A 72,089-nucleotide genomic window follows, 5' to 3' on the forward strand; every position below is an offset into this window, starting at 1 on the left:
TATGAAGTCTCTAAAATGAATGCTCTTGTGCCTTTATCACTTATAGCTCATAAGCAACTAACCTGGCTCTTTTAAATAACCACAAAACTTCCACATTTGTCAATAAGCATTGTTTATAAAAGCACACCTGTATTACATTTATAAATTATGATGAATTTTAAAGACATAGAATACTGCAATAGCAATTATGGGGCTGAGTTTTGCTGCTCTGGCTTTGAAACAAAGAACAACATACCATAAAATATAACTAAATTCTTAGTAAAGTCATAATAGCACTCTTTACACCCTCTGCAAGAAATGTTATAGCACTTGTAAGCAAATTCTTTTTATGCTTTACTATAAAACTTCCATTGGTTGATCTTCACTGCAGTATGTCTGAATTAATAGTGATTTGTTTGGTTGATTTTAATTATAAAGTAGCCACAGAAGCACATATATTAGTAACCAGAAAATATATTCCATTCACCTTTTTTTCCCTCAAATTTTAATAGAAACTTCTGAAGCACCAACCAACTTATAGGAAAAAAATGAAGAGGAAGGCAAACACATGATTGTTTGGTTCCTTATCAGCCACAGAATCTGTCACTGTTATCACTGGATGATTTAATTCATGCCCAGAGTAGTTTATTTTGTTTGTGCTACTTTCAATCCAACTTCAATAAAATTATTGAAATGAAGATGTGATTGTGTTTTATAAGTCCGTAAGGCAAATATTCTTCTATTTTTAACTGCAGTTTATCAATGTTCCAAAAGTTGAACAAGCAATTACATCCAGTAAGTGTGATAAGGATGATATAATACAGTAAATATTGATATTTCAGCTACATTAAATTGTCTTTTCATAAAAGTGAGGCATATAGAGTCATGGGTTAAAAAGCCAATGGAAAAGTAGATTGCCCAATTCTGAGTCTCAGAATTTTATATGGTTCAATGAGTTCCTTAGAACTCTGTTCTTGTTTTCACATGTGGGTATCCATATGTAAAGTTACTTATTTGGATTACTCTTTAAGAAACTGTCATTAATTAAAAATGGGCTGAACAGATCACTGTACTGGGCAATGACAGGTTTAAAAAATGAGGAAAAAAAGAGACACAGTCACTTTGCTTTTGTTTTTGTTTTTTTTGCATGGACAGGCACGGGGAATAGAACCCGGATCTCTGTCATGGCAGGCAGCTGCTGAGCCACCACCACACTGCTCCATAGCCCTTTTAAGGAAAAAACTTCAAAACAATCTGCCGAGCAATAAACAGGTTCATAAATCATTAGATAATAGAGGGAAGTAAAATATATTATATTTATTATTAAACATATATGTTGAGCTAATAATCTTATCGTGGTAAAGTTCAGTCCCTTCAAATCTATGCAAGTCAGTGCATTTCAGCAAATTTTCATCCTTAGTTTATGTCAGGTACTGTGGGTATGTAAATGAGAGTAAGGAAGAGCTATGGCCTCATGGAAATGGCTGCATACTAAGAAATCAAGGAATCACATACATTTTGAATAAAAAAGTGGATTCCTTTGTACAAGGGTCCCAGAAGATTATTGCCAGGAAAAGACACTTATGTGGCCAACCACCAGAGAACCTTATAACTTACCATTAATGGAGTGAATTTGCCACAGTTCAAATTATGAGCCACAGAATCACAGACTCAGAAACTCCAAGATGTTGATCATTGCAAGAAACCTAAAAAGATATTTGTCAAATTGCATTGTAAATTATAATTATCCAACAAAACAAATAATCACAGCACTGTGATTGGAACAGAAGCCAAATTATTAGTAAGTGTTTTTGATGAATCTGTGTTAAAATTAGGAGTTTTGGTTACCTAATTGAGAAGTGTAAGATCATCAGACTGATTACTTGGCAGCAAACCCCACCTGAACAATGTTGGAATGGGCTCTGTTATTTGTCTTAGTGACTCCTCTTATTTTTCCATGTAGTCAGGACTGGGTCTAGTTTTTCTTTTTAAAACTTTTTTTTTTTACATGGGCAGGCACCGGGAAATGAACCCAGGTCCTTGGGCTTGGCAGGCAAGCATTCTTACCTGCTGAGCCACTGTGGCCCACCCCTAGTTTTTCTTTAGGTGTTTCAATACCTCAAAGAAAGTTAAAATCAAAATTACTAACTTTTAAAATCTCTCATTCAGAGCTGAAACTTGTTCTCCTTTATTATAGAATTTAAATTTAAAATGACAACTGTATTTCATTATTTTCAAGTCTAAGGTCAAATATCATGAGCAGTAAATTCAAAGAAAAAGCATAAAATTCTAAACAAAGTAAAAATCTTAAAGCTAACATTAAAAGCATTTAAATCAAAACAGTAGAGAAATTTTTCACCGTCAGATTGATAAAGAAAAATATGAAAGGGAAATATTTTCAACAGTACTGAAATTTTAGAAATATGGGGGCTCTGCTTCATCAAAAATTATTAAACAATTTTTAGAAAGCCACATGATATAGTATTACAATATGTCCATACTTATGAACCAATAATTTTATTGCTAGGACACTAGCTTGAGTAATTTATCTCTCAATCATGTAGCATAAAATCAAATATTCATTTATATACTGGAAATTCTGGATTCTATAATATATCTGGATTCTATATAATATATTATATATATAATATAATATATTATATAGAATATAATGTATTCAATAATATGTGTATATATTATATTATATTTGAGGACTTAAAAGAAAGTCCTCAAGAAAAAGAAAACTTGTGGTTCCTTCTGTTCAAGATATCTCTGAGAATAGAAAATAATATTGATTTTCTTTTGTGGTGAAACTTTCCTCCCTTCCCTTAGTGAAGCGTGCAAACATTTGATTTCAATCTTTGACAGAACTGATTTAAGAAGGGAAAACTATACGTTGATCGCATTCACAAAAAAGGACAAAAATTCTTTACAAAACAGAAACTGAATCTGGTAATTATATAGAAAGTTAAAAAATCATAGGCCAGTCCAAATTATCCAGGAAGGTAAGGTTGGTCTAACATGGTTATGAGTCATTATAATTCACCCTATTAACATAAAGGAATAAAATATGATTATTTCCATAAATTAAAAAAATGATAACAGTTAGCAATCATTGTTGAAAAAAATAACCTTTAACAATCTAAGAATAGAAAAAGTGTCTGTGCCTGAAAACTTTACTATCTGGGCCCAGGTAATATAAAGGTACCTGGGAATGATGCAGTTATCTCCTCCACTCATCTAGAATACCAGTTTGAAGGAAAAAAATAATAAATTACACAAAAGAAAACCTGGAATAGAAAGAGGCAGTGTTTTACAATATATCTGATTCAAAATGATTTTAAAGTTCAATTCATTGACTAGATCCCAAATTAATTAGAATATCAAAATATCCTGTGGAATTTTCTAAAGGTTGCCACTGAAGCAGAAAATTCTGGCTGAAATTGCTTTAGATGATAAATATAACTATATCATATGAAAAAGAGTCCAGAGAAAATGTCATTGTGGAACTATCACAGTTAATAACACCAGTCAGGAAAGAGTCAGCTTCCTGTCATCTCTATACTGTCAATTTGAAGTTATGTCTTATTCTGGCTGATTCCCTTCTTGGTTTCAAGAATACTGCAACAGTTCCAGGGTTTTTATCCAAAGGCAGTAGTGATCACTTTTCCTTATGTCTGCTGTTAAAAATGAAAAATCATTCCAAAAAATACCTTTTAAATATCTTCCTTCTCTTATTGCTGAAACCAAGTCCAAATGCCCTTTCCCACATACACACTCTAATAAAAATTTTCCCACTTGCACAAAAAAACCACACTTCCTTTCTAAAGATCTTTCCCTGTTACTGCATTCAATAAATTCCCATCTTCTTGTTGTCATTAAAAATGCAGATCTTGGATCCTAGATAACTATGCTTTAAAATTATGTTATCCATAACAACATACCAAACTAACAATTATCAATACTATCAGTAAGAAGGAAAATATTAGACTAAAAATTCCCATATAGTGTTTCTTGAAGATGATTGTATAATGATATAGCATTTGCAATGTGACTGTGTGGTTGTGAAAACCTTGTGTCTGATGTTCCTTTCATCTTCCTGATCAACAGATAAGTAAAACATATGGATAAAAAAGAAAAAAAAATAATAAGGGGAACAAATGTTAAAATAAATTTAATAGATTGAAATGCTAGTGATCAATGAAAGGGAGAGGTAAGGGGTATGGTATTTATGGATTTTTTTTTGTTTTCTATGTATTTCTCTTTCTGAATTAATGCACATGTTCTAAGAAATGATCATAATGATAAATATACAACTGTAGGATGATATTGTGAGTTACTGATTATATATGTAGAATGGAACATATATATGATCATATGGTAAGAAAGTTTGTGTTTGTATGTTGGTATGTTTAATAATAATAAAAAAAATCCCATGGAGAAAGATAGTATAATGGAAAACATGATGGTCAAATGTCACTATTGTTCTAGAAAGGAATGATGTGGTATTTGTAACCTCTCAAAAGTATATTCTGGATGGACCACAGTGGCCAACTGGCAGAGTTCTCTCCTGCCATGTTGGAGACCTGGGTTCATTTTCTGGTGCTTGTCCATGTAAAAATGAAAAATAGTTATATTCTGTCACCAGTTGAAAAAATAAACCTCAGTTTTGTCTTTAAAGGGAATTTCCCTTGTCCATTTACTTCTATGGCCACCTCTCCAGAAGGATATTGGAGAATACCTTTACTGAGATGTTCAACCGAACATCCCACTTCGTTTTGAACTTGAAAAATCAAAAGCTGTTCTCAATAAATGGTAGGACTTCTTTGGTTCTAATTTTATCAAGAAATTTAGATGCAGTGGCATCAGCTAAAATGACAGAGTAAGAACCTCTGAAAATGATCTCTCCCATGAAATCAACAGGATAATTGACAAAAAATTGTCAGAATCAACTTTTTAAGTACTCTAAAATTTACTAAAACCTGAGGAAATCCGGGGCATATTTATTCAATATATGGTTAAATCTCGGTAACAACAGCAAGCTTTGCAGAGTTTTAACTTGCTGTAAGCTCATCCCTGCTCTCCAGGGCTGTGGTTGTCTTGAAACATATATCCCATGTCAACAGTAAAAACCAATAGCCTGGCAACCACTGTCAGTGACAGAATAGGGTTAGAGTTTCCACAAGTCTGTTTCCACAGGAAGGTCTTTATAGACCTGTCTGGTGGCTGCTATAAAGATCCTACTTGCAAGGCAGTGTTAAACCTGTATTTAATCATGCATTGTAGAAAATACTTTTCCCTGGGAGTGTTTATCAAAAACAATTATAGGTCACTGTTTAACTCTGAAGTTGCTTGAAGTGGTGAGTAACAGTTGGAGAAAACAATAGAGTAACAAAAAGCTTAAAAGAAAAGCTTGAGAGTGACAGATCTGCAAGTGTTTTGTTGTTGTTGTTTTTTAAATCTGATGTTTTCTCTGGAGTCTAGAAGACTATGCAAATATCTAAGGCTACCATGCTCAAGGCTGTATGAATGCTTAGGAAACATCTGAGAAAGTCCTAAACTCTAACTTCTGGCCAATATTAAGGATTTTCAGAATGAAGTAAGGGCTAATGCAGATTTGTTAACTGTTTGGGTGCTGAAGTTATGCTCTAAAGCATATTCAGGGTGAAGATTGGGAGACTTATTGGTTCCAGAAGTTAAGGAAATCTCCATTCAATCATTACCTAACCACCAAGCAAACTAAGCAGATAACTTCAGTGACTACAAAATACAATGGCTGGAAGTCACATAATTAGTTCTAAAAACTCACCAAACAAACAACAAGACCTACAACAAATAGCAGCAATGTCAAATCCTGGAAGTGGGGAAATGAGTACCAAAGTTGCTACATGATATTATTTTAAATGTTCAGTTTTTAACAACAAATGACACATGCAAGGAAGCAAAGGATGGCACATATACAGGGGAACAAAATAAAAACTCTTTCTGAGAAAGCCCAGAAGTCCTACTAAATAAAGGCCTTAAGTCAGCTCTTTTAAATATGTTCAAAGATTAAAGAAAATAATGTCTAGAGGACTAAATGGAAATATAGTAATAATGTCTCACAAAATAGAGAGTATCAATGAAGAGAGAGAAATTATAAAAGGTGCCAAATAGAAATTCTGGTTTGAAAGTTATAATAACTGAAGTGAAAATTAGGTAGTGTCCTGGAAAAAGATTTGAGCAAGCATAAGAAATCTTCATAAAACTTTTATGTTAGTCAATTATGATTACCCAGATCTGAAGAAGAAAAAGAAAAAAAAAAGATGAAGAAAATCTAACTGGACCCCAGAGTCCTTTGTGAAACCATAAAGTATACAGACATATGTATCATGGCTCCCAGAAGAAGAAGAGGGAAGTGAAACAAAAAGGCACAAATAATATGCAAAGAACTGCTGGCCTCAAAGTTCCCAAATTTAATGAAAAAACATTAATCTACACATCAAAGAATCTGAACAAACTTCAAGTAGGACAAATAACCTAAAACAATCCACATTGAGAAAAACCATATCAAACTGTTGAATGCAAAAGATAAATAATGAATTTGAAACTAACAAGAAAAAAAAGACATATTTACAAGCCATACTCAATTAACACCTGTCATCTCCTAAAAAGAACTATGATATGAAAAGACAGTGGGTTGCTATATTCAAAATTCTGGGGAAAAATGTTTGTCAAAAAAGTATTGAAGTTAATGTGTTTATTCCAAACTAAGTTGTTATAAGTTAAGATGATAATTGACGGTCATAATATAAGTAAGAAAATAATTCAAAATAAAGAGTAAAATAAGGAAAGGAATTGAAATGCTACACTATAACATATGTATGTAATACAAAAGCAGGCAGTAACAGAGAAATAGAACATGAAAGACAAGACATAAAAAACAAATCGCAAAATGGCAGACATACAGCCTACATATATTGAATATAAATGAATTAAACACTTCAATTAAAAATCAGACATTTGCTGAATAGATTGAAATGAGACATGATTTAACTATCTGCTGTTTACAACAGAATTACTTTAGAATCAAAGACAAATAGTTTGACAGGAAATGGATGGAAAAAACACATACTATGCCACCAGTAATCAAAATGAAAGCTGGAGTTGTATCCTGATGTAAAAAAAAAAGGAAAAAATAGTCACTAGCGAATAATACACATCTTGTAGAGAAAAAAGAACCAGCCCATCAAAATGACATATATACCTATATCTATATCTATATCTATATATTTATATCTATATAGATATAGATATATAGATATATATAGAGATATAGATATAGATAGATAGATAGATAGATAGATGCATATATATGTATCTATCAAGAGAACTATGGGACACTTGAAACAAAAACTTACTTGACTCAATAAAACTTGGAGATTTTGATGCTTCACATTCAATATTAGATAGAACAAGACCAAGGAAATAGAAGATTTGAACAACTTTATTAACCATCATAGACTAAACAGACGTTTATCAACCCTCCATTCAATAACAGCAGCATAAACATGCTTCTCAAATGCACATGAAACCTTCTCAAGGATAGACTGTATAATGGGTCATACAACACATATCAGTAAACTTGAAAGGACTGAAATCATACAAAGATGTTCAGCAATGGAATGAAATTAGAAATCAAGTCAGAAAATCAAGAATCACAAAAACAAGGAAATTAAGCAACATATACCTCACAAACAATTCATCAAAGAATAAATCATAAAGGAAATTAGAAAATATTTTGGGATAAATAAAAGTAAAAACACAATATATCTAATCCTAGATGTAATCTTTTGTAACCTTATGTTCCAGCTTGCTAGCTGACAGAATGCAACACACTAGAGATGGATTGGCTTTTAATTAAAGGGGATTTATTTTGTTAGTTCTTCAGAGGAAAGGCAGCTAACTTTCAGCTGAGGTTCTTTCTTATGTGGGAAGGCTCAGGGTAATCTCTGCTGGCTTTCTCTCCAGGCCTCTGGGTTCCAGCAACTTTCCCTGGGATGATTCCTTTCTGCATCTCCAAAGGCCTGGGCTGAGCTGCAAGTGCTGAAATGAGGTATGCTGAGCTTCTTGGGCTGTGACACATTGAGTCTCTCATTTAAGCACCAGCCAATTAAACCAAACATCATTATTGCAACAGGCACACCTCCTAGCCACTGCAGATGTAATCAGCAACAGATGAGGTTCACATACAATTGACTTATGTCTGCAGCAATAGAACTATGTGCCTTCACCTGGCCAAGTTGACAACTAAATCTAACTACCACACCTTATATTCAGCAGTAGTTTCTTAGATATTTAAAATAATGGCAACCAAAGAAAAACTAGATAGAAGGATTTCATCAAAATTACAAAAAAATGTGCTTTGAATGATGCTATCTAGAAGGGTGGAAGATAACATACAGATTAGGAGAAATTCCTTGCAAATTACATACTCAATAAGGGTCTAATATGCAGAATATATTTAAAAAGCCCTTACAACCTTACAATCAAAAGACAAAGAACCCAATTTAAAAAAACGAACAAAGGGCTTGAACAAACATCTCTCTCCCTCTCTCTCTCTCTCTCTCTCTCTCTCTGTATATATATATGGACCTATATATGTGTACTTATATATGTACTCATATATACAACCATACTTTTATATGTATGTTATATATATGTATATGTATATGTATATATATATATATATATATATATATATATATATATATACACTTAAGAACATAAAAAGATGCTCCACAGAATTAGCCATTAAGGAAACACAAATAAAAACCATAAGGACATACCACAATATACTCATTAATACAGCTATGATAATAAAGGGAAATAGAACACAATGGTGAGGATATGGAGAAAATGTAACTTTGTACATTGGTGGTAGGAATGCAAAATGGTGTAGTATCTGTGGTAAATTGTTTTGCAATTTCTCAAAAAGTTAAACATAGGAGTTACTATGTGACCCAGAAATCACATTCCTAGGTATATACCCCCCAAAAAACTGAAAGCAAATGTTCACTCATGAATAAACTTGTACACGTGTTCCTAGAAGAATTATTCAAAATAGCCACAACATGGAAACAACTCAAATAGCTATCAATTGATGAATTGATCAACAAAGTGTGGCATATCCATACAGTGGAATATTATTCAGCTTAAGAAGAAATGAAGTACTGATACATATTATAGTATGAATGAACCTTGAAAACAATATCTTAAGTGAATAAATTTAGCCAGATACAAAAAGCCACATATTATGTGTTACCATTTATATGATATGTCCAGAATAGGCAAATTCATAGAGGATAAAAAGTATATGAATGGTAACCAGGTACTGAGGGGCAGGGGAAATGGATAATGACTATTAATGGGTATAGGATTTCTTTTTGAGATGGGAAAAATGTTCCAAAATTAGATAATGATAAGGGTCACATAATTTTGTAAATATGTGAAAACCCAGTGAATTGCATACTGGAAAAGAGTGAATTTTATGTATGGATAATATATCATTGAAAAATAAGCAATACTCATGATAAAAAATAAAGCAAGATCTGCCTTTTCTAGCCATGATGGAGTAACTGGTACTGGAAATAATTTCCTCTTCAAATGAACTAGAAAATATATGAAATGACTGTATTTAAACACTGAACTACAAGTTACACAAGACTATGATTCTGATAAGAGGGAAAGTAGAGTGAACAATATTAACACCATTTTCCCCTGGGAGGTACTTCCTTCACCTCAGTGCAGGGAGCATAATCCAAATCAACTCTCAGTTGGCTTGATATATTAAGAATAAAAAAACAGAGTTCAGGTAGAGAAAGGTAGGTGCAATCTGCATCCAGATCCAAAAAAACAAGAAGCTTTCCAAAGAAAAACTCCCAAAATATATATATATGGTATCTTTTGTTTTATTGAATAACAAAATGTGTACACAAATGTTAAAGCTCAAAGAATCTGTGCAAAAAAATCTGTAATGCTGAAAGCTGAACTAGAAGAGTTCAATCTGGGATGTGACACCTATAATTTCTTAAATTAATCCTCAGAAGGGTAATTCCTTAGGACGTGGACTAGAGTAGCCTAGAAAAGTTTATTTTGAACCCACCCTACAATATTTCAAAATACATCTTAAATAAATAACCTGATTCCATAAGAAGTTAATTGATGGACTGAACAAAAGAACAGTGACTTTTGAAGAATGAAAAAACCTGACACTCGGAGGGGTAAAATTTATAATGTCCACTATTCAATCAAAGATTACTAGACATGTGCAGCATGAAAATATAAAACATAATCAGAATAAATTGAAATCAAAAGAAATAGGCCCAGATATGACCTATCGGTGATGAATTAGAAAGAAATAAATTTTAAAGAACTATTATAAATATTATCAATGATGTAGAGGAAAATGTGAACACAATGAAGAGATAATTAGAAAATATTAAAATAGCAAAATTGAATCTCTAGAGATGAAAAGTTTGCTATTTAAAATAAAAAGTTCACTAGATTTGACTAGCGGTAGGTTACATACTATGAAAGAAATGATTGGTAAAATAGTTTGAAGAAATAGCAAGGGAAAAAGCATCTGAACAGAAGGAGAGCCAAAGTAGAATAGGAAGAACTGAATAGAATCACAGAGATATGTAGGACATTATCAATTGGTCTAATATACATGTAATTGGAGTCCCAGAAGGAGAGGAGAGAAGAGAGATATAGAAAAAAATATTTTAAGAAACAAAGAATATTTTTTCTAAAATTTGATGAAACTTTTTAGCATAAGTATTCAAGAATCCTTATGAACCTGTTGAAGGATAAACCAAAAGAAAATCACACCAAGATATACCATAGCCCATTGTTGGAAAATTATGATAAAGATAAAGGCTTTTAGCTTCCAAAGAAAAAAAGAAAGATCATGTACAGAGAAACCAAGATAAGAATAACTGAAAAGTTCTTATAAGAAGACAGAGGAATAACATCAATAAAGGGCCAGAAGAAAAAAAACTGACAACAAAGAATAAATTGATACACAAAACATCCTTCAAAATTGAACATGAATGAAAGAGAGACTTTTAAAGTCAAACAAAAGCTGAGAAGAATCATGGTTGACAAACTTTACTACAAAAATGGCAAATTAAAGGAAGTCTTTAAGACTGAAGGAAGAAATATCAGATGGAAACTCAGAATAAAAAAGAGCAATGCCTCTACTGGAAATGGTTAATATGCAAGGGGATCAAAAGACCATTTTCACATTTTCATTTTTTTTAAAGAAATTTGGACTTCAACTTCCAGACAAAACGGAGTGACAGGTTCTACATCTGCTCTTTTTTCCCAAAACAACTAAAACACCCAGAATATATGAAATGGTATCTCATTTGTGGATTTGATTTGCATTTTCTTCATGTCTAATGATGTTGAGCATATTTTCATGTGGTTTCTGGCCATTTGTTTATCTTCTTCAGAGAGCTGTCATTCAAAACTTTTGCTCATTTAAAAAATTGAGTTGTCTTTTTGTTAAGTTGAAAGATTTCTTTATATGTTCTGGATATTAAGACTTTATCAGTTATGTGGATTCCAAATATGTTCTCCTTTTGTGTACTTGTTTTGTTTTCAAGATAAAGCCTTTGAGGTGCTAAAATTTTTTATTTTGATGAGATTCCATTTATCTAGTTTTTCTTTTGTTGCTTGTACTTTGGGTGGAAAGTCCAAGAAACATCTAATAAAAAGTCCTGAAGATACTTCCTGGCATTTTCTTCTAGGAGTTCAATAGTTAAGTCTCTGACATTTAGGTATTTGTTCCATGGAGTTGATTTTTTATAAGATGTGAGGTTGGGGTTCTACTTTTTTCTTTGCAAATGGAGATCTAGTTTTCCCAGCATATTTATTGATAGTCTCTTCTTTTCAAAATGACTGGTCTTTGCCCCTTTGTAAAAAATCATTCATATACGTTCATTTCTGAGCTCTCAATTCGATTCTATTGTTCTATATGTCTGTCCTTGTGTCAGTACCACGCTATTGTTAAAATATTTTTATTGAGGAATCTTCACACACATCCATTCCATACATGGTGTACAATTGATGGCTCACAGTATCATCATATAGTTGTGTATTCATCACCATGATCAGTTTTTAGAACATTTACATCACTCTAGAAAAAGAAATTTAAAAAAAAGTAAAGAGAAAAATCTCATTCATACCATACCCCGTACCCCTTCTTCTCATTGACCACTAGTATTTCATACCCAATTTATTTACCCCTTACCTTACCCCCCCATTATATTTATTCTTTATCCATATTTTTTTACTCATCTGTCCATACCCTGGATAGAAGGAGTATCAGGCACAAGGTTTTCATAAACACACAGCCACTTACATGGCTCAAGTAAGTTATACTCATGCTTAATTTACTTCACTTGCTATTCATAATATATATCCCAGACAGAATTATTAGGTAAATATTTACTTGGCAGATTTTCAGAATGGAAAAGACCAGCAGGTCACTTAGCACAATCCTATATGCATTCATTAATTTACTCTAAAATATAATAAATGAGAAATTGATCTTTACTTGAGCATGTACTAATGGGAAACTTATTCTTCCATGTCAGACTGCACCATTTGAGCAGATATAATTTTCAGAAAAGGGTTTATTTTGATGTGAATATTCATTATTAAGAATGTTTACATATGTATAGTCATCAATATGTATGAAAGTGTGCTCAATTGCATAACTTTAAAAAATATTTTGAAAAACTTTTAGGGTAATATTATTCTCAATACTTAGTATTTGAAGACAATGAGCTCTAAAAAGCTACATTGCTCACTCAATATCATGTATCTTTCCAATGACAAAACTGTGATTTTAACCTAGACTCTTTTTTATTCCAGTAGCTTTATGTTTCTATGTTAGTACAGTAATCTTATGGGGTTTATAAAGACAGTCCTTTTAATAAAGGATAAAGTTACTCATGATTCATTTAGTAAGGAATTGCAGGAGAATAAAGGCCTATCATCTTCTCTAAATGAAAAAAAAATGTGACTGTTACTGAATAATCCATGCAGAACAAGTATTGAAACTAACTCTACTATCACCAGTTCCTAGCACAGTGCTATGGGAAAGGAGGTATTTAAATACTTGTTCAAGGATAATCACTATTTAGAATTTTAACACCATAGATTAATTTTGTTTATTTGTGAATTTTGTTTAAATAGATTCATATAGTCTAAGTTTTTGTTCAACATTAAGATTATGAAATTTTATTCCTCTGTGGTAGGAGTTCACATTTCTTTTTTTCTTTTTAGATGACTTCATTCCTTAAATTCATTTAATTTGATGAACCAATTTGTTGAACATCTCCCCTCCCAACTTCACTCATCCCAATCTTCCTTTTCTAATAAACTTTATACTGTCTTTATAATTTATAATGATGCATATAAACTAAGACACATATATAGTAGTGGGAATTAGAAGCCCTAAAGACTGAGGTGGATTGGGAAATCATACTCATGTTCAAATCATTGATTATTGTCTTTCTTTCTTATTCAGGTAACTGAAGATAAATCCCCTCCAAAGTCAATGAATGAGACAAATCATTCTCGGGTGATGGAATTTGTGCAGCTGGAACTCTCTAGTTCTAAGCAGCTCCAGCTTTTCTTGTTTGTAATATTTTCACTACTTACCTATCTATACTGATGGGAAACTTTCTCATCATCCTCACTGTGACCTCAGATGCCCACCTTCAAACCCCCATGTACTTTCTTCTTGCAAACCTCTCTTTTATAGATATATGTATTGCCTCCTTTGCAACCCCCAAAATGATTGCAGACTTTCTTGTAGAGCATAAGACTATTTCATTTAACAATTATCTGACTCAGATTTTCTTTGTACATCTTTTCACTGGTAGTGAAATGGTGATCCTTATATCCATGGCCTATGACAGTTATGTTGCTGTTTGCAAACCTCTCCACTACATGACAATCATGAGCTGCCAGATTTGTATTATTCTGGTCCTCGTTTCCTGAAGTATTGATTTCATCCATACTACTAGCCAGTTGGCACTTACTGTTAACCTGTCTTTCTGTGGTCCTAATAAGGTAGATAGCTTTTTCTGTGACCTCCCTCTAGTGACCAAGCTGGCCTGCATAGACACTTATATTATCAGCCTTCTAATATTTGCAGACAGTGGCTTTCTTCCTTTGAGCTCCTTTCTCCTCCTGGTCATCTCCTACACTGTGATACTTATCACAGTTAGGAAATGGTCCTCCACCAGCATGGCAAAGGTTTGCTCCATGCTGACTGCCCACATCATGGTGGTCACGTTATTTTTTGGTCCTTGTATCTTCATCTATGCATGGCCCTTCAGTAGTTATTTGGTTGACAAATACTTGCTGTGTTCTACACTATTTTTACTCCATTTTATACCCAGCCATCTATACTATAAGGAACAAAGAGATGAAGTCAGCTATGTCAAAACTGAAGAGCAGGTATTTGAAGCCTGGCCAGGTTTCTGCAGTCATAAGAAATGTTCTTTTCCTGGACGCAAAGTAAATTTAAAAGACTGTTACTTGAGTCTTGCCCCTAGACTGTTAAATATTGGTCCCTGTGATGTTTGCTTAAATTAAATGGTAATGTTGATAATACAACACACAACAAATTTTAGCAGTTTTAACGTTCTCTTCCATTTTGCTTTATTTCTTCTTTTATAAAAACTAAACAGTTTTAAGATCAAGAGTTATTGGCTTTGAAGTGAATGACATTTATTTGTAAAGTACGTTGGGTTTTCTATGGGGGAAATGTATTGTTCAGATCTCAATTAATAGAATATTTTTATCCTAATGTAAATAAGGAAGTACTTATTTTTAAAAATAATTTTTAATTTTAGTAGCAATATGTGCATGCACTGCTTTGCCTCTTTCTATGTTAACTCTCCTGCTTTCACAATAGAGCACTCTGTCATACTCTTCTGACTCAGTTATTGGGTGACTCACAGTTTTGCCAATTTTCAGGGTGCCCCTGTGTTCAGTCCAGTCTCCAGCAAAAGTGGCACTTATTCTCAGGTCCTTCCACTTATGAACAAGGTCACCCAATTAAATTGAGGTAATAAATTGATGAATAAAGGCATTGTTTTTTATTCTCTAGCAAAGGCCAAATAGCTGAGTGATAGTGCTGATTCATATAATTCTGGAGAAAAGCCTACATTCTGAACCAGAGAACTACCTGTTGATTTTAAAGCAGTTCTCAAAATGCTACTTGACATTAATAGGGAATGAGTTTCTGACTGTGGGCTACTAAGTAATTTTGTGACTAAGACTCCTCATCATTTAAGTCACAAATTCTATCAATCAAAGTACCAAACTATAATATGGTGCAAAGTGGTACATCTGGAATCAGGCTGAAGAAGGTCCAAAGGCACAATAAATCCACATGAACAGGTAGGTAGACCCACAAATCATTAATTTTGTTGCATTATCACTTTTCCTTCAGATCAAATTTATCAGTTCATGGGAAAGTTGCCATAACCAGCTGATAGAGGAAGAACAGTTCTGTCTTGATTTATGGATAGGTTTTCTCTGTCTTGGTGCCTGTCAAATAATGGGCTATTGTTGCATTGCAATCCCACTCTGGGTGACCTGGAATAAGCTTAGTGTGGGAAAATCCTTTTCATGGGCAAAGCCTTGAGCATTTTACTTGGTTATCAACTTTGGAAAGAGAACTGTTCTTAGGTACAAATAACTATGAATTCCTTAACAGGGGGAGATGGAAGGACCACAAAGAAATAGCATTGGAAAATCAGAGAAAGGCAGTCTGGAGAATGAAAATCAGGGAGGGCCTAAATGATCAGACACACAATTTATGGGTCTTAAAACAATGCCCCGTCTATACTGCTTCACAGAGAAAGCAATCAAGATATGGAAAAGAAGGGAATCTTGTTATCTCTTGCCTCAGTGCTTACACAAGGGGTCCATGAGTGAAATAACCATGGAGTCTACAAGTCAATTACATTATATCTGATCATCAATGGAGAAGGGTGATTTATCATTATTGGAATTGATGCCTACTCCAGATGCAATTTTCTCCATTTCTCCACAGCCTACATTACTATTATTCCATGAATTATTATTCTTAGGCTTACTGAGTATCTGATTTATGGGATATAGGATTCCACAAAAAGGGGTTCTAGCATGGAATGAGTATTTTACAATGGAGAGGTTGGGACAAGAGACACGTGATTTTGAGATAGAAATAAAAAAATTTTTATTTTTAAGGAAATATCAAAGAAAAATGAGTGGCTTATTAAAGGTTCAGATAACAGGTGAGCATTGCAATTACACCCGCCTGGTATGTGATGAACTCTAAGACCTTTGGCAGATATTGAACTAGCAGTTATGTTTGATGTTGTGTTATCAATAGCTAAAATATACATATCCAGGAAAAAGGAATATAATTAAAATAATCGTCTGCTTCATGATTCAAGTGATCCATTTGTGCTTCCTCTCAATGTAATTCTAGGCTTTATTGGATCGAGAGACTTCATGTCCAGAGGGACAACACTCTTGCACTATTGGTTTCCTCTGAACCAAAGCTTTGACCAGCAGCATTGGATTCCTTATGCTGATGGACCAAAAGACAAAAACAACAACAGAAACCAGAATGGTTCTAGTGGGAAGAACAGTGGACATGGCTCATATAAGGAGCTAAAGTTCATAGTAAATAATGTGAGCAGAGAAGGATTTGGCTGGATTTTAGGGGATTCACTAGGCTTCTTCTTATTCATTTCATGCCTAAAGAAATGAAAAAAAAATCTGTTGCAATAATCTGACCTGACCATACCTCAGGGACAAAGGTTTAAGTCACCCAAACAGGCATTCAACCAGGACCAGCTGAAGTACGGACCAGTGCTGAGGATTATGTGACATGGATGGTGAAAGAGAGAGCCTGTGAATATAAATTAGTCCTGAAGATCAGCTGCAATATTGTACTATAGTTTATTCCAAAACTCTTTTTAAAATAGCTTCATTAGTCACTTGGAGAGTCAGTGACGGAGTAGGCTTATTGTGAGGCACAAACAGATATTAAGAATACAAGGGGTATCAAATATTTGTTATGCATTGCACTTCAACCTCTTGAACCACCTAATCTCAGCACTGTGGCAAATAGCCAGTGGTCTGCATCAAGTATATGCCCTCAAACACACCCTGCTTTGTTGAGTCAGGAATAATTCTAAAGCTTCCCAGATCACACAGACACAACTAGAACTGGGAAGGAGTTCATACTCTCGAAAACAACCCTAAACAAGGGGGAGGTGTTGGAAATCAGAAGGTAGATACCCCAGGTTCTCCCAAGATACATTGTGCATGGTTAATCAGGGAGATGTTCAGAAACATTGAGCTTATTAATGAACATGTGCTAACCAGTCCATCTATAAACTTCATAGAGTTTCTTCTTCCATGTTTTACTTTTCCAATGCCCTTACTTCTCGCCACTGGAATCACAACTCGAATATATTGCCTTCAATTTTTTTTTTGTTTTTACCCACTTCTGACAATTGGATAGGTAATATTTTCATTATTATTTACATTAAAATGTTTTATAATTTCCATTTATAGTGTTTTTCTTTAGCTTATTTATTATTATTTTACTGTACATTGGGATTTTCAAGTTATTTCTAGGTTACTATATAAATGATCTCAGAACATAGTTTGTGTCAGTTCAATCTTTTACATTGAAGATTTGCTTCTCATATAGTCAGTTTTTATAATGACCTATGTTTCCTTGGAAACAATATATTTTTTGTCCAGAGTTCTTAGGTCAAGTTTTTAAATATGTTATTCAAATCTTTCATATTGTATATTTTTTCATTTTCATATTCATTACTAAAGATGTGTTAATTGGCACCTATGCTTGTGGATTGTATATTTCCTTTTTAACTCCTTTTTGCCTTATACATTATTGAGGGAGTGGATGGAAGGATACAGTAGAATTACTGTCTTCAAATAAATTAGGTCTTTTATTAATGTCCCTTTTTATCTATAATAATATTTTCCCCACAAAGTTTAATATGCCTAATATTAATACAGTTATACTAACTTTTTGGCTTCTCTTTTAGTTGTTGTGGTGATGTTTTAATATTTTTCTATCATTTATCTGCAACATTTCTGTATTCTTAAATTTACATATGTCTCTTGAAATCAGTGCATTGTTGACTTTCTTAAAAATCCTTCTTATCACTATATCTTTTAATGGCAGTTTGTATTCTTTTTTTGTTTTTGCATTTTTGGTTGCTATCTATTGCTTTCCATCTGATTTCTATTTTCACTGACTGCTGTGTCTTTTCAGTCTTCTCTTTTTTCTTATGGTTGATTCTTTTTAGTTTCACTATTCCCCTCTGATATCTGGGTAATTATGAATTGTTTTTCTTTTCTTTATGTTGCTTCCTGGAAATTAAAATACCATTCCTTGACTCTGCATATTCTAGCCTAAATTGGTACTTTTATGTATTTTCAGAAAATGCAGTGGCTTTAAAACATTTGAATTTCAATTATTCTTTCCTAATTTATGTGCTATTTTTGTTGTATACTATAATATTGGCATTACAAGCACATCAGAATATATTGTTTTCATTTCATATAATCAATATTCATTTACATTTATTTACATATTTACCTATTCTGTTGCTTTTCACTTTTTTCTGCTTTCTGGTAACTCTACTTGGGTTATTTTAACTCCTTCTTGAAAAACAATCTTTAAGTTTACCTTTAATACAGGTCTCCTGTTGACAAAATTTCCTCATTTTTAATTTTTCTGTTTTTGTCTTTATTTCATCTTCAGATTAAAATAAATATTCATTGGGAATCAAATTCTGGTTTAGTATTAATTTACTTTAGCTTTTTAAAGTTCTGCCACTGTCATCTTCCTTCTAGTTCTGTCAATGTCAGCTAACAGCTTTATTCTGTTGCTTTGAAGGTAATGTGTCTTTTTACCCTTAGAGCACATTTTAGATTTTTCTTTTTGTTGGTTTTAAAAGTTTTTACTATAATTTTATGCTTATTTTGCTAATGGCTTATAGGGAAATTATTAAAACTATGTCTTGATTATACCACAGTTTTTGAAAACTCTCAGCCAGGATCTCTTCAACAAATGCTACTTTTTCTGTTTCCTTCTTCTCGGACTTCAAGTACGTATTAGCTAGTTTTTTCACAGTGTCACAAATGTCTTTGATGCCCTTTTTAATTAAGACATTTATAATGGTTCATCAATTACTATTAATGGTGTGCAACAACCATGCTAATCTCTGTGCCTTTCCATTTTTATCAAATGTCTTACCAAGGCAAATTCTGGGCAGCATACCTTTTGTTTGGTCATTTTGCCAACTTCTTAATTGGCAAAAAAGAAAGCCATTTTCTTCATTTTTTTCATTTATTTGACTATGAAGGAGATTTTTAATTGAGTATTTTATTTTTTGAAATAAGAATATTTCACGAATATTCACAAATACTGTAAAGACATTAACCAACACATAAAATTTTCCCTTTGGTAATGGTGCTTCTAGTTAGACTTTCAATAACAGTGAATCAAATATATGTTCCCCAAATCCTACCTAATTATTTTGAAGTTTTGTCAATCTATAAGGTAAAGAGTTATCATTATTTTTAAACTTAGCATGTTTGTATTTATGACTGATTTGGAAATAATTTTCTTATGTTACTGATCATTTGCTAAGTATGTCTGCTTCTGTGTAGTGTTTATATATATGATTTGCTTATTTTATAAAATGGTTATTAATGGTTATTCATTCTCATTTGTAATAGAAATTTCAATTATAAGGAATTAGTTATTTGTCAGTCATAAGTTGCAAACATTTTCATGGTTTGCTATATTTATTCCATATTGCCTGCTTTTTTAAACATATACAAAATGTAAAAAAGTATATGCAGTTAAATTGATCAATTTTACCATTATGTTCTTTATTATTTTGCTTGATAAGAGTGACCAGCAACAAGATTTTAATCATATAGTTCATGAAGTTTTTTGTAGCTTTCTTTTTTGCTTTGTAGGCTTTCTAAAAAATATTTTATCCAAATGTCATTCACTTTGATTTTAGGACTGTTGTACAAATACAAATTCATCTCTTCTCATCAAATCCACTTATTGAATAGCCTATACTTACTTAAGTTATCAATACTGTCTCCATTATTACAAACTATCTTTCATAATATTTGGTTCTGTTTCTGAGTGCTGTTCTCTTCTACTTATTGGACTGATTAATCTTGTCTTAGTATCAAAATATTTCAGTTAGGTACTTTTCTTATATATTTCAGTATCCTTACTACTACCCACTGATCATACTTTATTTTAAGATTTTTCTACCTATTCTCATACATTCATTTTCTAATAAACTTCTTAAAATAAATCTTATTTTAGAATTGTTTTAGATTGACTTAAATGTTACAAAGAATTACAGTGAGTTAATTTATTCTCCAGCATCTCTTAGTGTTAACCTCTTACATTTCTATGGTATATTTGTCACAGCAAGAATTCGATATTGGTAACATAAACCAAATTCTAGACCTTATTTGTATTTTATAGTTTTTCTCTAAGTATTTATGAGGCCCTTTCATACTCAAGTATTCCGTCTAGGATTCCACATTACAATTAAGTGTCATGTTTCCTTAGCCTTCTTTGGTCAGTAATAAATTTTCAGTCTTTCATGGTTTTCTATAATCTTGAAAGTTTTGGAGAGTATTGGTTAGATATCCTACAAACTACCTCTAAATATGACTTTTACAGATTTTTTTTTTGACGGTTACACCAAGGTTGAGACTTTTGGATAAAATACAATAAAGGTGCAGGACCTTCTAATTACATCATATCAAATGTATATTCTATCAGCATAAATTATCACAGATAATTCTAACATGATTACCTAACCAAAGTTATGTTTTTGGTTTCTCATCTGTAAAGTTGCTGTTTCTCTTGTCCTATAAGCTATATTCTACTTTTGGAAATACGCCATTAAGTGCAGTCCACATTCAAGGGAATTTGGAATTAAGTTCCACCTCTTTGAATGGGAAGTAACTACATAAATTATCTGAATTTTCTCTAAAGAATATATATCCCTTACCTCCCATTTATTTCATCATCCAATTATTTATGTATGCAGCATGGAATTGTGGATTTTTACTTATTCCTTGTAATTAATTCAATGTTGCATTGTTTACTTTAGTCCAAGTTTTCCAGTTTTGGTTATTGGGTGCTTTCTCACATTGGTTTCTGTGTCCCTTTGACATTTCTCCATCTTTTATTTTTTTGCATATGATTTCTTAGTTTTGGGCACTATAAAAAGTTCCAGGTTAATCTTGTGTTCTCTGCTCCAGTCCCAAAACTGGCCATTCCTCCAGGGATCTCTTTCATTATGACTGGTGTTTAGAAACCAATATCTGGGCACTGTGTGTGCTCCTTGCTACTTGGGTCTCATTAGTCCTAAGACCTTGCTTGATACACACAGCATTTCCTACCTGACTGAGGTATGATGCCACTCCTGTCCTCCTACTTTGACATCCCCTCCCAAATCATCCTGGAAACATGTGAGCTTTGGTTGTAATAACCTTGAGCAGAGCCTACTCTGAACCCATCTTCTTTTGTAAAAAGTGTACATACCAAGATGTTTTCCCAGTACTTTCAGGTTATCTCCTGGCACTTAGCTACCATCATTTTTCAACCAGATACAGCCTATAAAGAAGTCAAGGATATGGACATACTTGAGTGAACTTTTTGCCATCTTGCTGTCCATTGCAAGGTAGCTACAGCTCTCTGTACATTCATTATCATAATAAATGCTATTGGAGTGATCACTCTCATGTTTAATTCCCCTTTCCTTAGAATTTCAATTAGTCCCATTTATAAGGTGGTTGAGGGGCAATCAATACTGGGTTTTTCCCTATATGTTCTTTCAGGTTGAGCTCTGCTGCTAAATCAACAGAAAACAACAGCCCTCTCAGCAGACAGAGCAAGGCAATATATGTATGGATACTAACACATGTATACACACATCTATAATTGATTCTATATCTATTTTAAGCTAACCATGAGTTTATATTGATGTCTGCAACTCTAATCCAGTATTAAAGGAATCATCCTAGCTTTCCTTTTTCATTTATCTGTAACTGCCATCACCATCACTCCATCCCGGGATATATCAATAACTAGTTGATGTTTTTCTTGTCTGCTTGTTCATTGTTTGTTACATTTGCAAATATTAAAGTTAAATCTCATGAGTTAAATTTTTTATGAGTTAAAAAAAACAGCTTCTATGAGTTTTAGCAAATGCATGCAGATAGGTGTCTATAAGCCCTATACCATACAGAATAGTATGAAGTTCTGTTTTAGTGCAAAATGTTTAGGACATAAAGAAAAGCATAAGTGAAAATTTTAAAAATAATTTCCTTCATTTACCCCCACATATAGGAAATGTTGTCATTTTTACCATAGTTGCTTCAAACCTTTACAGATATTACAAATTTGTAATATTACAAATACTGATGCAGGTGAAGTCCGTTTCATTTATTTCCAGATCTATTCCCTTGTCTGCCTTTCAATACTGTTTAAATTTGGTATGTATTCTATGCCTGGGTGTTTTTAAACTTTTATTTCATAAAGATATATACATATTTTTTATTTGGTTTATGAAAATGTGATTGCAATAATTCTTTTTTTTAACTTTTTTATTGTATAGTGTAACATATATAGAAAGCAAAGAAATAAAAAAGCAAGAGTTTTCAAATCACTCTTCAACATGTAGTTACAGAACAGATTCCAGAGTATGTTGTGGGCTACTGTATGATCCTCTCAAATTTTTCCTTCTAGCTGCTCCAGAATATAGGAGGCTAGAGGGCTTAAATATTTTTTTAAATTCTTTTATTTAAATATTATTTTAATATTTAGAAAATATTTTTTAAAAAGTCACCACAATCGACTTTTTTCTTTCTTGTTTTTTGTGAAAAATAACATACATACAAAAAAGCAGTAAATTTCAAAACACAGAACCACAATTAGTTGTAGAACATATTTCAGAGTTTGACATGGGTTATAATTCCACAATTTTAGGTTTTTACTTCTAGCTGATCCAAGATACTGGAGACGAAAAGAAACATTAATTTAATGATTCAGCATTCATATTCATTTATTAACCTTCTCTGTATTCTGTTATTTGTTATCTTCTCTGTATAACTCCACCATTACCTTTGGTCTTTCTATCCCTATATTTATGGGTATTTGGGCTATGACCATTCTAATGTTTTCATGTTGAAGGGTCCATCAATAATATGAGGTAGAGAGATGGAATTATCTGATGTTCTGGAGAGGCTAGACCCTCTAAGTTTCAGGACTTATCTGGTCCAAGGACCCTTCTAGAGGCTGTAGTTTTCTGGAAAGTTGCTCTAGTGTATGGAACCCTTGTGGAATCTTATATATTGCTCTAGGTGTTCTTTAGGGCTGGCTGGGATGCTCCTGGTTGGGGGTCCTGGTTGGTATATGATAGGTAACAATGTCTGACTGAAGCTTGCATAAGCACAACCTCTACGGTAACCTCTCAACTTTATTTGAGCTCTCTCTGCCACTGATAATTTATTAGTTACACCTCTTTCCACCCTTTTGGTCAGGATGGAATTGTTGATCCCATGGTGCCAGGGCCAAACCCATGCGTGGGAGTCATCCCACCAGGGAGACTTTTACCCCTGGATGTCATGTCCCACCTAGTGGGGAGGGCAATGATTTCACTTGCAGAGCTGGGCTTAGAGAGAGTGAGGCCACATATGGGCAACAAAAGAGGTCCTCCAGAAGTAACTCTTAGTCATTCCTATAGGTAGTCTAAACTTCTCTGCTACATACATAAGCTTCACAAGAGTAAGCCTCAAGATCAAGGGCATAGCCTATTGATTTGGATGTCTCTAAATTTGACACAGTATCAAGGGTTTTCCTGACAGTAAAGTTTAATATTTCCATATTTTTTCTCCCATTCCTCAAGGGACTTTACCAATACTTTTTGATTATCTGCTTAATATACTCTAGGATGTATCCTGGCATTACATTAAACTGTACAGGATTAAAGGACCTCTTTCATATTCTGGGCTCTCTGTATTTATAGGTTGTTAGATTATGTGATCACAATAATTCTGCCATTTTAAAAATTTACTGTTCATCTTCACATGTTCTCACATAAAATATCATTTATTAATTTTAATCACTGTATAGTCTTACATTGCAGTAAAATATTATAATTCATTTCTCCTTTTTTCTAATTAAAAAACACTTAGGTTGTTTCCACTATCCTTTCTCTTTCTAACAGTGCTGCAGAGAACACCATTGTGCGTGTATCCTGCATTTATAAATATATAGAGAGAGCTGAGTTTGCTGAGTGTTACAGAATCTCATCCTCAATTCCTTTAAAGATGATCAATAAAACGTATATCAGAACCTCTGGAGATAGTCTATCGTTTGGTGCCTAGAAAACATATTTTATAAATCTAGTTGAACAAATAGCTGACTTTTTTCCCACTTAGAAATAGAAGGCTTTACAGGGAGAAAAAAATGAGAGTACCTTCAAATATTTGAATAACTATCACATTTAACAGTGTTTAAATTTTTTTTGAGCTGGAGATTGTAAAAACATTTGAGTACACTAAAAATAGATCAAATTGCTTTGGGAAGTAGTGGGCTCTTTCTGATTGGAAGAAACCACCTGAAGCTAGGTGATCATTTGTAAGATTGTGTGATTGTTTTATTACCAGAAAGTTGGGTACTCTAAAAATTATTATGAAATCAAGTAACTTTTTATATTCAGCCATACTGACTATTTGGTAAAAAGTCATTTTTATTAATCTGTCCCTAGGAAAAAATTTGTGTAAAGCATAATTACTCCCACAGCAGGGTGACTTCATGCTTCTGTAATGAGGCCAGTGCCCTGGCATTAGAATAGAAAACGTTGGCTTTATCTTGTCTTAAGTTGAGATATTGCAATTGTGTGGTTGAGAGCAAGAGGAACAGAGTCCACACTACCCCAGGACAGGATGTGAGGGGATTACATTAACTGAGTTTAGTACAGGGGACTAGATTAAAATGCATTAATTACATCGAGAGTATATTACAAATATTTTTGGTATGAAAACTCACAGGTGAAAGGGAAGTTTAGAAATGTTAGAGAAAATGAGGTCTGAGGGAAACTACTACAATGTGTAAATATTGCAAATGGATTTTGAACACATTTGATTGGAATAGAGAACTAGTGACTGAACTGTCTTCTGGTTGTAAATGTGATAACTAGAAGGAAGCAAGGGGGGTCAGTTTTTGTTTCACTTAAATTGGACACTCTATCTGGAAGAGGTAAATACCTGTTCTGCTCTCCTCTTTTCCTCAGATTCCCATGCTGCCTTGGTTTAGGGGCATCCCAGATTGCTATATGATAAGAACATGATAAGATAAAGGAAGTATGTTATAATCATTGCACGTGCCCTACATGTTCATTCAGAGATTTGGCCATTTGCTAAACAAATATTTCTACTCTGGAAATTTGACTGGAATGAAGAAAGGATTAGCTACATGAAGTAGACTAATGGTTAACATGTTGTCCTTTAATTCTTTTTGCTTCTAGGATTGTAGCAAGTTTAGCATTAAAATGTTAAAATGTACAATAAAATTATCTATGCTTAGTTTCAGAGTTCTATTGACACATTTTAGAGGTGGGCATTAGTAAGATTAAATTTTAAAAAATTAAATTTTATTTTAAATCAGGGGAAGACATTTTCTTCGGATGCATTTTGTGATTTGAAAGCAGTTTTTTCTCATATGATCAGTAGCAATGAAAGAATAAATGATTCATTAATACAAAGAACTGCTCAATGTTCTGAGCACAGTCCAAGGAACTGAGTGTAAATATTTAAACTCTGTATGTTCCCATTACACAGCTGCTACTGAATTTAGGATTTTAACCATGAAAATAGTGTTGGGGATAGTCTAGCTCTATTTTCAAAACTGGTAAGTAGAAGAATATTATTACTTTTTACTAGAAAGTGCCTACCCTAATTATTAAAAAGAAAAAAAATTCAACAATCTGGTCTGTAACACGTTTTAATTGATTGTTGGAAAGTTAATGTGAAGATGACTTTGTAGCTGTCTTCTTTATTTTGAAAGATGAAAATTATCAACTTTATTATACATTAGATTTTGGGAAGATAGAAGTTGTATTAAGACATTAAGAAATTAATAAAGACATTTTCATAAATCTCACTTATTTTTCTGAGATAAGACAATGTGCACAATATGTAACATGATATAAAATCTCAGGATTTCTTCTCTCTCTCTCTCTTATTTCTCTCTTTCTCTCCAGTGAGCATAACCAGCTATAGTGAAGTCTGAAAAGTCTGTGGTTTTCTAACTTTGGCCCTTATTGAATGGATTTGGAAAAATTGTTTCTTTTATAGGTGGAGATAGCATAAGACATGGGAGAGGGGGAGCAGAGATGGGCTATCATCCTCCACTATTGCCTTTAATCTGTTCAGGTTCTGAGCCCATCTTGTCTGTTAACTGTTGTATGGCTGCCTGACACTGAGGAATGAATGATGCCTCAATTTATTTACTAAAATCAGACTTATTTTATTCACTTGATTGCTTATACTCTATCATCAATGCAACCAATCTCATTTTTCTTAACATTTAATTGATTTGCTCCTTTTGGAGCATATTTTCAAAAGTAAAAGGGACATAGAATATTAGCGTTTAGAAGAGACACTTTTTTTTTTTTACCAAAAACTGACTGCTTCAGAGGGTATATGATTTGCCTAAATTTTATAAAGCTATGTAGTGATATGGAGAAGTAGATCCAAAGTTTCCTAAATCCCAGGCTAACATTCTCTCTATGGGCCATGATGCATTTGGACCTTATTCTTGAATATGGACTTCAGCCTATTTTAAATCTGTAATTTAGAATAATGAAAAATAAACATTGCTATGTCTCTAATTATGGAAAAATGCTCTCCATATAAAATTCCTATCTTGGGAATCTTGTCACTTTTTTGGCAAATTCCCTTATGTTAGCACACTGCAAACTGTTTGACACAACTAAAATGATATTGCATACCACATCCTTGAGAAGGAGGGAAACATTTATTGGTATAGAAAGACAATTATTTTATTACATGATAAAGCTATTCTTACTTGGCCTAGATCAATTTGTGCAGGAGCTGAAGGGAAATAAGGATACATCATCTGTCTAATTGAGCAAAGGGTTAAGATATTATTAAATGATCTTCAGTTTGCAAGTTAGAACGCTAATTTCTTTATCAAGGGTACCTAGCTGGTTGCTCAGGGTAAAGTAGACATTTAAAACCTGTAAAGGGAATAAGCAAAAAATAAGTGGCTTACATTTGGAAGAAACTTAGAATTTCTATTGCTCGACACTTTCATCTTACATTCTACAAAACAGAGGTCTTGATTTGAAAGCATTGTCCAAGCCCCCCAAGCTAGTCTGTGACAAAAGGGGGAAAGATCATACCTATTATTTTATTCCTCAGACAAGATTTTACTTTGGAGCTAAGAAGTGAGCAAAAGTACTTCCTGTTATATCTATAAACCCTTTTGCATAAGAAATAAAACCCTCAAAGATACAATTAAATGCTCATTTATTAAGAAAAATCTCAATTCTTTGGAAAATAAAATGTAAAATTATCTGTTAATACTGAGTTCTGGAGGAGATAATTTTTGAAGAAACCAGTTGTCCCACTGTCTTATAAGCAATAAGAAAATAACTTCAAATTTATCATAAGAGGACACCTTAAGAGCAGGAGGGAAAAGAAACAAATGTTCCTTTTTTTCCTGGATCTCCTATGAAGCCAATTAAAACCATCAACTGCTTCAAGCACCAGGACATGTCTAGCACTACAAAAGATCCCTTACATGACTCCCTCCTGTCCCTTTCCTTCCTGCAAAGATAACAAACTGTCTTCTTAGAGCAAAGATTAATTTTACTTGACTTGGAATTTTTATTGAAAGAGAATCACACTGCATGTACTTTTTTGTCTAAATTTAATGTTGTTTACTCAACATTAATTTTGCAAAATTTTGTTCCTTTCTGGTAGCATGCACAATTTTTCTTTGATTACGAATCCTTGTTTGACTTAGTGAACAACAACAGCAACAAAAAAAGACAGGTTGTGTGTCTATAGATTGTGAGAATTGATTTCAATACACTTTCAATATGAATTTTCATTTATAAGTAGTTGATTTAACATTTTACCTTCAGGTAACTGAATGACCAGTTGGTTGAAATCCTCCCCACTAATGCATGACCAAATCCCTGCTTTTCTTGAGGTGTTTTGGATCAGTGTTTCCTTCTGGCTCTATTTGCTTCATTGTGAATGACTAGGTATTACCTCTAAAATCTCAGGAATGCCTGAAAATACAGATATAGATATGAGCAGAAACTAGAATTCTAAGGACTGTGGTGGAATTGGGAATTCAAACAAGTTCAGAACATTGATGTATCTCTGTTGGTGTTTTATGCAGGTAGTTGAAAATAAATCCCTTCTAATGATGGTGACTGAGTCAAATCTTTCTCGGGTGACCGAATTTGTGTTGCTGGGACTCTCTTGCTCTAAGGATCTCCAACCTTCCCTGTTCGTCATATTTTTACTCCTTTACATAGGAATCCTGCTGGGTAACTTTACCATCATCCTCACTGTGACCTCAGATGCTCGCCTTCATACACCAATGTACTTTCTGCTTGTAAGATTTTCTTTTATAAACATATGTGTTGCCTCCTTTGCTACCCCAAAAATGATTTCAGATTTTCTGGTAGAGCACAAAACTATTTCTTTTGAAGCCTGCATAGCCCAGATATTTTTGTCCATTTCTTTGCTGGTGGTGAAATGGTGTTCCTTGTATCCATGGCCTATGACAATTATGTTGCTATTTGCAAACCTCTCCACTACATGATGATCATGAGCCGTTGTGTGTGTATTGCATTGGTCCTCATCCCATGGGGTGTTGGCCTCATCCATACACTCAGCCAGTTGGCCTTTACTGTGAAACTGCCTTTCTGTGGTCCCAATCAGGTGGATAGTTTTTTCTGTGACCTCCCTCTAGTGACCAAGCTTGCCTGCAAAGACATGTATATCATCAGCCTACTAATAGTTGCAGACAGTGGCTTTCTTTCCATGAGTTCTTTTGTCCTCCTGGTCATCTCCTAAACTGTGATTCTTACCACAGTCAGGAAACGCTCCTCCACCACATGACAAAGGCTCACTTCATGCTGACTGCCCACATCACGGTGGTCATATTATTCTTTGGTCCATGCATCTTCATCTACGTGTGGCCCTTCAGTGGTTATTCAGTTGACAAGGTCCTTGCAGTGTTCTACACTATTTTTACTCCCATTTTAAACCCAGCCATCTATATTCTAAGGAACAAAGAGATGAAGGCAGCTATGTCAAAACTGAAGAACAGGTATTTGAAGCCTGGCCAGGTATCTGCAGCCATAAGACTTGTTCTTTTCTTGTAAGCAAAGTGAACTTATAGGACCCTAACTACTTTAGTTCTGTCTTTTTACACAGTCACAAATGTTTTCACATGTAGGTAATGTAAGGTTACTTATTTGGATTACTCTTTAAGAAACTGTCATTAATTAAAAATGGACTGAACAGATATCACTGTACTGGGCAATGACAGGTTTTAAAAATGAGGAAAAAAAGAGACACAGTCACTTTGTGTTTGTTTTTTTTTGCATGTACAGGCACCAGGAATCCAACCTGGATCTCTGTCATGGCAGGCAGTTGCTGTGCCACAACCGCACTGCTCCATAGTGCCCTTTTAAGGAAAAGACTTCAAAACAATCTGCTGAGCAATAAACAGTTTCATAAATCATTAGATAATAGAGGGAAGTGAAGTATATTATATTTATTATTAAACATATATGTTGAGCTAATAATCTTATCGTGGTAAGGTTCAGTCTCTTCAACTCAATGCAAGTCAGTGCATTTCAGCAATTTTCCATCCTTAGTTTGTGCCAGGTACTGTGGATATGTAAACGAGAGTAATGAAGAGCTATGGCCTCATGGAAATGACTGCACACTAAGAAATCAAGGAATCACATACATTTTGAATAAAAAAGTGGCTTCCTTTGTATAAGGGTCCCAGAAGATTATTTCCAGTAACAGGCACTTACCTGGCCAACCACTAGAAAACCTTATAACTTAACATTAACGGAGTGAATTTGCCACAGTTCAAATTTTGAGCCACAGAATCATAGACTCAAACTCCAAGTCATTGAGCATTGCAAGAAACCTAAAAAGATATTTGTCAAATTGCATTGTAAATTATAATTGTCCAACAAAACAAATAATCACAGCACTGTGATTGGAACAGAAGCCAAATTATTAGTAAGTGTTTTTGATGAATTTGTGTTAAAATTAGGAGTTTTGGTTACCTAATTGAAAAGTGTAAGACCATCAGACAGATTACTTGGCAGCAAACCCCACCTGAACAATGTTGGAATGGGCTCTGTTATTTGCCTTAGTTCTCCTCTTATTTTTCCGTGTAGTCAGGACTGGGTCTAGTTTTTCTTTAGGTGTTTCAATACCTCTAAGAAGGTTAAAATCAAACATTACTAACTTTTAAAATCTCTCATTCAGAGCTGACATTTGTTCTCCATTATTATAGAATTTAAATTTAAAATGACAACTGTATTTCATTATTTTCAAGTCTAAGGTCAAATATCATGAGCAGTAAATTCAAAGAAAAAGTATACAATTTCTAAACAAAGTAAAAATCATAAAGCTAACATAAAAAACATTTAAATCAAAACAGAGAAATTTTTCACCATCAGATTGATAAAGAAAAATATGAAAGGAAAATATTTTCAACAGTACTGAAATTTTAGAAATATGGGGGCTTTCCTTCAACAAAATTTATTAAACAATTTTTATAAAGCCACATGATATTGTATTATAGTATGTCCATACTTATGAACCAATAATTTTATTGCTAGGAGACTAGCTTGAGTAATTTATCTTTCAATCATGTAGCACAAAATCAAATATTCATTTATATATTTGAAATTCTGGATTCCATAATATATCTGGATTCTATATAATATATTATATAGAATAAAATGTATTCAATAATATGTGTATACATTATATTATATTTGAGGACTTAAAAGCAAGTCCTCAAGTAAAAGAAAACTTGTGGTTCCTTCTGTTCAAGGTATCTCTGAGAATAGAAAATAATATTGATTTTCTTTCGTGGTGAAACTTTCCTCCCCTTCCTTAGTGAAGTGGGCAAACCTTTGATTTCAAACTTTGTCAGAACTGGTTTAAGAAGGGAAAATTATACATTGATCACATTCACAGAAAAAGGACAAAAACTCTTTACAAACAGGAACTGAATCCAGTAATGTATATAGAAAGTTAGAAAATCATGGTCCAGTCCAAATTATCCAGGACGGTAAGGTTGGTCTAACATGGTTATGATTCATTATAATTTACCCTATTAACATAAAGAAATTAAAAAATATGATTATTTCAATAAGTTAAAAAATGATAATAGTTAGCAATAATTGTTGAAAAAAATAACTTTTACCAAACTAAGAATAGAAAAAGTGTCTGTGCCTGAAAACATTACTATCTGGGCCCAGGTAATATAAAAGTACCTGGGAATAGTGCAGTTCTCTCCTCCACTCATCTAGAATACCAGTTCAAAGGGAAAAAATAATAAATTACACGAAAGAAAACTTGGAATAGAAAGAGGTAATGTTTTACAATATATCTGATTCAAAATGATTATAAAGTTCAATTCATTGACTAGATCCCAAATTAATTGGAATATCAAAATATCCTGTGGGATTTTCTAAAGGATGCCACTGAATCAGAAAATTCTGGCTGAAATTGCTTTAAATGATAAATATAACTATATCATATCATATGAAAAAGAGTCCAGAGAAAATGTCAGTGTGGAAATATCACAGTTAATAACACCAGTCATGAAAGATTCAGCTTCCTGTCATCTCTGTACTGTCAACTTGAAGTTATGCTTTATTCTGGCTGATTCCCTTCTTGGTTTCAGGAATACTGCAATAGTTCCAAGGGTTATATCCAAAGACAGGAATGATCACTTTTCCTTATGTCTGCTGTTAAAAATGAGAAAATAATTCCAAAAAGTACCTTTTAGATATCTTCCTTCTCTTATTGTTGGAACCAAGTCCAAATGCCCTTTCCCACATACACACTCTAATAAAAATTTTCCCACTTGCAAAACAAAAACACGCTTTCTTCCTAAAGAGCTTTCCCTGTTACTGCATTTAATAAATTCCTTTCTCCTGGTTGTCATTGAAAATGCAGATCTTGGATCCCAGATAACTATGCTTTAAAATTATGTTATCCATAACAACATACCAAACTAACAATTATTAATACTGTCAGTAAGAAGGAAAATATTAGACTAAAAATTCCCATACAGTGTTTCTTGAAGAAGATTGTATAATGATATAGCTTTTGCAATGTGACTGTGTGGTTGCAAATACCTTGTGTCTGATGTTCCTTTTATCTTCCTGATCGACAGATAAGTAAAACATATGGATAAAAATTTAAAAAAATAATAAGGGGAACAAATGTTAAAATAAATTTAGTAGATTGAAATGCTAGTGATCAATGAAAGGGAGGGGTAAGGGGTACGGTATTTATGGATTTTTTCTGTTTTCTTTCTATTTCTCTTTCTGAATTGATGCACATGTTCTAAGAAATGATCACAATGATGAATATACAACTATATGATGATATTGTGAGTTACTGATTATATATGTAGAATGGAATGATCATATGGTAAGAATGCTTGTGTTTGTATGTTGGTATGTTTAATAATAATAAAAAAATCCCATGCAGGAGAAAGATAGTATAATGGAAAACATGATGGTCACATATCACTATTGTTCTAGAAAGGAATAATGTGGTATTTGTAGTCTCTCAAAAGTATATTCTGGATGGGCCACAGTGGCCAACTTGCAGAGTTCTCTCCTGCCATGTTTGATATCTGGGTTCATTTTCTTGTGCATGCCCATGTAAAAAAGAAAAATAGTCATATTCTGTCACCAGTTGAAAAAGTAAACCTCATTCTTGTCTTTAAAGAGAATTTCCCTTGCCCATTTACTTTTATGGCCACCTCTCCAGAAGGATATTGGAGAATACCTTTACTCAGATGTTCAACCGAACATCCCACTTCGTTTTGAACTTGAAAAATCAAAAGCTGTTCTCGATAAATGATAGGACTTCTTTGGTTCTAATTTTGTCAGGAAATTTAGAAACAATGGCATCAGCTGAAATGACAGAGTAAGAACCTCTGAAAATGATCTCTCCCAAGAAATCAATAGGAAAATTGGCAAAAATTGTCAGAATCAACTTTTTCAGTACTCTGAAAATTTACTAAAACCTGAGGAAATCAGGGGCATATTTATTCAATATATGGTTAAATCTTGGTAATGACAGCAAGCTTTGCAGAGTTTTAACTTGTTGTAAGCTCATCCCTGCTCTCCAGGGCTGTGGTTGTCTTGAAACATATATCCCATGTCAACAGTAAAAACCAGTAGCCTGGCAACCACTGTCAGTGACAGAATAGGGTTAGAGCTTCCACAAGTCTGTTTCCACAAGAAGGTCTTTATTTGACCTGTCTGGTGGCTGCTATAAAGATCCTACTTACAAGACAGTGTTAAACCTATATTTAATTACACATTGTAGAAAATACTTTTCCCTGGGGGTGTTTATCAAAAACAATTATAGGTCACTGTTTAACTCTGAGGTTGCTTGAAGTGGTGAGTAACCATTGGAGAAAACAATAGAGTAACCAAAAGCTTAAAAGAAAAGCTTAAGAGTGACAGATCTGTAAGTGTTTTTTTGTTGTTGTTGTTGTTTTAAATCTGATGTTTTCTCTGGAGTCTAGAAGACTATGCAAATATCTAGGGCTACCATGCCTAAGGCTGTATAAATGCTTAGGAAACATCTGAGAAAGTCCTAAACTCTAACTTCTGGCCAATATTAAGGATTTTCAGAATGAATTAAGAGCTAATGCAGATTTGTTAACTGTTTGAGTGCTGAAGTTATGCTCTAAAGCATATTCAGAGTGAAGATTGGGAGACTGATTGGTTCCAGAAGTTAAGGAGATCTCCATTCAATCATTAGCTGACCACCAAGCAAACTAAGCAGATAACTTCAGTGAGTACAAAATACAATGGCTGGAAGTCACATAATTAGTTCTAAAAACTCACCAAACAAATGACAAGACCTACAACAAATAGCAGCAATGTCAAGTCCTGGAAGTGGGGAAATGAGTCCCAAAGTTGCTACGTGATACTATTTTAAATGTTCAGTTTTTAACAACAAATGACACATGCAAGGAAGAAAAGGATGGCACATATACAGGGGAACAAAATAAAAACTCTTTCTGAGAAAGCCCAGAAGTCCTACTAAATAAAGACCTTAAGTCAGCTCTTTTAAATATGTTCAAAGATTAAAGGAAATAATGTCTAGAGGACTAAATGGAAATATAGTAATAATGTCTCACAAAATGGAGAGTATCAATGAAGAGAGAGAAATTATAAAAAGCGCCAAATAGAAATTCTGGTTTGAAAGTTATTACTGAAGTGAAAATTAGGTAGTGTCCTGGAAAAAGATTTGAGCAAGCAGAAGAAATCATCATAAAACTTTTATATTAATCAATTATGATTACCCAGATCTGAAGAAGAAAAAGAAAAAAATGATGAAGAAAATCTAACTGGACCCCAGAGTCCTTTGTGAAACCATAAAGTATACAGACATATGCATCATGACTCCCAGAGAAGAAGAGGGAAGAGAAATAAAAAGACACAAATAATATTCAAAGAACTGATGGCACCAAAGTTCCCAAATTTTATGAAAAAACATTAATCTACACATCAAAGAAGCTTGACATACTTCAAGTAGGACAAATAACCTAAAAAAATCCACATTGAGAAACATCATTATCAAACTGTTGAATGCAAAAGATAAATGATGAATCTTGAAACCAACAAGAAAAAAAATGACATATTTACAAGCCACACTCAATTAACACCTGTCATCTCCTAAAAAAAAAAACTATGATATGAAAAGGCAATGGGTTGCGATATTCAAAATTCTGGGGAAAAATGTTTGTCAAAAAAGTATTGAAGTTAATGTGTTTATTCCAAACTAAGTTGTTATAAGTTAAGATGATAATTGGCAGTTCTAATATAACTAAGAAAATAATTCAAAATAAAGAGTAAAATAAAGAAAGGAATTAAAATGCTACACTAGAACATATTTATGTAATACAAAAACAGGCAGTAACAGAGAAATAGAACATGAAAGACAAGACATAAAATCAAATAGCAAAATGGCAGACATACAGCCTACATATATTGAATATAAATGAATTAAACACTTCAATTAAAAATCAAACATTTGCCAAATAGATTAAATGAGATGTGATTATCTATCTGCTGTTTACAGCAAAATTACTTTAGAATCAAAGACAAATAGTTTGACAGGAAATGGATGGAAAAAACACATACTATGCCAACAGTAATCAAAATGAAAGCTGGAGTTGTATCCTGATATAAAAAAAAATAGAAAAATTGTCACTAGCGAATAATACACATCTTGCAGAGAAAAAAAGCAAGCCCATCAAAATGGCATATATATATATATATATGTATCTATCAAGAGAACTATGGGATACTTGAAACAAAAATTTACATGACTCAATAAAACTTGGAGATTTTGATGCTGCACATTCAATAATAGATAAAACAAGACTAAGGAAATAGAAGATTTTAACAACTTTTTTAACCATCATAGACTTAACAGAAGTTTATCAACCCTCCATTCAATAACAGCAGCATAAACATGCTTCTCAAATGCACATGAAACCTTCTCAAGGATAGATTGTATAATGGGTCATACAACAAATGTCAGTAAACTTGAAAGGACTGAAATCATACAAAGATGTTCAACAATGGAATGAAATTAGGAATCAAGTCAGAAAATCAAGAATCACAAAAACAAGGAAATTAAGCAACACATACCTCACAAACAATTCATCAAAGAATAAATTATAAGGGAAATTAGAAAATATTTTGGGATAAATAAAAATAAAAACACAATATAGCCAATCCTAGATGTAATCTTTTGTAACCTTATGTTCCAGCTTGCTAGCTGATGGAATGCAACACACTAGAGATGGATTGGTTTTTAATAAAAAGGGATTTATTTTGTTGGTTCTTTAGAGGAAAGGCAGCTAACTTTCAGCTGAGGTTCTTTCTTATGTGGGAAGGCTCAGGGTAATCTCTGCTGGCCTTCTCTCCAGGCCTCTGGGTTCCAACAACTTTCCCTGGGGTGATTCCTTTCTGGGTCTCCAAAGGCCTGGGCTGAGCTGCAAGTGCTGAGATGAGGTATGCTGAGCTGCTTGGGCTGTGATACATTGAGTCTCTTATTTAAGCACCAGCCAATTAAACCAAACATCATTCATTGCAGCAGGCACACCTCCTAGCCACTGCAGATGTAATCAGCAACAGATGAGGTTCATGTACCCTTGACTCATGTCCTCAGCAACAGAACTAGGTGCCTTCACCTGGCCAAGTTGACAACTAAATCTAACTACCACACCTTATATTCAGCAATAGTTTTTTAGATATTTAAAATAATGGCAACCAAAGAAAAACTAGATAGAAGGATTTCATCAAAATTACAAAATAAAATGTGCTTTGAATGATGCTATCTAGAAGGGTGGAAGATAACCTACAGATTAGGAGAAATTCCTTGCAAATTACATACTCAATAAGGGTCTAATATGCAGAATATATTTAAAAACACTTACAACCTTACAGTCAAAAGACAAAGAACCCAATTAAAAAAAAATGAGCAAAGGTCTTGAAGAAACATCTCTCTCCCTCATTCTCTCTCTCTCTCTCTCTATATATATATATATATATGGATCTATATGTGTGTACTTATATATTTACTCATACATACAACCATACTTGTATATATATGTTATATATATATGTATATATATATATATGTATATATATATACTTAATAACATAAAAAGATGCTCCACAGGATTAGCCATTAAGGAAACACAAATAAAAACCATAAGGACATACCACAATATACCTATTAAAGGGAAATATAACACGATGGTGAGGATATGGAGAAAATGAAACTTTGTACCTTGGTGGTAGGAATGCAAAATGGTGTAGTATCTGTGGAAAATTGTTTTGCAATTTCTCAAAAAGTTAAACATAGGAGTTACTATGTGACCCAGAAATCACATTCCTAGATATATATCCAAAAATAACTGAAAGCAAATGTTCACTCATGAATAAACTTGTACACAAGTGTTCCTAGAAGCATTATTCAAAATAGCCACAACATGGAAACAACTCAAATAGCTATCAATTGAATAATTGATCAACAAAATGTGACATATCCATACAGTGGAATATCATTCAGCCTAAGAAGAAATGAAGTACTGATACATATTATAGTATGAATGAACCTTGAAAACATTGTCTTAAGTGAAAAAAGCCAGATACAAAAAGCCACAATTATGTGTTAGCATTTATATGATATGTTCAGAATAGGCAAATTCATAGAGGATAAAAAGTGTATGAATGGTAACCAGGTGCTGAGGGGCAGGGTAAATGGATAATGACTATTAATGGGTATGGGGTTTCTTTTTGAGATGGGAAAAAATGTTCCAAAATTAGATAATGATAAGGGTCGCATAATTTTGTAAATATGTGAAAACCCAGTGAATTGCATACTGGAAAAGAGTGAATTTTATGTATGGATAATATATCATTAAAAAATAAGCAATACTCATGATAAAAAATAAAACAAGATCTGCCTTTTCTAGCCATGATGGAGTAAGTGGTGGAATTAACTTCCTCTTCAAATGAACTAGAAAATGGACAAAATATATGAAATGACTGTATTTAAACACTGAACTACAAGTTACACAAGACTATGATTCTGATAAGAGGGAAAGTAAGGTGAACAATATTAACACCATTTTCCCTGGGAGGTACTTCCTTCACCTCAGTGCAGGGAGCATAATTCAAATCAACTTGCAGTTGGCTTGATGTATTAAGAATAAAAAAACAGAGTTCAGATAGAGAAAAGTAGGTGCAATCTGCATCCAGAACCAAAAAAAACAGGAAGCTTTCCAAAGAAAATCTCCCAAAATATATATATGGTATCTTTTGTTTTATTGAATAACAAAATGTGTTCACAAATGCTAAAGCTCAAAGAATCTGTGCAAAAAAATCTGTAATGCTGAAAGCTGAACTGCAAGGGCGCAATCTGGGATGTGACACCTATGATTTCTTGAAATTAATCCTCAGAAGGGTAATTCCTTAAGACGTGGACTAGAGTAGCCTAGAAAAGTTTATTTTGAACCCACCTTACAATATTGCAAAATACATCTTAAATAAGTAACCTGACTCCATAAGAAGTTAATCGATGGACTGAAAAAAAGACCAGTGACTTTTGAAGAATGATAAAACCTAACACTCGGAGGTGTAAAATTTATAGTGTCCACTATTCAATCAAAGATTACTAGACATATGCAGCATGAAAGTATAAGACATAATCAGAATAAATTGAAATAAAATATAGGCCCAGATATGACATATCTGTGATGGAATTAGAAGGAAATAACTTTTAAAGAACTGATAACTATGATCAATGATGTAGAGGAAAATGTGAACACAATGAAGAGATAATTAGAAAATATTAAAATAGCAAAATTGAATCTCTAGAAATGAAAAACTTGTGATTTAAAATAAAAAGTTCACTAGATTTGATTAGCAGCAGATTCCATACTATGAAAGAAATGATTGGAAAATAATTTGAAGAAATAGCAAGAGAAAAAACATCTGAGCAGAAGAAGAGTCAAAATAGAAAAGGAAAAACTGAATAGAATCATAGAGATATGTAAGACATTATCAATTGGTCTAATATACATGTAATTGGAGTCCCAGAAGGAGAGGAGAGAAGAGAGATATAGAAAAAAATATTTTAAGAAACAAAGAATATTTTTTTCTAAAATTTGATGAAATTTTTTAGCATAAATATTCAAGAATCCTTATGAACCTCTAGAAGGATAAACCAAAAGAAAATCACACCAAGATATACCATAGCCCATGGCTGGAAAATTATGATAAAGATAAAGGCTTTCAGCTGACAAAGAAAAAAAAAGAAAGACCATGTACAGAGAAACCAAGATAAGAATAACTGAAAAGTTCTTATAAGAAGACTGAGGAATAACATCAATAAAGGGCCAGAAGGAAACAAAACTGACAACAAAGAATAAATTGATTCAGAAAAACATCCTTCAAAATTGAACATGAATGAAAGAGAGACTTTTAAAGTCAAACAAAAGCTGAGAAGAATCATGGTTGACAAACTTTACTACAAAAATGGCAAATTAAAGGAAGTCTTTAAGACTGAAGGAAGAAATATCAGATGGAAACTCAGAATAAAAAAGAGCAATGCCTCTACTGGAAATGGTTAATGTGCAAGGGGATGAAAAGACTATTTTCTCATTTTCACTTTTTTAAAAGAAATTTGAACTTCAACTTCCAGACAAAATGGAGTGACAGGTTCTATATCTGCTCTTTTTTCCCCAAACAACTAAAATACCCAAAATGTATGAAATGGTATCTCATTTGTGGATTTGATTTGCATTTTCTTCATGTCTGATGATGTTGAGCATCTTTTCATGTGGTTTCTGGTCATTTGTTTATCTTCTTCAGAAAGCTGTCATTCAAAACTTTGCTCATTAAAAAAATTGAGTTGTCTTTTTGTTAAGTTGAAAGATTTCTTTATATGTTCTGGATATTAAGACTTTATCAGTTATGTGGATTCCAAATATGTTCTCCCTTTCTGTACTTGTTTTGCTTTCGTGATAAAGTCTTTTGAGGTGCAAACATTTTTTATTTTGATGAGATTCCATTTATCTAGTTTTTCTTTTGTTGCTTGTACTTTGGGTGGAAAGTCCAAGAAACATCTAATAAAAAGTCCTGAAGATACTTTCTGGCATTTTCTTCTAGGAGTTTAATAGTTAAGGCTCTTACATTTAGGTATTTCTTCCATGGAGTTGATTTTTTATAAGATGTGAGATTGGGGTTCTCCTTTTTTCTTTGCAAATGGAGATCTAGTTTTTCCAGCATATTTGTTGATAGTCTCTTCTTTTCCAAATGACTGGTCTTTGCCCCTTTGTAAAAAATCATTCATATGTGTTCATTTCTGAGCTCTCAATTCGATTCTATTGGTCTGTATGTCTATCCTTGTGTCAATACCACGCTATTGTTAAAATATTTTTATTGAGGAATCTTCACACACATCCATTCCATACATGGTGTACAATTGATGGTTCACATTATCATCACGTAGTTGTGTATTCATCACCATGATCAGTTTTTAGAACATTTACATCACTCTAGAAAAAGAAATAAAAAAAATAAAAGAGAAAAAATTCATTCATACCATACCCCTTACCCCTTCCTCTCATTAACCACTAGCATTTCAATACCCAATTTATTTTACCCCTTACCTTACCCCCCCATTATATTTATTCTTTATCCATATTTTTTACTCATCTGTCCATACCCTGGATAAAAGGAGTATCAGGTACAAGGTTTTCATAAACACACAGCCACATTGTAAAAGTTGTATCTTTATACATTCTCGAATCATCTTCAAGAATCAAGACTACTGGAACACAGCTCAATGGTTTCAGTTACTTTCCTCCAGCCACTCCAATATACCATAATCTATAAAGGGATATCTATATAATTCTTAAGAATAACCTCCAGGGTAACCTCTCGACTCTGTTAGAAATCTATCAGCCACTGAAATTTTATTTTGTCTCATTTCTCTCTTCCCCCTTTTGGTCAAGAAGCCTTTCTCTATCCCTTGATGCTGGTCCCCATTTCAACCCAAGATTTCTGTCCCATGTTATCAGGGAGATTGATAGCCTTGAGAATCATGTCTCATGTAGGGGGGAGGGTATTAAGTGCACTCTACTGAGTTGGCTTAGAGAGAGAGGAAACAAAGCAAGCACCATGCTATTTTGATTGCTGTGCCTTTGTAATGGGTTTTAAGCTCAGGAAATGTGAATTTTCCAACTTTATTTTTCTTTTTCATGGTGACTGTACTTTCACAGCCTTTTAGCTGTCCATATAAATTTTATTACTGGCCTTTTTCTTTCTGTAAAGAAGGTTTTTGGAATTTTGGTTGAGATTGCGTTGAATTTACAAATTGCTTTGGGTTGGACTGACATCTTGACAATCTTTCCATTCATGAATGTGTAATGTCTTTTCATTCATTTAGATCTTCTTTGATTTCTTTTAGTGATGTTTTGCAGTTCTTTGTGTTCAAGTCCTTTACATCCTTGATTAGATTTATTTCTGGATATTTGATTCTTTTAATTGCTATTGTAAATGGAATTTTTTCCTTGATTTCTCCTTCTGATTGTTCACTACTTTGTATATATAAACACTACTGATATTGGGATATTGATCTTTTAACCTATCACTTTGATGATTTCATTTATTAGCCCTATGAGCTTTGCTAGCTCCAGGGTTTTCTATATATAGGGTCATGTCATCTACAAATAGTGACAGTTTTACTTCTTCCCTTCCAATTTGGATGCCTTTTATTTCTTTTTATTGTCTACTTGCTCTGGCAAAAACGTCCAGTGTAGTGCTGAATAGCAGTGGTTATGGAAGACATACTGGTCCTGTTTCTGATCTTTTTTTTTAGATCAACGTGTTGTAAAATTTCTGAGTCCCTTTACCAGAGTTCACTCTGCAGGATGCTTTGTCTCTATTGCAAGTCTAGACACAGGTAGGATTATTTCCTTTCCATTTCCCTCTTTCCCCACTGGAGTTAACCCCACGCCCTGGAAGCTTATGTAAATACCTCATTGGTGGCAGTGGGCAGGGTGCCTCCTTTATCTCGTATCCATTCCATCTTGCATAAGATAAGTACATGCCTATATATTAGTCCGAGGCTGTAGCTTGGCTCTCACTGCTTTCCTGATGTTAGACTCTATGATAATGAGGTCATATCTTCGAGATAACCCCTGTGCAAAAAGTCCATGTCATATCCTTCATTTGTGATTTCTTGTTTTCACTGAAGGATGATGCTGTCATCCTGAAAGTCCTTTTTCTTTCACAGCTTACATTTAAGTCATATTTCAGTCCTGTTTTTTATTTTTTTAAAACATAACAACATACAAACATGACCATTCTTACCATATGATCATCCCATTCTTGGTATATAATCAATAACTCTCAATATCATCACATAATTGTATATTCATCACCATGATCACCTCTCAGAACATTTGCCTCAATCCAAAAAAAAGAAATAAAAAGAAAAAAAAATTCAAACATACCATACCCTTTACCAATCACCATTTCAATTTACTAAATTTATTTTAACATTTTTTCCACCTATTATTTATTTATTTTTAATCCATATGTTTTACTCATCTGCTCATAAAGTAGACAAAAGGAGCATCAGACACAAAGTTTTTACAATCACAAGTCACATTGCGAAACCTGTATCATTACACAATCATCTTCAATAAACATGGCTACTGGAACACAGCTCTACATTTTCAGGCAGTTCCCTCCAGCCTCTCCATTACACCTTAACTAAAAAGGTGATATCTATATAATGCATGTTCTAGTTTGTTAGCTGCCAGGATGCAATATACTAGAAACAGAATGACTTTTAAAAAGGGGAATTTAATGAGTTGCTAGTTTACAGTTCTAAGGCCAAAAAAATGTTCCAATTACAACAAATCTATAGAAATGTCCAATCAAAGGTATCCACCCAGGGAAAGATACCTTGATTCAGGAAGGCTGATGAAGGTCAGGGTTTCTCTCTCAAGTGAGAAGGCACATGGTGAACATGGTCAGCATTCCTCTCTCATCTGAAAGGGCACTTGGCAAACACAGTGTCATCTGCTAGCTTTCTCTTCTGGGTTCGTGTTTCATGAAGCTCCCTGTAGGTGTTTTCCTTCTCCATTTCCAAAGGTCGATGGCTCGTGGACTCTCTGCTTCCTGGTGCTACAGCATTCTCTGCTCTCTCTGAATCTCTTTTGTTCTCCAAAATGTTTACCCTTTAATAGGATTCCAGAAATTTATCAAGACCCACCCAAATGGGTGGAGTCATGTCGTCACCTAATCCAGTTTAACAACCACTCATGATTAAATCACAATTTCAGGGAGATGATCTGATTACAGTTTCAAACACAAAGTATTGAATAGGGATTATTATGCCTTTATGAAATGGGATTTTGAAACATGGCTTTTCTAGAGACATATATCATTTCAAGTCAACACAATGCGTAAGAATAACCTCCAGGATAACCTCTGAACTATGTTTGGAATCTCTCAGCCATTGACACATTATTTTGTCTCATTTTGCTCTTCCCCCTTTTGGTCTAGAAGGTTTTCTCAATCCCTTGATGCTGAGTCCCAGCTCATTCTAGGATTTTTGTCCCATGTTGTCAGGAAGGTCTACACCCCTGGGAGTCATGTCCCACATAGAGAGGAGGAGGGCAGTGAGTCTGTTTGTCATGTTAGCTGAGAGAGGACATATCTGAGCAACAAAGAGTTTCTCTGGGAGTGACTCTTTGGCCTAATTTTAAGTAGGCTTAGCCTCTCTTTTGCAGGAATAAGTTTCATTTGAACAAACCCCAAGATTGAGGGCTCATCACCTCTGTTTTTAAACAGACCATACATTCACACACCATACAATCTTTCAGAGTATACAATCAGTGACTCTTGGTATATTCACAGAGTTATATATTCACCACTACAACCAATTTGAGAACATTCTCATTGTTCTGGGAAAAAATACCATACTCCTTATACCCCCCTGTTATTGATGCTTAGTTTTAGTACCTTTGTTACGATTGATGAAAAAATGTTCAATAACTGTTCACTATAACCTTCAGTTTCCATTAATTTTTTCCCACATATCACTCTATTATTTACACTGGTAATAATGATATACATTTGTTCTAGTTCATGGAATAACTTTCTTATATTTGTATAGTTAATACACATCAAATTTTTTGTATGCTGTATGGTGGGGATCAGATTTCATTCTTTTTATGACTATCCTGTTATTGCAGCACCATTTGTTGATTTTTTTTTCTTTAGTTCATGGGCTGAGAATCAAACCCAGGTCTCAATCCGCATCAATTTTTAACACTGCGAATGATGCTGTTCTAACGTGCTCCTGAACCAGAATGGCCTACTCAGCAAAATTATTCATTCTTCTTTCTTTATTTCTACCACATAATATCTTTCTCAACAGGACAATGCATTTCTATACTTCTACTGCTTGGTCCATTTGTAAAATCTTCGGGGTAATGCACTATGCTTCTTGTGAACAGCTCCAAACAAACTCACTCATGTAATTATCCCTAATGAAGGAAATGTCTGCTGCCTCCTCTTGGTCTATTGGTCACTACAATTTGTGATGTCAAGTCCCTAATTAGCTTTTAATCATAGTGCTGTTCTTTCTTATATCTATATACTGAGAACAATGACAGTTGAAAGAGTGAAGACTGAAGTCTGGAAATACATTGGTGCTCTTCCTTTGCCCTGACCCAATGGATTCTGAAGAATTTTGTTTCTCCAGGTAGGAGAAGATATTACAAGGCAGGGGCAAGAAAGAAGCCAGTCCTTTCTAGCCTCCAGATTCAGTCAGACCAGAGGGCAGATAGGTAATTATCATCAAAACCCATACTTGAATTTTGAAAACTCTGTGTGTATTTTGTCCATTTAACTGTTGCTCAAATATTGGATTCCGAAAAGTGATTGATGGCTATAATACTTTGCCAACCCAGCTGTTTGAATATTTGGTTGAAAATACTGTTCAGTTCAGTGCAGCCTGTTGTAATTATTTTCACCCCTGAGTTAGTTTGCTTTTCTTGGATCATGTTTTCTAAAGCCAGAAAAGAATAGAATATGACAATTTAGGAAAAATAATCCATATTCTTATCTTTTATTTGGAAGTGAACCTGAGAACCTTGAAGAGTATGTGGTTTGTCTAAAATTTGTAAATTTTTTTAGTTAGAGAAGTAGAGATGTTATTTTCTAAATCCCAGGCTAATACTCTATAATCCATAATATCTTTGGACATCATTATTAGATTTGGGCTTCTAATTTAGAACTGACCTTGTTAATTAATGACAAGAAGATTCTAACATAAGTTTGTTATAAAAGTCAAATTATTCGACTATATAACTACTTGTGAAAAAAAACACATGTATTCCATATATGATTTATATTTTTTAGCATCTTATTAATATTGGGTAAATTCATTATTTTATTACTGTTCAAAATGTTTGACTCAATTATATGGCATTTATGTACAGCACATCCCCAGGAAGTAGGGAAAAATCATACTTTAAATTGAGAGAAAGTGAGATGAAGAGAGAAGTCTTAATAATTCCTGTATGTGGCTTTGATAAAATGACGTGACATTTCCTGATACATCACTGTATTTACAGACCACAAATCATATATACCAATCATTGTCATTGGTGATACTTCCTAAAAATTATTCTTGCTAATTTTTTTTCTGATCATAAAAAGCTTATATGAAAACATTGTAAGTGGAGTTGCTGATGCTTTCCCTTGAAAACACTGTTTTAACTTCTAGATGAATTTCTATCATATTTCTGGACCTGTTTGATGAGGTTAAGTTGGAAGGTAGCAGTTTCTTACATATGTGGGTAAATCTTTCCTACTTGCCACTGGAATGAATGCCAGGAATCAATCTTCACATGACCCTTAGTGAGTTATAATTGGTTTTTATTTCTAGATTTCTCTGAGAGTTGTCATTATCTAGTTTATGGCTATTGTAAAGAGAAGCAATATTTCTACAGTTAACCTCAATCCTATGCAAGTTTTGAAATAGGAGATTTCATTTCTTACCTTTGATCTCCTCCCTTTCAGTGTTTCAGATTCCTTAATGCTTTAATTGTTCTCCAGCTCCAGGGGACTCCACTGGGATACTCCATCCAGCCCTGTCGAACTTCCTTGAAGTCAGCCCATCGTGGCTACAGGATACCTTGTACCTGTTTCCTTCCTTAAAAACAAACCTCCTTATGACCCATTTCCTCAGGACCATGTCAGTATTTTCTTAAAAGAGGCAGAAGTGACAAATAAATATTTCTAAGATTCAATGACTATAGGCTATAGGATATCTCCACACTTTCTATTTTATCTTAGGTACATGAAAGCATTTTCTCAGTATACTTCTGAAATCAATTAGCCCTCATTTGTCTCCACAGTGACTGACATATTTCTGACCTGGATTTAATGGGTAAGGGATAGGTTAGTGACGGTGGAAAGGCTTGTGAAAGATGCACTTTTGAACTGGTAGAGCTCCATGGCTCAAGTAAGTTATAATCATAACTTTATTTATTTCACTTGCTATTCATAATGTATATCCCAGACAGAATTATTAGGGAAATATTTATTTGGCAGAAATTCAGAATGGAAAGGATCAGAAGGTCACTTAGCACAATCCTATATGCATTCATTAATCTACTCTAAAATATAATAAATGAGAAATTGACCTTTACTTGAACATCTACTAATGGGAAACTTATTCTTACATGTGAGACTGCACCATTTGAGCAGATATAATTTTCAGAAAAAGGTTTATTTTGATGTGAATATTCATTATTAAGAATAGTTACATATGTATAGTCATCAATATGTATGAAAGGTTTCTCAATTGCATAATTTTAAAAAATATTTTGAAATACTTTAAGGGTAATATTATTCTCAATACTTAGTATTTGAAGACAATGAGTTCTAAAAAGCTACATTGCCCACTCAGTATCATGTATCTTCCCAATGATAAAACTGCTTTTAATCTAGACTCTTTTTTCTTCCAACAGCTTTCTGTTTCTATGTTAGTACAGTAATTTTATGGGGTTTATAAAAACAGTCCTTTTAATAAATGATGAAAGTTACTCATGATTCATTTAGTAAAGAATTGCAGGAGAATGAGGGCCTATCATCTTGTCTAAATGAAGAAAAAAATGTGACTCTTACTGAATATCCATGCAGAACAAGCAAGTATTGAAACTAACTCTACTATCACCAGTTCCTAGCACAGTGCTATGGGAAAGGAGGTATTTAAATACTTGTACAAGGATAATCATTATCTAGAATTTTAACACCATAGATTAATTTTGTTTATTTGTGAATTTTGTTTAAATGGATTCATATAGTATGTACTCTTTTGTGTCTAAGTTTCTGTTCAACATTAAAGTTATCAAATTCTATTCCTCTGTGGTAGGAGTTCACATTTCTTTTTTTCTTTTTAGATGACTTCATTCTTTAAATTCATTTAATTGGATGAGCCAATTTGTTGAACATCTCCCCTCCCAACCTCACTCATCCCAACCTTCCTTTTTTAATAGAACTTCATACTGTCTTTATAATTTATAATGATGCATATAAACTAAGACACATATATAGTGGTAGGAATTAGAATCTATAAAGACTGAGGTGGGTTGGGAAATCATACTCATGTTCAAATCATTGATTATTGTCTTTCTTTCTTTTTCAGGTAACTGAAGATAAATCTCCTCCAAAGTCAATGAATGAGACAAATCATTCTCGGGTGACGGAATTTGTGTTGTTGGAACTCTCTAGTTCTAGGGGGCTCCAGCCTTTCTTGTTTGTAATATTTTCACTACTCTGCCTATCTATATTGATGGGAAACTTTCTCATCATCCTCACTGTGACCTCAGATGCCCGCCTTCAACCCCCCATGTACTTTCTTCTGGCAAACCTCTCTTTTATAGATATATGTATTGCCTCCTTTGCAACCCCCAAAATGATTACAGACTTTCTTGTAGAGCATAAGACTATTTCGTTTAACAATTGTCTGGATCAGATTTTCTTTGTACATCTTTTCACTGGTAGTGAAATGGTGATCCTTGTATCCATGGCGTATGACCGCTATGCTACTATTTGCAAACCTCTCCACTACATGACAATCATGAGCCACTGAATTTGTATTATTCTGGTCCTCCTTTCCTGGAGTGTTGGTTTCATCCATACTACTAGCCAGTTGGCATTTACTGTTAACTTGCCTTTCTGTGGTCCTGATAAGGTAGATAGCTTTTTCTGTGACCTCCCTCTAGTGACCAAGCTGGCCTGCATAGACACTTATATTATAAGCCTGATAATAGTTGCAGACAGTGGCTTTCTTTCCATGAGTTCTTTTGTCCTCCTGGTCATCTCCTACACTGTGATACTTATCACAGTCAGGAAATGCTCCTCCACCAGCATGACAAAGGCTCACTCCACGCTGACTGCCCACATCACAGTGGTCACATTATTCTTTGGTCTGTGTATCTTCATCTATGTGTGGCCCTTCAGTAGTTATTCGGTTGACAAAGTACTTGCTGTGTTCTATACCATCTTTACTCCCATTTTAAACCCAGCCATCTATATTCTAAGGAACAAAGAGATGAAGGTAGCTATGTCAAAACTGAAGAACAGGTATCTGAAGCCTGGCCAGGTTTCTGCAGTCATAAGAAATGTTCTTTTTCTGGACACAAAGTAAATTTAAAAGACTATTACTTGAATCTTGCCTCTAGACTGTTAAATATCAGTCCCTGTGATGTTTGCTTAAATTAAATGGTAATGTTGATAATAAAACACACAACAAATTTTAGCAATTTTAACATTCTCTTCCATTTTGTTTTACTTCTTCTTTTATAAAAACTAAATAGTTTTAAGATCAAGAGTTATTAGCTATGAAGTAAATGACATTTATTTGTAAAGATTAAGTGCATTGGGTTTTCTATGGGGGAAAATGTATTGTTCAGATCTCAGTTAATAGACTATTTTTTATCCTAATGTAAATAAGGAGGTACTTATTTTTAAAAATATTTTTTTAATTTAATAGCAATATGTGCATGCACTACTTTGCCTCTTTCTATGTTAACTCTCCTGCTTTCACAATAGAGTACTCTGTTCATACTCTTCTGACTCAGTTATTGGGTGACTCACAGTTTTGCCAATTTTCAGGGTGACCCTGTGTTCAGTCCAGTCGCCAGCAAAAGTGGCACTTATGCTTAGGTCCTTCCACTTATGAACAAGGTCACCCAATTAAATTTAGGTAATAAATTGATGAATAAAGGCATTGTTTTTACTCTCTAGCAAAGGCCAAATAGCTGAGTGATAGTGCTGATTCATATAATTCTGGAGAAAAGCCTGCATTCTGAAGCAGAGAACTACCTGTTGATTTTAAAGCAGTTCTCAGAATGCTACTTGACTTTAATAGGGAATGAATTCCTGAATGTGAGCTACTAAGTAATTTTGTGACTAGGACTCCTCATCACTTAAGTCACAATTTTTAGCAATCAAAGTACCAAGTTATTATATGGTGCAAAGTGGTAGATCTGGGATCAGGCTGAAGAAGGTCCAAAGGCACAAGAAATCCACATGGACAGGTAGGTAGACCCACAAATCATTAATTTTGTTGCATTATCACCTTTCCTTCAGATCAAATTTATCAGCTCATGGGAAAGTTGCCATAACCAGCTGATAGAGGAAGAAGAGTTCTGTCTTGATTTATGGATAGGTCTTTCTCTGTCTTGGTGCCTGCCAAAAATAGGCTATTGTTGCATTGCAACCCCATTCTGGGTGACCTGAAATAAGCTTAGTGTGGGAAAATCCTTTTCATGGGCATAACCTTGAGCATTTACTTGGTTATCAACTTTGGAAAGAGAACTCTTCTTAGGTACAAATAACTATGAATTCCTAAACAGGGAGAGATGGCTTGGTCAGTTTATTAAGGACCACAGAAGAATAGCATTGGAAAATCAGAGAAAGGCAGTCTGGAGAATAAGAATCAGGGAAGGCCTAAATGATCGGGCACACAGTTTATGGGTCTTTAAACAATACCCGGTCTATACTGCTTCACAGAGAAAGCAATCAAGATGTGGAAACAAAGGGAATCTTGTTCTCTCTTGCCTCACTGCTTACACAATGGGTTCATGAGTGAAATAACCATGGAGTCCACAAGTCAATTACATTATATCTGATCATCAATGGAGAAGGGTGATTTATCATTATTGGAATTGACGCCTACTCCAGATACAAATTTCTCCCCTTCTCCCCAGCCTACATCACTATTATTCCATGAATTATTATTCTTAGGCTTGCCGAGTATCTGATTTATGGGATATGGGATTCCACACAAAATGGGTTCTAGCATGGAATGAGTAGTTTACAATGAAGAGGTTGGAGCGACAGACATAGGATTTTGAGATAAAAATAAAAATTTTTATTTTTAAGGAAATATCAAAGAGAAATGAGTGGCTTATTAAAGGTTCAGATAACAGGTGAGCATTGCAATTACACCCACCTGGTATGTGATGAACTCTAAGACCTTTGGCAGGTATTGAACTAGCAGTTATGTTTGATGTTGTGTTATCAATAGCTAAAATATACATATCCAGGAAAAAGGAATAGAATTAAAATCATCACCTGCCCCATTTTTCAAGTGATCCATTTGTGCTTCCTCTCAATGCAATTCTAGGCTTTATTGGATCGAGAGTCTTCATGTTCAGAGGGACAACACTCCTGCACTATTGGTTTCCTCTGAACCAAAGCTTTGACCTGGCAGCATTGGATTCCTTATGCTGATGGACCAAAAGTTGAAAATAACAACAATGACAGAAACCGGAAGGATTCTAGTGGGAAGAACAGTGGACATGGCTTATATAAGGAGTTAAAGTTCATAGCAAATAGTGTGGGCAGAGAAGGATTTGGCTGGATTTTAGGGGATTCACTAGGCTTCTTCTTATTCATTTCATGCCTAAATAAATTTAAAAATTAGTTGCAACAATCTGTCCTGACCATACCTCAGGGACAAAGGTTTAAGTCACCCAAACGGGCATTCAACCAGGACCAGCTGAAGTACTGGCCGGTGCTGAGGATTATGTGACATGGATGGTGAAAGAGAGAGCCTGTGAATATAAATTAGTCCTCAAGATCAGCTGCAATATTGTACTATAGTTTATTCCAAAACTCTTTTTAAAATAGTTTCATTAGTCACTTGGAGAGTTAGTGATGGAGTGGGCTTATTGTGAGGCACAAACAGATATTAGGAATACAAGGGGTATCAAGTATTTGTTATGCATTGCACTTCAACCTCTTGACCCACCTAGTCTCAGTGCCATGGCATATAGCCAGTGGTCTACATCAAGTATATGCCCTCAAACACCCCCTGCTTTGTTGAATCAGGAATAATTCTATAGCTTCCCAAATCACACAGACACAACCAGAATTGGGAAGGAGTTCATACTCTCAAAAACAACCCTAAACAAGGGGGGGGGTGTTGGAAACAGAAGGTAGATATCCCAAGTTCTCCCAAGATACATTGTGCCTGGTTAATCAGGGAGATGTTCAGAAACTTTGAGCTTATTAACGGAATAGTGATAACTAGTCCATCTATAAACTTCATAGAGTTTCTTCTTCCATGTTTTACTTTTCCAATGCCCTTACTTCTTGCCACTGGAATCACAACTCAAATATATTGCCTTAAAATTTTTCTTGTCTTTACCTACTTCTGACAATTGGATAGGTAATATTTTCATTATTATTTACATTTAAATGTTTTATAATTTCCATTTATAGTGTTTTTCTTTGGCTTATGTATTATTATTTTATTATATGTTGGGATTTTAAAGTTATTTTTAGGTTACTATATAAATGATCTGAGAACATACTTTGTGTCATTTCAATCTTTTACATTGAGGATTTGCTTCTCATATAGTCAGTTTTTATAATGATCTATGTTTACTTGGAAACAATATATTTTTTGTCCAGAGTTCTTAGGTCAAGTTTTTAAATATTTTATTCAAATCTTTCATATTACATTTTTTCATTTTTATATTCATTACTAAAGATGTGTTAATTGGCACCAATGCTTGTGCATTGCATATTTCCTTTTAACTCCTTTTTGTCTTATATATTTTTGAGACAGTGAGTGGAAGGATACAAGAGAATTACTGTCTTCAAATAAATTAGGTCTTTTATTGATGTCCCTTTTTATCTATAATAATATTTTCCCCACAAAGTTTAATTTGCCTGATATTAATACGGTTATACTAACTTTTTGGCTTCTCTTTTTAGTCATTGCGGTTATGGTTTAGTATTTTTCTATCATTTATCTGCAACATTTCTGTATCCTTAAATTTACATATGTCTCTTGAAATCAGTGTACTGCTGACTTTCTTAAAAATCCATCTTAACACTATATCTTTTAATGGCAGTTTGTATTCTTTTTTGTTTTTGCATTTTTGGTTGCTATCTATTTTTTCCATCTGATTTATTTTCACTGACTGCTATGTCTTTTCAGTCTTCTCTTTTTTCTTATGGTTGATTCTTTTTAGTTTCACTATTCCCCTCTGATATCTGGGTAATTATAAATTGTTTTTCTATTCTTTATGTTGCTTCCTGGAAATTAAAATACCATTCCTTGACTCTGCAAATTTTAGCCTAAATTGGTACTTTTATGTATTTTCAGAAAATGCAGTGGCTTTAAAACATTTGAATTTCAATTATTCTTTCCTAAATTATGTGCTATTTTTGTTGTATACTATAATATTGGCATTACAAGCACATCAGAATATATTGTTTTCATTTTATATAATCAATACTCATTTACATTTATTTACATATTTACCTATTCTGTTGCTTTTCACTTTTTTCTGCTTTCTGGTAACTCTACTTGGGATATTTTAACTCCTTCCTGAAAAACAATCTTTAAGTTTTCCTTTAATACAGGTCTCCTGTTGACAAAATTTCCTCATTTTTAATTTTTCTGTTTTTGTCTTTATTTCATTTTCAAATTAAAATAAATATTCATTGGGAATCAAATTCTGGTTTAGTATTAATTTACTTTAGCTTTTTGAAGTTCTGCCACTGTCATCTTCCTTCTAGTTCTGTCAAAGTCAGCTGAGTTTTATTCTTTTGCTTTGAAGATAAAGTATCTTTTCACCCTTAGAGCACATTCTAATTTTTTTTTGTTGGTTTTCAAAAGTTTTTACTATAATTTTATGCTTATTTTGCTAATGGCTTATAGGGAAATTATTAAAACTATGTCTTGATTATACCACAGTTTTTGAAAACTCTCAGCCAGGATCTCTTCAACAAATGCTACTTTTTCTTTTTCCTTCTTCTCAGACTTCAAGTACACATTAGCTAGTTTTTTCAGTGTTACAAATGTTTTGATGCTCTTTTTTAAATTTTTTTTATTATTAATCAAAAAAAAGAAAAGAAATTAACACAACATTTAGAAATCATTCCATTCTACACATGCACTCAGTAATTCTTAGTATCATCACATAGATGTATGATCATCATTTATTAGTACATTTGCATCAATTTAGGAAAAGAACTAGCAAAAGAGCAGAAAAAGATATAGAATGTTAATATAGAGAAGAGAATTAAAATAATAATACTAATAAATATATATATATAAAAGGAAAAAGAAAAAACAAAAACAAAAGATACAAACAAACAAACAAACAAAAAACTATATTTCAGGTGCAGCTTCATTCAGTGTTCCAACATAGTTACATTACACTTAGGTATTATTGTGCTGTCCATTTTTGAGTTTTTGTATCTAGTCCTGTTGCACAGTCTGTATCCCTTCAGCTCCAATTACCCATTATCTTACCCTGTTTCTGACTCCTGCTGGTCTCTGTTACCAATTATATATTCCAAGCTGATTCTCGAATGTCGGTTCACATCAGTGGAACCACACAGTATTTGTCCTTTAGTTTTTGGCTAGACCCACTCAGCATAATGTTCTCTAGGTCCATCCATGTTATTACATGCTTCATAAGTTTAGTCTGTCTTAAAGCTGCATAATATTCCATCGTAGGTATACGCCACAGTTTGTTTAGCCACTCATCTGTTGATGGACATTTTGGCTGTTTCCATCTCTTTGCAATTGTAGATAATGCTGCTATAAACACTTGTGTGCAAATGTCCATCTGTGTCTTTGCCCTTAAGTCCTTTGAGTAGATACCTAGCAGTGGTATTGCTGGGTCATAATCCATTCTGCCAGTCTATGTCTTTTGATTGGGAAATTCAGTCCATTAACTTTTAGTGTTATTACTGTTTGGATAATATTTTCCTCTACCATTTTGGCTTTTGTATTATATATATCATATCTGATTTTCCTTCTTTCTACACTTTACTCCATACCTCTCTCTTCTGTTTTTTCGTATCTGACACTAGTGCTCCCTTTAGTATTTCTTGCAGAACTGATCTCTTGGTCACAAATTCTCTCAGTGACTTTTTGTCTATAAATGTTTTAATTTCTCCTTCATTTTTGAAGGACAATTTTGCTGGATATAGGTGTCTTGGTTGGCAGTTTTTCTCTTTTAGTAATTTAAATATATCATCCCACTGTCTTCTAGCTTCCATGGTTTCTGCTGAGAAATCTACACATAGTCTTATTGGGTTTCCCTTGTATGTGACAGATTGTTTTTCTCTTGCTGCTTTCAAGATCCTCTCTTTCTCTTTGACCTCTGACATTCTAACTAGTAAGTGTCTTGGAGAACGCCTATTTGGGTCTATTCTCTTTGGGGTGCACTGCACTTCTTGGATCTGTAAATTTTGGTCTTTCATAAGAGTTGGGAAATTTTCAGTGATAATTTCTTCCATTAGTTTTTCTCCTCCTTTTCCCTTCTCTTCTCCTTCTGGGACACCCACAACACATATATTTGTGCGCTTCATATTGTCGTTCAGTTCCCTGACTCCCTGCTCAAGTTTTTCCATTCTTTTCCCTATAGTTTCTGTTTCTTTTTGGAATTCAGATGTTCCATCCTCCAGTTCACTAATTGTAGCTTCTGTCTCTTTAGATCTACCATTGTAGGTATCCATTTTTCCTTCTTTGTCCTTCACTCCCATAAGTTCTGTGATTTCTTTTTTTCAGATTTTCTATTTCTTTTTTTGTTCAGCCCATGTCTTCTTCATGTCCTCCCTCAATTTATTGATTTGGTTTTTGAAGAGGTTTTCCATTTCTGTTCGTATATTCAGCATTAGTTGTCTCAGCTCCTGTATCTCATTTGAACTATTGGTTTGTTCCTTTGACTGGGCCATATCTTCAATTTTCTGAGCGTCATCCATTATTTTCTGCTGGTGTCTGGGCATTTGATCAGATTTCCCTGGGTGTGGGACCCGGCTGGTTGAAAGGTTTTTCTGTGAAATCTCTGGGCTGTTTTTCTTTTCCTGCCCAGTAGGTGGCGCTCATGGCGCCCATCTGTCTGCGGGGCCCACCAGTAAAAGATGCTGTGGCTCCTTTAACTTGCCATTTTGAATCTCGCAGTCGGCCCGGGAAACCGCACATGGAGTGGGGGTCGCCGGCCGCCGCGGCTTGGGGGAGTGCCGGTCCAAATTGCCCAGCTGGCCCGAGATGCCAAGCGTGGCGGGAGGGCCCCGCTATCCAATGTTCCCAGTCAGACCAGGGAGCCATGTGCGTGGAGGGGACCCCAGTCATCAGCCGCCCTGGCTGGGAAAACTCACGCCCCTCGGGTATCTCACCACAGCGGATTCTCCCTGCCCGTTCAGCTGGTCCAGAATGGGGTACGCTGTCTTTTTGGCCTCTGTCGTGGCTCCGGGAGCTGTTTTGTATTGTTTCTGTTTCTTTAGTTGCCTTTCTGGAGGAGGAACTAAGACCTGCGCATCTTACTAAGCCGCCGTCTTCTCTGGAAGTCCGGTGCTCTTTTTAATTAAGACATATATAATGATTCATGAATACTATTAATGGTGTGCAACAACCATGCTAATCTCTGTGCCTTTCCATTTTTATCAAATGTCTTACCAAGGCAAATTCTGGGCAGCATACCTTTTGTTTGGTCATTTTGCCAACTTCTTAATTGGCAAAAAAGAAAGTTATTTTCTTCATTTATTTGAATATGAAGGAGGTTTTTAATGGGGTATTTTTATTTTTTGAAATAAGGATATTTTATGAATACTGTAAAGATATTAACCAACACATGAAATTTGCCCTTTGTAATGGTGCTTCTCGTTAGACTTTCAATAACAGTGAATCAAAGTATATGTTCCCCAAATCCTACCTAATTATTTTGAAGTTTTGTCAATCTATAAGGTAAAGAGTTATCATTATTTTTAAACTTAGCATGCTTGTATTTATGACTGAGTTGGAAATAATTTTCTTATGTTACTGATCATTTGGAAAGTATGTCTGCTTCTGTGTAGTGTTTATATATATATGATTTGCTTATTTTATAAAATGGTTATTAATGGTTATTCATTCTCATTTGTGATAGAATTTTCAATTATAAGGAATTAGTTATTTTTCAGTCATAAGTTGCAAATATTTTCACAGTTTGCTATATATTCCATTTTTTTAAACATATACAAAATGTAAAAAAGTATATGCAGTTAAATTGATCAATGTTACCATTATGGTCTTTATTATTTTGCTTGATAAGAGTGACCAGCAACAAGATTTTAATCATATAGTTCACAAAGTTTTTTGTAGCTTTCTTTTTTGCTTTGTAGGTTTTCTAAAAAATATTTTATCCAAATGTCATTCACTTTGGTTTTAGGACTGTTGTACAAATACAAATTCATCCCTTTTCATCAAATCCACTTATTGAAGAGCCTATACTTCTTTAAGTTATCAATAATGTCTCCATTATTACAAACTGTCTTTCATAATATTTGGTTCTGTTTCTGAATGCTGTTCTCTTCTACATATTGGACTGATTAATCTTGTCTTAGTATCAAAATATTTCAGTTAGACACTTTTCTTATACTTTTTAGGATCCTTACTGCTACTCACTGATCATACTTTGTTTTAAGATTTTTCTACCTATTCTCATACATTCATTTTCTAATAAACTTCTTAAAACTGAATCTTATTTTAGAATTGTTTTAGATTGACTTAAAAGTTAAGAAGAATTACAGTGAGTTAATTTATTCTCCACTATCTCTTAGTGTTAACGTCTTACATTTCTATGGTGTATTTGTCACAGCAAGAATCTGATATTGGTGACATAAACCAAATTCTAGACCTTATGTGTATTTTATAGGTTTTCTCTAAGTATTTATGAGACCCTTTCTTGATCAAGTATTCCATCTAGGATTCTGCATTACAATTAAGTGTCATGTTTCCTTAGCCTTCTTTGGTCAGTAATAAATTTTCAGTGTATTTAACACTCTAGATCCCTGTTTACATAAAGCAGGGATTCACAAATCCTTTCTAAATTCCAGATAGTTAATATTTAGGCTCTATGAGTTTCTGTTGCACATTTTTCCACTTTTGTTGTTGTTGTTTTGATTTGTTTTTTTGTTTGTTTCATTGAAAGTGGAGAAATGATTCTTAATAATTGGACTATTCAAAAACAGACTTTGGTCCCTATTTTTCCCATTAGGCCAGAGTGTTCCAACCACTGCCACAGAACATAAATTCTAGAGATGAATATAGAAATCAAACAAAATAGTGAACACACAAGTAGATAAACATGAAATACATTTCATCAAATAAAAGAGCTTGAAAATTTAATATATTCCAAGATTCAGGTAAGGCTTACTAAATATAAGAGTAATTAAAAAAAGGTTGAAACAGGAGAGTGTAGAAAGCATGTCCGAGGTCTGAGACTTGCAAGCACAGTTGTTTGTGCCCTTCCTCAATGGCACAGGGCAATGACCCACCAATAAACAAGAAAAAGTTCTTTTTTTTAGCAGAACATTGCATAAGTTTATTTCTGATGTAACAGAAATGTTAAAATTGACAAGTTTAATTCTTAACTGCACCAAGTAAACTTAGCCATTTAGGTATTTTTAGAGTTATTCCATCCAAAAAACTGAGGAAGCATTTCTCTTCCACCACCACACACAATGATTCCCCAATACTTCTATTTCTGGAGGACTTTCATTTGGAAAGTACACTGCTTTGGGAGATATTTCAGAATTTCCTCACCCAAATGAAAATAAATCTGGACAAATTATACATCGCATAGATTTATCTGCAGATTCTGTTCTTTAGAACCTAAATCAATTATCATACAATATAATTTTTATCTATTCACCCCACAGTAAAAACTTTACTGTAATATAGCCAAATTCTGTGATCTTCCAGTTAATAGAATCATTTACTGTAGTGCTTCCAAAAAGGTTAATTTTTATTATATACCAAAATTACCAACTCAACATAGGGCACTCTTCGCTATTTTCTGATTCACAGGTATATGAATTAGTGTTCAGCATCTACATTCTTAAGTGGGTGGAATTATTTAATACAAGTTTGAGGCAGGAAAATCAACCCTTTACACATATTAATGATTTAGGTTAAGTTACTGACTAGTATGGAAAAAGAGAAACCATAATGAAAGGGATCCTACACATTTCAGAATTTATTTTTTCCCTCCTTAAATAACATGCATTTAATTAGTCATGAGGCAGCTATTTTATTTTCAATAACCACACTTAGGGATACATCCATAGGACTGATTAGATAGTCCAGGCAAAATGGTTATAGTAATATACCATATATTACTATATATATTACAATAGTGGTAAGGTCATCTCAGAAAACTCATTTAAATATCAAAATCTATTTTGATATCTGAAGTTTACAAAAAGTGAATTCTTCACATTAATGCCTTCTGTAACTCAAATACTCTTCTCTTGGCCAGAGGAAACTGAAGCTTATCCATGAAGGCTAAAGGTGCTTAATATGAAACCTTTCTTTTAAGCTGGATTTGGACTGCTTAAGAAATTGATGCTCAAGAAATAGCATGGTCTTTGGAGATTTTTACTATCTTAAAATTAGAACCCTGTATATTCACTCATCAAATACCTTCCTTTTCTGTATTGTTCTTGGCACTCAATAAGACTGTTTAAGTCTATTACACTTTCACATTCTCAAATAAAAATTTAGGATTATTAAATGTACATAAACATCTTGTAAATAGTATATTTGGAAAGATGAGGCTTTCATAACAGAATTTTACAAAATAGGATAAATGTTATGAATCAACTTTCTTTTTAAAGTAAACTGAGAGAAAGCACAAACCCTGTGCACTGTTATAAAATCTAATGGGACATTGTACTGGGCCATCAGTATTGACAATATAAAACATTTTAAATATTGGAGAAGGGACTATGGAAGAAAAGACAAAACAATTTCAGATGTTTCCCATCTTACAAAATTTTATCAACCAATCAAAGCCACTTGTCTACATGTGAGAAAATATTCCATTTTATAAGTCAGTTCTTTCAGTTGAGTAGATCATAGTGACACATGCATTATTAACACTTCTAGACTTCTACTTTTCCAAGGATAGAAGCAATACATTTAACAATTCCACTCTTCCCTAAATCTTTAAACTCAACATTTCAGGTACAGAGGACAATTAAATCTTGGATGTTCTCCAACAGATATGTAATAGCATAGCTATGTTCTCAAAAATTCTACCCTGGTATTCTTTCCTATATAGTCAAATACTCAGTGTCCACAGGATTAGCAGCCTGCATTAGCTGACATTAAATGAATTTTTTGTACCACAAGTCCATCTAAACTTCCCTTTAAGTCCTTTTTAATAAAATCTGAGAGAAAACATCTGCTTCAGATTTAATTAGCAGGCTTTAACCTTCAAAGGCCTAGACTCCATTTTTAACAATGCTGAATAAAACTACTGTTGGGGTTCACTGAAGGAAAAAGACAGGAGAAAGAAAGGTAAATCACAACAAACATCTTTCAGCCAGTTAAAGGCCATGTCTATAGCTGGGGTATTAAAATAAATTGATCTAACCAGCCCAAACTCTAAAAGTTAATGCTACTAGGAACAATCAACTGCAGGAAAAATAAAGCTGCTAACAACCAGCCCACCCACAAGGAAAAAGCAGTTTAACCCAAACACTGAGACTGAAGTATAAACACTACCTCACCAAACTGCCCCATCTACCTCAATCACCAGCAAGGAAGAGAGGAAAAGCTGATTAAGGAAGCAACAAAAGCTTAAGTATTTCTTACAAGGATAATAGTAATGGTCCAGCTCCTGAGACAGCACTCAGAAGGACTAAAGGTGGAATGAAGGCAGTGTTTAGGGATTAGTATTCCACAAATAGTATTAAAAACTCAAAGTACTGCACAGGCCATGGTGGCTTACAGAGTTCTCGTCTGCCTGACATGCTGGAGACCCAGGTTCGATTCCTGGTGCCTGCCCATGTTAAAATAAAATAAATAAATCAATAAAATAAACTCAAACACACTAACTTATCTATGAATTAAAGAATAAGATATTGTTGTGGCTTCTTTTGTCTTTTGAATATACAATATTTCATAGGCTCTGCCCTTCAATGTGAAAGCAGTTCATTTATAAAAATAGCTAAAACTTTTGACATTATTTGACATCCCGATCTTTGAGACCATATATCTTAACTATGAAACTAAACATACCTATACCTTCTCCTTCCTTCAATGAAACCACCTCACAAAAGTCAGAAAACTAAAACAATTCAACTATGATTAATGTTTAAAGTCCTTGAAAGTATTAAAATTTTACGGAAAAAGGAAGGAAAGAGAAGAAAGAGAGAGAAACAAGACACGATGGAGGAAGATTTAAAAGAAAGAAGGGAAAAAACCAATGTGCCTCTCTTTTATTTGGTGACAAATAAGTGCAAGAAAGTTCATTTGTGATTTGTTCAGTTATCTGTTTTTTGCACATCTGCATTCTGGTGAGAAGGGACTTTGAGGTTTTTCTGTAGCACATGAGCATCTGCAGGTTCTATCTTCTTGTAGCAATTTTTCCTTGCCCCAATAATCTCAAAATCAAATTCCTGTAGAAGTCCATTGCCGACTCATTGCTGGTCTGGACATGTAGATAGATGCTGTCAAAAGTGCAATTTTTTTCACAGAAGTTTAAGACATGAATTAACATTTTAGTTCCTATTCTTAGCCTCCAGTATGGTGCCAGACATCCTTAGCATCATGACATAAAGTCTCTTCTGCTTCTGTGAAGGATCCACCCTACAACATACTGCACTTACTGCAATATCAGTGAAACAGGCACGTTTTGCTAGCTCTCCAACCTCCAGCACATCATGTAGAACTCGTCATTACTGGAAAGATAACTTGGTTTACTCTCTTCAGCCATTTAATATTGTGCATCTACCAACTCCACCTGGACTTTCATCTGCACCACATGCTGAGGCAGGCCTGACCACTGATACCAATGCATCATCGTTGCCGCCTTGAGCACTTTGTGCCCACAGCTCCAGCCACTCAACCCTGCAGGCCAGTCTCCTCTCCCAGGGCAGGAAGCTGAGTAGGTGACCGAGGCCAGGAGAGTCTCACGCAGCCATGTGCCTCTGGGGTCCGCGATGTCTCCTCCACCATGTGGGTGCCCGGCTTCTCCACATGAGCACATGGGCGCTTGGCTCCAGCCCCCACCCCAAGCAAAGGTTCTTGATTTCAGGGTATCCAAGGGGCTCCCTCACTGAGGGATCTTTTATCCCTCACTAGTACATGGCTGTGTAGACACGTAGACCAGGACAAGCCATCAGTCTACTTATTTCTGATAAACAGTGTGGGTTTCTCCTCTGCCAGCATGGATGGCAAAGGCCTGCATCCTGCAGACCACCCGCATCCCTGTCTTTGGTACCTGTGTCTTCATCTACATGTGGCTCTTCAGCAGTCATTTGGTTTACAAGGTCCTTGCTGAGTTCTACGCCATCTTTCCTCCCATTTTAAACCCAGTTATCTAAACTCTGAGGAACAAAGAAATGAAGGGAGCTGTGTCAAAACTGAACAGCAGTTATCTGCAGCCACAAAAATGGTTCCCTTCCTGAAAGCAAAGTGAATTTACAGGACTGTCACTACTTTATTTCTGTCTTTTTACACTGTTACAAATGTAACAAATGCAACCACTGTTGTGTAAAAGTGAAACATTTTGACATGTGGGGAGGGTTGATTGAATAAGTTGAATGAAAGTGTCCTGATGACAATACAAAGCTACAGAATAAACATTAACAATTTTAATATTCTCCTTATCCATTGAGTGTTTTCTTCCTTTTTGGTTCTGTTTCCTCTAGTTGTTCCTTATTTGGAAACTTTTCAAGAGGTAGGTTAGTATTGGTTTTGAAGATGAAAGGAAAACTCACTTATTTATAAATGGTAAGAATTGTACCTTTCCACCTCTAAAAATACCTGTTTTGATCCACACTTTGGAGTAAATATAGGTTTCTATGTCTATACTGCAGTCTCAATAGATCTATTTATAAATAAACTATATGATATATACCATAGATGACTTATAATATATGATGGACCTAAAAAGAGCATTGCACTTGAATATAATTCTAGTTTTAATGATGGCAGTGATAGAATAAAATGTAATGGCTCTTCAGCAAAAGACAATTACATACACCATATTCTTTTCACATATTCTTAATAAACATTGTTGATGAATAGCAACTTATTGTATAATCATCTTTATCAAAGTGTTTCCTGTTTATCTGATTTTGTCTGTTTAAACTGCATTTTTCACAGCTGAGATTTTCATGAAGTTTGGTGCTTGAACATCCTCTCTCCTCTTAGGTCTTCATGAGCCCTGTACTCTCAGAGAGGGCAGAGTTCCAGACTGATACCTGGCAGAATGATCATGTTCCATGTAAGCTTTTATTCAGTTAATATACTATTATTAAAATGCCTAATTCAGGTCCAGATGATGACAGAGTCCTCTTGCAAAAGTGTTTGGGAATACATGTGGACTTACCTTTCCATAATCACTTAGGAGACCATGATTCCGTAGGATCCCTGCTACTAGTTATTTTAGACTTTCCCTGTCTTATTGAATTCATGCATTTCCTGTTATTTCCTACTGCATTTTGGTTTCATAATGTGGTATAATACAAACTGACATTTTTCTAGACTTTACCATCTGTAGTTTCCAAATGGGATTCTATAATTCCTATTATCAGAAAGTAAGTTTTTTTCTGAGTTAAAAGGTACCAAATTGGTCAGCACAAAGAATAAAATAAAAATAGTATGCATAATCATTTGTTTACTTATGTTCTCAGGCTTTTTAAAATAATGAAATATGCCAGAATTCTGTATTTTTGAAAACTTTTACCACGTGATATATTAATTACATGATGTTGTGGTAGTGGTATTAATTGCATTTTAAGTAGCAACAATACATAAGAAATAATACAACAAGGATGTTACAAGTATGGTTTCTTTCAAGTTTTAAAACATCTCCATGACGTTTATTCTATTCATTCTATACATGATATAAGTGAGTTTTAAAAAGTTAAGGAATTGAGCAACTTTATAAATTAGAAAATGGCACAGAGAATTTCATATGCAGGTTTTTGCTGCATTGGGTTTTTGGTGTCTTTTTTGACCCAGAGAGTTGCACTTTAGAATAGACTACTGCCTAGTGTGGAGTAGGTTGCGACCCTTGGAAAAAGCTTGAATCTCTCCTAACCTTCTCTTTTACTCTCTCCTACTAATAATATGCAAAGGCTTAGACCCATTATCAACACTAAGTTTAGGATTTGGACTCAAGAGTATCTTGAAAACGCTTGGGAAGTTTTTTCATAGAGCAGAAGCACAAGAGACAGCTAGAAAGTATTACAGTATATTCAAATGGCAAGGAAAGTAAGAAAACAGATAAAAAGAAGCCACAGTGATATGTAATTGCTAAGAATACACACACAAAGTGGAGGAAGAATTTCAAGACTTTTGTATATTATAACTAGTTTAGCCATGGAAATCTTTACATTTCTGTGGGTCTGGTTTTTTTGTTTTGTTTTGTTCATTTGTTTTTGATGAAGGTATTAATCACAAACACACTAAAAAGTACTAAATATATATCAAGTACTTTTCAATGCCCCATTCCACAGCCTTCATATACAAAAACTCATTTAATTATCAAATAATCCTAGTTGTTGGTACAGCACAGAGAGGTGATAAGTATTGAAATATAACCTAATATGTATCTTTTGGATAGAAATTTTAGCAGGAGAGGAAATAGATGTGCAAGCCAATTTTATTTTTCTTAGACCACTGTGAGTTTTTTCATAGGAATGGCAAAGAATATTCATCAGGTGTGTTCACAATCATGTTTACATATTCTATATTGTACCATGGAAGATAGTTGACTTTGTTCTCCTTCTCATCCTGTGCCCAAAACACATACACAAACACCTTAAAATTTTATTGAGCATAACATTTTATGTCAAGCATTGTGCTTGAGGTTATCTATACATCTGTGAAAATAAGCAACTAGAGCTGCTCATAGAGAACAGTGACTGGGAAGTTTTCCTGCAATTGCCAGTTAGATAATCTTTAGATTCTGAGATCCACATATGATTTTGGTGCATATTCTTCTCATTTTATTTAATTTACTTATTTTACAACCCTTCAGTAGTGTAAAAAATAGTTTTATCTGGTGTGTTATACAAAAATAGAATGTGTACTAAATTTGAGCCTTGGAGTCATAGTTTTCTAATTCTTCTTATAGTGAATAATTCTGATTGGGAACAGAGAGGGGAAACAAGCACAAAAACAAGTAAACATTATGCAAATTGCATCAATTACTGTGGTTGAAAATATTGAAAGGATCTTTAGATTTATGTAAGGGTTTAATTAAAATAAATACAGTATAAAAGTGAAAGTACACTAAGGGAAAATAGAAGACTCATGTTAGAGTCAAAAACTTCCAAACACAGGTTCCAGCATCTTTCTTGGGATTTAGAAACCACCCAGATACAATTAACGTACCTTAATCTCTGGGGAGCTGTCTTAGTTTGCTAGAACTGATATGACAGATACCATCTATTGGTTTGGCTTAAAAACCTAGCATTTATAGACACAGTCCTTGTAGTCACAAAGTCGAAAATCAGGATGTCACCAATGCCATGCTTTCTCTTCGAGTCGATGGTGTTGTGCTGATGGAGGGCCTCCATCTCATGGCCATCCCTGTCTCCACTCTGACTTCTTCAAACTTCTGATTCCTACCAGCCTGCAATTTCTACTGACACATGTGACATATGTGGATCTCAGAACCTAAAGATTAACTAACTGGCAATTACAGGAAAAGCTTCCCAGTCACTGTTCTCTGTGAACAGCTCTAGTTGCTTATTTTCACAGATGTATAGATAACCTCAAGTACAATGCTTGACAAAAAATACATGATCAATAAAGTTTTAAGGTTTTTATGTATGTGTTTTGGGCACTGGATGAGAAGGAGAACAAAGTCAACTTTATTCCAAGGTTGTGTTGCTTCGATATATTGTGTTGCCTCTAATTAACTGAGCCTTGATTCCTTGTCTTTATAAGACCTACATTCATTTGGATTAAGACCCACCCTGATTTAATATTGTTACAATTTAACTACAAGTTCAAAAGTTCCCATTTACAGAGTCTTCACACCAACGGAAAAGCAGATTTAAAACAAATCATGTCGTTTGTGGGGTAAATGATTCATCCCCAATAAGAACCAAGAAGGTCCTTTACTGGTGATCATTTATACCTTGGTTGTGAAACCAAGTAATCCAGTGTTAACCATCAATCTACACATGTTGACAATATGGTTAAGTATGCCTATATATTAGATTTGGACTTGAATCTGCACATTTTAATGGCTGGCCTCTACATCTTATTTTCCTCTTGGCCAGGAGTCAGCACCATAATTCCACGCATCCCTGAAGATAAGTTTTATGCTCCCACAGACCACCTGTGATCAACATTTTCTGTCCACAGAAGTAAATAGCATAACCTTACTATTATGTTTATTTAGGACTGAAACTAAAATAAAATCAGGAAAAAAGAAAAAAAAAAACCCAGGAACTGCTATTTTAGATAAGTTTATGAGGAAGGTTTTCCTGAGGAACAGAATTTTGAGCAGATATCTGATGAAGTGAAAGACTGAATCACAGGAAGCTCAAAGGCAAAGGAAAAGTCCAAACAAAAGTCACTGGGGCATGAATCTGGAGTATTCCAGAAACAAAGACACATAGTGAAGTTAGAATATGGTGACTTATGTTCTAAACGAATGAAGTTGAAGATAGAAACATCTAGTGTCTAGTTAACATGGATAATTTAAGATAAGATATCCATTTTTTACTTCAAGGAGATCTTGAAAATCGTTTTCTTTTCTGCAGGCTAAAAATCCGGAATACCTTCAACCTACAAAAAACAGTCATATCGTCAATTGAAAAAAATATTACAAACCTGGGTTTGAAGGCAGAAAAAAGTGTCTCTAAGACACCCATCAGAAAACGAAAATAAAATCATACAAATGAATGCAAACAAAACATAATAATATACTATTTAACCAAAATCAAAAGAGAAAATTGTAAAGAATTTTCTCTTTACAGAGAGAAATTGTAAGTAAAGAAAATTGGCTATAAAGGGCAAATGAAGCTAAGTTTAAGGGATATGCAATTATTGGCAATAAAATAAAATGTCTAAGCATAAAAGAAAACTGTAAGTAAGGAGTAGAACCACAGATGGCAAGTTTTCCACAGAGAGTTCATGGAGAATTCAGTTATAGTCCTAGGTATGTAATCCTGGATTCCTGAAAAAACAATTGCAAATCCTTATAGGAGGAAAGCCTACTTTAAGAAGTCTTAGAATTCCCAGAGATCATATTGATATTGGATGTCATGTTAGATTAATGTATTATTGGTGTTTTAATAAATCACAATTTTAGAGGCTTAAAACTATCCAGATTTATAGTTTGAATCCTGAAGTATAAAAACAAGATTTTGTAGGCACTCTTCTTTTAGAAGATTCAGGATAGAAATTATTTCTTTACCTTTTCCAGATTCACAAGGACACCTATTTATCTCGGCTTGTGGTCCCTTCTCAGGTCACTCCAGCTTCTTTACTTGATCATCACATCTTCCTTTACTGTATCTGATCCTTCTGTGATTACACAGGAAACCCATGGATAATCCAGTTTAATCTCTCCACCTGAAGATTCTTAAATTAATCACAATTACATAGTCTCCTTGACCTCATCAGGTGATATAATTGAGGGCATGAAAAATTTGTAGCAGGCGGCTATATTCTGTCTGTCATTCCTGTTATTATAGATAATGTTAGTTATGCAAATCTGAATCTTTCTACAAATCTACAAAAACAATGAAGATCCATAACAAGATCAATGAAATCAACCTTGATATCTGCACAAAATGTAATTAGAAAATACTAAAGCTAATGCTCTAAATTCAAAATTACATATACTGGAGAAAAAAAAATATTTGAAGCCAGCAATGTTAGATCTGCAGTCCACTCTGTGGCTGAGAAGCAAGGGGAGGTTGGGTGGAAAAGAAGTGTACAGACAGAATGAGAGGGCCCATCCAGGTGAAGAAAGACAAGGAGACAGAACTCTGACTTTGGAGCATCAGAGCACTGGCTAGAAGGATCAAAATAAAATACCTCTAAGGTGCCGTGATAGAGGAGACAGTCTCAGAAGGCCCTATGTTCTTTTTAGTAAAGAAACCATACTTCGTTACCAAGAGAAAATGATGCGTGGGTTAGGTTGAATCACGTACCCCAATTTAGACATATTCTTAATCTTAATCCACCTGCTTGTGGGTATAATGAACCTATTGTAAATAAGACTTCATGAAGTTGTTATCCTTAGTTAGGATGTGACCCCAGTGAATGATGGTGGACCTTAATCTGGATTACTGGAGTCCTTAATAGGCAAAATAAATTCAGACATAGTAGGAGAGAACACCACGGACAAGAGCTGGTAGCCAGATGGAAATAGAATGGAGAAGATGTTACCATGTGACATGAAAGTCAAAGAAACCAAGGATTTCCGCCAGCCAGAACATTAACAACTCAGGAGGAAGAAAGCTTTCTAGCCAATGTTTTGATTTTGACTTCTGTCCTCTCAAATCATGAGTCCAAAAATTCCTGTTGCCAATGCCAACCCATTTTGTATGTATTTCATGCATACAAACTAAGAAAGTGCCTTTAAGCTAAACCACGGTAACACCTCAAAACTCTGCAATAATTCATGGAATCAGTTTTTCTAGGTGTTATGAAATGAATACAAACCTTCTAATAAACAATAATCAGTATGTAACATTCATACAATAATAGTAAAAGAAGAAACAAACAAAACAAAAAAGCCTCGAGGATATAAAATCATTAGAAATCAGCACACTAAAGCTATAAAAAAGCTAGAGAAAAATTGATGGCTACAGAATAAGTCAAAGATTTCCAAAATGCACATAATTGTCTCTCGAAAAATGGGAGGGAATATGATATAACAATGACATAGAAATATTGAAATTATAAAGTAATAACATTTGCAAGAATCACAAAACAAAATATATCTACAATTTGAAAGGGCTGGATTTTCACTTGAGAAAACTTGTCCTGAATAGCCAATTCTAAGATATATCATAACATTTTTTTACTTCAAAGTGTTAATATTTCTTTCATATCTCAGAAATATTGGAGATTTGATTCCAGACCACTGCAATAAAACAAGTATAACATGAAATTTTAGATTTCCCACTGCTTACAGAAGTTGTGTTTATACTATACGGTTGGTTTTTAAGTGTACAATATAATTATTTCTAAAAAGGCAATGTATATACCTTAATCAAAATGTGATGCAGGGCAGGTACAATGGTGGTTCAGTGTCAGAATTCTCGCCTGCCATACCAGAGGCCTGAGTTCAATTTCTGGAGCTTGCCGATGCTAAAACAAAAAGTGACACAGAGACACGAAATCAGCAATGCTGTTGGAAAAATCGCACCATCAAACTTGCTGGGGCTAAAACATTGTTGCCACAAACCTTCCATTTGTGATAAACCTAAATACTATGAAAGTGCAATAAAGTGAAGTGCAGTAAGATAATGAATGTCTGTACAATATTAGATCAACAGGGAAAAATACTAGGATATTTTAAAGAAAAATATGAGCCAATGAAACATTGGACTACTGATATGAATGCAATGTATAACATTGCAAAATTACGCTTAAAGGGAGAGAGTAGTTAAATTTAGCCTGTGATAAAATACATAAAGAATTTTCAAATAAAGGGCAGCAGAGGGGAAAAAAAAGGAAAAACAAAGAAAAAATGAAAGCAGATAAAGCAGATTTATTACAACATCTATAATAGGTGGTAGGAAACATCTTCATTTAAAAATAGCAGTATTTTATAGAATCCTAAGTGAAACAAAAGTGACTAACATAGATAATTTCTAAAACATAAACACTCCAAACACCAAGAGAAATAAAACACTAAAGAGCTGAAAAAACAGACCACAATGGTGTAAGAAATGCTGTATATTTAATTCTATACTGCATTCATACAGCATAAAAGAATTGCAGAAATAAAAAAATCAGTTACATAAGCAAATGTATGTATGCTTAATGAAGCTATTGAAGAAAATTATTTTCAGGATGGTGCAGAATGCAAAAACCAAGCCTTGTGCTCAAGTTAAGTGGGAAAAATATATAAATTTTCCCATTTTCCCACAATTCCATAAACCAAGTTTTTTTAACTCGTGTTGGTTAAATGTTATTTTTTTAATTAGCTGTAAGTAACTTTTACATTTTTTTATTATAGTGCTTACTTGACAACTGCTCTTTAGGGTTGACTATTTTTCAGTATTATGGGAAAGTTGATTCTGACAGATTGCTCTTGTTTTTTGGAGGGAATATCTGTTGGTTGCCAGGTATGTCTTACTGGCAACCAACCTTTTTTCACCTTACAGATATCTGGTCACATCTTGTTAAAACTTTGTTCCAACTAATTATTTTTTAGCACAGCTGTACAAATAGAAACTATTTTTTCCATGAAATCTATTTATTTATAAACAGTATTTCTTTAAATTTTTATAAATGTTACAAATTTCCTCAAATTAAATAAAATTTCATTAATATTTGTTTCTGGCTCAAGTTGTGTTTGCCACATTTTTTCTACTGTAAAATTACTGTTACATCATGTCCCTACCCCATGATCCATTGATTGGAGATGATTCATCATGTGCAGTCCATTCTAGAGCTGAGATTGCTGATCCCTCCCTTGAGATTTCTGCTTAACTCCTTGGAGGTTTCTATTCATATTCTGGGAGGTTAAATTGGAAGGTGCACTTTACTAATATACATAGTTAGGATGGAGAGCAGGACTCAGTTCACTTCCTGTGACCCTTAGTGAGGTAAGATTAACTTGAATTTCTAGAGGACTTTCCAAGTTATCATGATTGCTAACGTTTTCACAAATTGTTTTCTTATAAACAAAAGCAATGTTGCAACTTATATTAAAATCCAAACAACATAGGAAATTGGTGAATTTGTTTCTGTGTTAATTTGCCTCTTTCTTTTTATTTTTACCAAAGCCTTTTTTTTTTTTTTGCTAGATTCCTGAGATTTTCCAGTGCTCCCCTAATGTGAGGAGTTTCCACTAGACATTGCACCCAGGCCTGCTCCACTACTTGGAAGGAAGCTCATCCTGGCTATGGACATCCTGAGCTTATTCTCTTTAAGAGCAAACCTGCTTTATGATTCATTTTCTTAGGGTCAGAACGTTCCAGAGAACTGTCAACCACTTTCCAAGACTTTCAGATCATAAATAATGTGCTCATTCTGTCCATTTCATCTTGGGTAAGTGAAAGAAATCCATCAATGTATTTCAAAAGAATATGGATCACCAGTGTCCTCTTGTATACACTTACTGGCAGGGGAGAACAAGGGAAGGGATGGAAGAGGGAGCAGGTAATGAAGGAAAGATTCTGAAGACCTTCACCTTGAATGGGTAATGTTTGATAGCACCTGTAAATTGTACTGGTCCCTAACTTTACCTACCATTAATGATATTTCAGAAATGTAAGTATTGGGCAGAGGGGAATTTTGCAGGATGTCTTTATAGGACGGATGTGAGAGTCACCTAGTAAACATCTCTTTGTATGCAACAATAGTCCCTAAAATATTACAAGTAAAATTGGCTTTTCTTGGACACATCCAGCAATGGGAAAATAATTTCTGTATAAGTAAGATCATACCATCATTGGGCACTTTTAATTATCAGAAAATAATTGCAAATTATGACTTGGAAAAAATCATAAGAAGAATATGTAAGTCATTACATAAGTAAGAAGAATGTCTTACTTCTTCTTTCTGCCCTAAACCCTACAGCACGAGGGAAAAAACATCCAACATAGAATCAAATTATCATCTATTAATCTCAATAGTTTGAGATATAATTTTTTTTCTTTTTTGCCATTAATGCTGAGTTCTGGGAGATTTTTTTTTAAGAAACAAATTCCCAAAACAATCTTATTAGCAATGACAAAAGAACTTCAAGATTTACAGGAATAGGGGTGAGCCATGGTGGCTCAGCAGGCAGAGTGCTTGCCTGCCATGCCAGAGGATCCGGGTTGATTCCCAGTGCCTGCCCATGTAAAAAAAAAAACGAGAAAGATTTACAGGAATAGTAAGTTATCCGAACCCATGAAGAGAAAGGAAAGGAAGTCTCTACCCTCTCCTGGTCAACTATCAACCTAAATAGAGAAAAGGAACATTACTAGCACATCAGAAGCCTTTCCCAGGCCCCCTTTTAGTCTTTTTCCTCTCTTCCAGGATATCCCCTACTAAGGCTTTTTATGCCATAGATTAATCCTGCCTGTGTTTGAAAGGTATTTAAATAGAAAAATAGTGTGTGAATTCTTTGTGACTAACATCATTTAGTCAACATTAATTTGTGAAATTCCAATTCTCTGTCACAGTGTACACTTTTTCATTTTTAAATATTCTTATTTAAATTATTGTAAAAATGACATTTTGTCTCTATAGATTCCGTGACTGGATTTCAATGATGTAAAAACAAATTCAGACATAGATTTTCATTTATAAATTTGTTGTTTGATGTCTTATAGTCATAT

At 33.9% G+C, this 72,089-nt stretch overlaps 4 pseudogenes; 3 read left to right on the plus strand and 1 right to left on the minus strand.

The window, feature by feature from the left end:
* Positions 1 to 13,591: 13,591 nt before the first annotated feature.
* On the plus strand, positions 13,592 to 14,563 carry LOC143655024 (olfactory receptor 4K15-like; annotated as a pseudogene).
* A 1,985-nt stretch (positions 14,564 to 16,548) lies between these two features.
* LOC143655376 (olfactory receptor 4K15-like) lies at positions 16,549 to 29,564 on the plus strand (annotated as a pseudogene).
* An 18,157-nt stretch (positions 29,565 to 47,721) lies between these two features.
* LOC143655025 (olfactory receptor 4K15-like) lies at positions 47,722 to 48,735 on the plus strand (annotated as a pseudogene).
* Positions 48,736 to 60,872: 12,137 nt separating this feature from the next.
* Positions 60,873 to 61,338, minus strand: LOC143655377 (N-alpha-acetyltransferase 50 pseudogene; annotated as a pseudogene).
* Positions 61,339 to 72,089: the final 10,751 nt, after the last annotated feature.

Source organism: Tamandua tetradactyla, chromosome 14 (assembly GCF_023851605.1).
Source record: "Tamandua tetradactyla isolate mTamTet1 chromosome 14, mTamTet1.pri, whole genome shotgun sequence".
In the NCBI taxonomy this organism is placed as follows: domain Eukaryota; kingdom Metazoa; phylum Chordata; class Mammalia; order Pilosa; family Myrmecophagidae; genus Tamandua; species Tamandua tetradactyla.